This window comes from Plecotus auritus, assembly GCF_963455305.1.
Source record: "Plecotus auritus genome assembly, chromosome: 5".
NCBI lineage: Eukaryota > Metazoa > Chordata > Mammalia > Chiroptera > Vespertilionidae > Plecotus > Plecotus auritus.
This window is the reverse complement of record NC_137776.1, coordinates 7,085,358-7,156,888: the sequence shown is the minus strand read 5'-3', so window position 1 is coordinate 7,156,888 and position 71,531 is coordinate 7,085,358. Positions and strand designations below refer to the sequence as shown.

At 45.5% G+C, this 71,531-nt stretch overlaps 2 protein-coding genes across 10 annotated transcripts in view; one reads left to right on the top strand and one right to left on the bottom strand.

Moving 5' to 3' along the window:
- Window positions 1-7,809, top strand: part of GTF3C3 (general transcription factor IIIC subunit 3) — a 25,756-nt gene extending 17,947 nt beyond the window's left edge. Inside the window, exons 15-18 of the mRNA XM_080669901.1 lie at window positions 90-280; window positions 2,598-2,722; window positions 5,103-5,255; window positions 6,297-7,809. Coding sequence (XP_080526027.1) covers window positions 90-280; window positions 2,598-2,722; window positions 5,103-5,255; window positions 6,297-6,419 — 592 coding nt within the window. The 3' untranslated portion in view covers window positions 6,420-7,809. The remainder of the gene's footprint in view (window positions 1-89; window positions 281-2,597; window positions 2,723-5,102; window positions 5,256-6,296) is intronic.
- A 10,826-nt stretch (window positions 7,810-18,635) lies between these two features.
- Window positions 18,636-67,903, bottom strand: CCDC150 (coiled-coil domain containing 150). 9 transcript variants are annotated; one of them, XR_013960689.1, is made up of 26 exons: window positions 67,800-67,903; window positions 66,339-66,559; window positions 66,047-66,225; window positions 64,353-64,421; window positions 62,722-62,838; window positions 61,261-61,390; window positions 59,318-59,361; window positions 57,214-57,306; window positions 56,139-56,263; window positions 55,742-55,919; window positions 55,149-55,217; window positions 50,800-50,913; window positions 38,000-38,083; window positions 34,801-34,908; window positions 31,445-31,573; window positions 30,507-30,676; window positions 28,976-29,069; window positions 27,519-27,688; window positions 26,529-26,655; window positions 22,634-22,828; window positions 22,180-22,248; window positions 21,937-22,098; window positions 21,162-21,248; window positions 20,395-20,463; window positions 19,227-19,346; window positions 18,636-18,972 (listed from the first exon to the last, which is right to left on the bottom strand). XR_013960689.1 is itself a non-coding variant. In XM_080670116.1 (25 exons), the coding sequence occupies exons 1-25, from the start codon at window positions 67,865-67,867 to the stop codon at window positions 18,856-18,858; spliced, it is 3,039 nt and encodes a 1,012-aa protein (XP_080526242.1). In that variant the 5' UTR covers window positions 67,868-67,903; the 3' UTR covers window positions 18,636-18,855. The 9 variants fall into 9 exon arrangements, 6 of the variants coding, with proteins under 6 accessions (XP_080526242.1, XP_080526244.1, XP_080526243.1 ...); XR_013960690.1 differs by having other exon boundaries at window positions 20,414-20,463; XM_080670116.1 differs by lacking the exon at window positions 20,395-20,463.
- Between the last annotated feature and the right edge of the window lie 3,628 nt (window positions 67,904-71,531).

Sequence of the window (71,531 nt, the reverse complement as noted above, 5' to 3'; positions counted from 1 at the left end):
GGACAGCACTGAAGGGTTTCATCCGTACAAAGGAGGAAGGTCTTCTCTTCACCTTATTTTTCACCCTCACCGTCGTCCTTCAATTTCAGGGTAATGGTGATGGAGAATGTCAGCAGGCCCCACCTCTGGAACATGTTCAATCAGGTCACCATGCACTCCCAGGAGGTGCGGCACCATCGTTTCTGCCTCCGCCTAATGCTGAAGCACCCTGAGAATCACGCCCTGAGCGTCCTAAACGGACACAATGCCTTCGTGTCTGGCAGTTTCAAGCATGCCCTTGGTAAGTGTCCTGGCACAGGTCTCTGTCACGTATGCGGCCTGGTCGAGAGCCTGGCCCCGGGTGCAGATGCCTGGATCCAAGCAGCAGTCCAGCTGCGAGTTATCTTCCCTCCGCCCCCTCTGCCGCAGTTCCTTTATCTCTGAAATGGAGAGAACACTTGAGCCTACCTTGTAGATTCTTGTGAAAATTAAATGAGTTAATACAAAGAACTTAAAACAGTGCCTGGCACATACAGTAAGTGGCTCTGTTCATAATCTATAATAATCCTATCTAATAAAGAGGGAATATGCTAATTGACCATCACTCCATCACAAAGATGGCTGCACCCACAGCTGAGGCCAAGTTCCCATAAGGAGCCTTAACAAGCAATCAGCAGGGACCTGAGGCTACGCCCTCCCCTGCCCACGTGGGGCTTGACAGGGTACCTCAGGCTGCTCCCCCCCCCACCCCAGCGCCAGGCCAGGGGACCTCAGGCTGTGCCCCCTACCAGGTGGGGCTTGACAGGGGACTTCAGGCCGCACCCCTCACCCAGCACCAGGCCGTGGGACCTGAGACTGCACCCTCCCCCAGCCCCAGAACCAGGCCAGGGGACCTGAGGCTACACCCCCTGCCTGGCAGGGCTTGACAAGGTTGGGACTGGCTGGGTCTGGATCTAGCCCAATGGGAGGGGCCGGCCGGGTCTGGGTCTCACGCGATTTTGAGGTGCATGTGGGTGGGGACTTGACTCTGGGTCCCGTGGTGAGCCCCAGACTCTGACAGGAGGAAAGTTTTCATATACATTTTACTAATTTTCTTTAATCTCTGACACTTCTATTATAGAGAAAGGGCAAATAGCAATATTAAATTATTTCCTCTAATTAATCACCTATTAATGTGCACGGATTTCGTGCACCGGGCCACTAGTAAAAGCATAATATGCTAATTAGACCGGATGGCTGAACGACCTTCCGGACAAAGCTGGGGCTGTGAGGGCCGAGCCCCTTGCCCGAATTTTGTGCATTGGGCCTCTAGTAATAATAATAATTAATATTAATATTACTTTTTCTTATGAAGCTTTGGTTTAAAAAGGCTGAAGTCTTAGAATTTATTTTAAAGGTCAGCCATTCTCCTTACTTAGGCTTATTTGTTTTAAAAATGATTTTCATTAATTATAGATATTTTGCCACCTGATTTTAATTTGCTGTAGTACAAAAAAGGATTTAAGATTTGCTGATAGTTTATTCCTTTGGGAGAAAATTTATATCAAGATTTATTTACATAGTGCTCACTAATGCTAATTAAACGGGGGAAAATTCATTAATCATGTGTAACGAAGTTCTATAGTAAGGAATCAGAAGACACCAAGTAGGAAAATACCTGCCCAAATGTTTACAATGAAAATGAGGCCCGTGTCTCCTGTTCCTGAAAGCTAGCGTTGCCAAGTGCACTTCTGAGTACACTGTGTGGCCGGTGGTGGAGCATCAGACACTGAAACTCTCTTCCACTGGGTGTGCTTTTTGGAATTGTTAGTTAATATTAAGAAAATATAAAATACACATTAATTTCATTTTTCTAAATTTACAAACTTACAGAAGGTAAGAACAGAAAGTCCAAATGGCAGTCTGCCATCTGTGTTGCCAAAGAGACTTGATGGTGCCATTCCTTCCGGAATGGGAGCTGGGAGGAATAGAGCTTTTATCTGTGTATATGATAAATTATGTATCATCTTTTTGTAAGAAAAATCTATGTAAATTTCCCCATCACATATTGGTAAGCTTTTGACATGAGATAATTGTACATGTGGATTACATGGAATTCACAAAAACCCAAAGTTTTATTTTATTATTTGATACATTTAGCTGTTCTAAGGAAAAACAAAGTAGTTGCTACATTTATAAAAACAACACCCATTATCTAAAAAACAAAATTATTTTTTCACCTCCTTGATCCATTACATTTGATTTTTTAAAATACATAATTAATTTTCCAAAAGAAGTAATCAAAGGCACATTGCTCTTTAAATAGATTTAAGATCGTAAGCTAGGTTTATGATCACAATTGATAAATTACTTACTTTGGAAGTATGACTCTACATGAAAATATCTAGTTGTACCTAAAAGAAGGTTATTTTTAGTTACTCATGTTTAATCTTTATGGTTAGGATACATTCATGGCTAAATCCTTCTAATTTTATTACATGTTTTTAAAAATTGAAATTTGCATATGTTAACTACCACTAATGTTTGTTTACCTTTAAAATGTATTAGAATAAATATATTTGAAGAAATAAGGAGCGATGTTCTCATCACACCATCTGATATCCGTGCTCATTTTTCAGGCCAGTATGTGCAAGCCTTTCGCACCCACCCCCATGAGCCTCTCTACAGCATCTGCATAGGCCTAACCTTTATTCACATGGCCTCTCAGAAGTATGTGTTAAAGAGACATGCTCTTATTGTGCAGGTAATTAATTTGGATTTCTCATTACGTGATTGTATATTTTTTAAAAACGAATAAACTTAATGTGCTTGTTATCCTGCTTCAAAAGTAATACCTGCTAATGCCCTGGCTGGTGGCTCAGTTGGTTGGAGTGTCGTCCTGTACACCAAAAGGTTGCTGGTTTGATTCCTGGTCAGGGTACATACGTAGGGTGCAGATTCAATCCCCAGTTGGGGCGCGTACAAGAGGCAACCAGTTGATGTTTCTCTCTCACATCAATGTTGTGGATTTGCTTAAATCCCTCAATTCTACTCTCTCTAAAAGCATTGTACCAATGTTTTTCTCTCTCTAAAAATTAATATTCTCAGGTGAGGATTTAAAAAAACACACCTGCTTACTACATGTGTTGGGAATCCCCAACCCCCTATTCCTCTGTTCAGCCCTCGTGGACTAGCACCTACAGGTACTCCTGTATGTGTGTGTGTGTATCCTATCTAATAAAGAGGGAATATGCTAATTGACCCTCACGCCATTGCAAAGATGGCTGCACCCATAGCCAATAAGGAGGGAATATGCTAATTGACTGCCCCGCCCTCAAAGATGGCAGTGCCCATAGCCAATAAGGAGGGAATATGCTAATTGATTTTTTAAAAAATAAAATGGCTAAAAGAATGCCTAAATTAAACTAATGATAATTGTTAAAACTGGGTATTGGGGTTCATTATAATGTTTTTTTTCCTTACTTTTATGTATTTGGAATTTTCCATAATGAAAAAGTAAAAAAAAAACCCACCTAAAAACCTGAATTTTTCCTTTTGGGGTATTTATTTGTAATATTTTGTCTACATGTTCCTCTAAGCTTCTTTTTCTTTATTAGTGGGTACTGTTGCTGTACTAAGCAGTGTAGGGTTGTTGATAAGTGAACAGATGTGTAGTGAACACCCACTGTGGCTAGAGCAGTGAGTGAGCACACAGGCAGAATTCCTTGTCCTCAGGAAGCTTACAGAGTTCATAGGTAACACTTGATGGGGAATTTTTATGGATTAACTCATTATTAAATAGTTAAATTATGACCTTTTTAGGCCCAGTAGGATAAAACTTTATGTATAGCACGCCCTTGAATAACGTCTTGTTCAGCGTCGTTTCATTATAAAGCTGATGACGTGCTGTGGGAACTACCTTGGGTTTGCCTCACGTGGCCTCTGGTAAAACTGGTTTCCGTACATGTCATTTTGCTGGAAGTTGCAGAACCTGTCAATAACATTAAGTGAGGACTTAGTGTCATTTGGAAGCTAAATTTGAAACCACTTTTAGAGTTAAATAGTAGGTTTTAAATGGTAGGGAGAGAGGTAAAACAAGAGATAATGGATAACGGGAGTTTGTTGTACTAATCTCCCTTATGTAGGTCAAACATTTTAAGCTCTAGCCTCTCAAATTAATTGATTATTTACTGACCGCACAGGACACTTGCCCTGCAGTTTGTACCTTCCGGTGGATGCTGGAAGTTGCGGCTGCATTACAGGGGAGAGTGAATGGGAAGAGGCAGAGGAACAGCTGCTGTTGGGACGCTGTGACCACGAGGAGGCTGCATGCTTACAGCTGTGCTCTGCAATCACTTTCTCCAAAAGCCTTTCAGTCAGAAGCTTTCAGGGCAAAACAGCACCACCCAGGCTTTTGGGTTAAGAGGTCACTAAGGTCCTAAGAAGTAACTTAGGAAAGGTTCCATTTACTGAGAAAGGTTACGTATATTCAAGTGACTTTGCTCCTGAGCACAAGCCTCTCTAACTTACCATTGAAGGACTCAGATTTTGTATTCTGCCCAAGCTTTTAGACATGTATTTCAGACCAAAAGTGAAAAAGTTTACTGGCCTCCAGTGCCACAGAAGCCAGTTTGAAGCCGTAGAACCACGCATATATCCTGTGTTTTATAGACTGGATCTTTGACAGCTAGTTGTAACATTTGGCTGTTTTCTATGAATATTTCTATCCTTAGCTTAAAAGATCTTTCCTTCAGGGGTCCTCAAACTTTTTAAACAGGGGGCCAGTTCACTGTCCCTCAGACCGTTGGAGGGCCGGACTATAGTTTAAAAAAAAAAACTATGAACAAATTCCTATGCGCACTGCGGGCCCGGGACGAGTCGGCTGCTAAGCAGGACAGGCAGCGGCACCCGGCGGGCCGGATAAATGTCCTCGGCGGGCCGCATGTGGCCCGTGGGCCGTAGTTTGAGGATGCCTGCAAGAGCTTCTGACCATGCGGTGACTGACACCAGAGTGCAGACAGGTGTTCTTTTCGGGTGTGACTGTCTTTTTCCAACATTTGTATTCCCAGCACCTGGCACATAGCGTGGCTCATACTTGTCAAATGAGTGAAGTCTTAAATTGTTTGTCTCTTTCTTTTCGGTAGGGCTTTTCCTTCCTCAATCGCTACCTCAGTCTACGTGGGCCTTGCCAGGAGTCATTCTACAATATGGGCCGTGGCTTTCACCAGCTGGGCCTGAGCCACCTGGCCATCCACTATTACCAGAAGGCCCTGGAGCTCCCTCCGCTGGTGATAGAGGTATCGTACCACCCACTTCAGAGACTGAGGGGTCATATGCAGACAAGGGCAGCCAGCTCAGAGCTGTGGTCCAGGAGTGAAATAAGTTTTAGCGGACATGTGAAAATGTGTTTTTCCCTTATGGGATCCATTCATGTAATAATGTTCAGCAACAAGTCCCTCTTTGCCATCCTGGCTTTATTCTCGATCGGCAACCACGTGGACATGTATGACTTGTGATTCTGACCATTTTAGTTATCCTAAGACAGCCCTGTGGCTTACAGGTAAGAGCTGGTAGACCTGAAGCCTGAACATTGAGTAATATAGTCATTGCTCATTTTCAAGTTCAAGGGTAACTAACACATTTCTTTCTAAAGATGAAAGACCAGTATTGATGTAGGTTTTTGTTTTGTTTTTTAAGATAATGTAGTATAGGGTAAAGTGTTGCCAGTACCATGATAATCTGTGTTTAAAGTCTGCTTTTTATTTTCATTTCTGAAGAGAAGTACATGTAGGTAACTGTCTTCCTCCTGCTGCTTTTAAGATTCGTTGTCTGTGACCTTCGCCATTCTCTATGTGCCTCTGTTAGACAGTGCAGGCGTTTTTGCATCTGCTCACTGGTGTTATAATTTCTTTATTTTTGCAAACGCAGAAGGTTTATGTTTTTTATGAAGTCATGTCTCTTAATCTTTCTCTTCATAGTTTCTACTCTTGCTGTTATACTTAAAATGGCCTTTCCTATCCAAGATTATATTATCATATTATTTCTTTCTTTTGCGGTTTCATTGTTTTGCTCTTAAATCCTTACTGTGTCTGGAGTTTATTCTGCTGATGCGTGTGGGTGAGACCTTTTCTTAAATTACTGGTTAGACATTTAAAAATATTTGATGATACAGTTCCTATAATGATTAATTTATATCTAAGGTAGATGCATAATTTTTTTTTTTAGTATTGTGAATTTTAACGGCTTTTGAACACTTACACTTACAAAACTGTTTATTTACCATAAAATTGCCCTGGTTGTTAGTTTGAAAAGTAACTCATTTGTGTTTTTCCCCCTAGGGTATAGAAGTTGACCAGGTTGACTTACGAAGAGATATTGCCTACAACTTGTCTCTCATTTATCAGAACAGTGGGAATATTAGAATGGCTCAGAACCTGTTGTACACCTACTGTGTTATTTAAGGCCCCTTCAACCAAGAAAGGGATATTGGGCAGCTGCTATGTGTGGATAAGTACTTTCTGTCTCAAGGCTTATTGTTAACCCCCAAATAGTAATGGTAATTTTGGAATTATCTAATGTGTATTTCGTATTTAACATACCATAATGATCTTTTTTTTTCAAAGTATATTTTTATTGATTTTAGAGGAGAAGGGAGAGGGAGAGAGAGACAGAAACATCAATGATGAGAGAGAATTATTGATTGGCTGCCTCCTGCACATCCCCTACTGGGGATCGAGCCTGCAACCCAGGTGTGTGCCCTGATCGGGAATCGAACCGGGGACCCTTCAGTCTGCAGGCCGACATTCTATCCACTGAGGCAAACCAGCCAGGGCTCATAATGATCTTTTGGTAAATATGTAAAAATGATTATTTCTACAAGATTTTGTATATTGTCCTGTCATTTTCCTTTAGCATTTTTTAGTCCCCAGGCTGAAATGGATTGTAGTGACTTTTGAGTGGCTTGGAGTGGAATATACTGATTTCTCACTCGTACTGTTTATTTATCTGTGCATATGTTAAACGCCTGCTCTGTACCCGGCACTGTGATAGACCCAGAATACAGTAGTGAGACAGATGTGCTCTCTCAATACAATTCCTTAAATACAGAACTTGAGCACATGTTTATCTGAGAGAAATGTTTGTTGTGTTTCTACATACATCATCATTGTCAGCCATTTATTACTTAGTGCCTATTACTATTGCAGAAGGTTGCTTATTAAAGCAAAGACAAATCGGGAATATTTCTGATGTCAGCACAGTTATGCAATTCACTTGTCTGTAACAAAATGATTTAAAATGGTTAATGGTAGGAAGACAAATAATGGAGTTAACTTTTCCCTTTTCATCTGTATGTGTCTTAGTCACGTAGACGGAGACCTGGGAGGCTGGGCTAACTTCAGAACACGGTGCTCCGAGGCAGCTTAAAGAAATGCACTATCAGTGTTGGACAATGGCTTTCTGACAAAAAAGAGGATGATGCTCAGTAGCATAGCCTGGTTTCCATCTCAAGATCACTGGGGATGTAGGAGGGCTGGGGATTGTATATGTGGAATGAAGTATTGTATGTTCTTGGATCTGAGATAACAATACTTGTTAGACATACTGTTGGTTTAACAACAGCACTTTAGAGTTTCTTTCAGGAGAGAATAAACGCTGTAAACATGCATGTGGGTTGTAACCCAGTCCAAGGGCGGGGGGACGTAAGCCTGAGACAGGGTCAGAAATCAGTGGGGCTCTTCACTCTGCATACATGGCCGGAAGCAGCATTCGTGTGTAATCAGTAAATGTGTTACTGTCCCTCTGTGTGCACATGCACATGTAATGTAAATAAAGTGTTTTGTACTGAAAGCGCGTTACTTCGTGTGCTTGGTTATTGTGACAATCCCCGTCTCACATCTGAGACTGAGCGGCATGTCAGGGTCACTAGCTCTGGTCTTCCTTCAGAGGAACTTCCTGCTTCAGGCAGACTCACAGCAGATGGTTGGCGGGGGGGGTGTATTTTAGAAAGAAGAGGGAGGCTTCTGGGCATCAGCCTGGTAAAAGCCCTGTAGACAGCGTCTTGGGGCTGTCACTTTAAAAGCTGATACCCACCGTCTTCAGTCACCCTGTCCTCAGCCAGGGGCAGGTCCTGGTGCCACTCCTTTCTACAGTCTCAGGCTTCAGCACGGGGTCTGCTCCTGCACCGTCTAGCCGATCCAGCTTCCTCCCGCCCTCCCTGGGGAACGTTCTGAGGGGCTGGAGCTTCACTTGGAGCTTTTCCTGCGGGCCAACCGGCAGGTAACCCATCCTGTTGCGGAAGAAAAGTAAAGCCTGCACGTTAGGAGAAGTCAAGGCGAGAGATGGCAGGAGCGCCTTGTCCAGGTTTCCATCCCACCCTAAGGCTGCATTTGTGCCCTCGAGTCTCCCCGGAAGAAAGAGTGCCCTGGTTGCGGGCGCTAGCCCTGGGAATTTACCAGTACCCTATATCAGTTCCACTTCACCCTTGCTTGTTTTTTCTATTTGCACCAAGAAAGTCCCTTAGCATTCCTTCTTTCATTTAGCAGTGATGCTTTTAAGCTCTTTTCACAGGAAGGAAGGGCACCGTGAATTCTCCACTGATTCTCTAAGACAACTCTCCTTCCGTGGATTGTCGTGCAGCAGCCAGCTGGCCGGTGGCTCCTCAGGAAGCAGAAGGTGCATGGGCGAGTGATACCTAGGAGAAGAGCGAGGCAGGTGTGGGCATCTGAGGAAAGCCTCTGACATGGCAGGTTCATGTAAGCAAATGCGGGGAGGGGGGGGCACTCGAAGGGAGCAGAACTAGTGCAGAAAGTATGAAAATGAGGTGTGATTACTATCCCAGATGAGGAAATACTGGATACCTAAAGAAGGATGCTGTAAAGGAATGCTCAGAGAATAAGAGTTTTATGAAATTAAAAACAACTGCCAAAATTCAATGAAAGGGTTGCAGAAAATGGAATTTAAAAAAAGACAAAATGGAACATTGAAGAAATGAAAAGGTTTCAGCTGAGAAAATGAAAGCTTACAAGGCAGTCTACATTACAAGTTATTTGCGGCACTGTATCTTATGCATTCACTTACACTTGGAGGTATTTGCTTGATTATAAAACCGGGAGGGACAACCTCCTGCAATAATTTCTATGTGCAGTAGGTGGCAGTACATTCCTATAAATTTAGAATTGTACTTCCATGAATACAGTTGTGCCAGCATTTAACCTTTTCCAAAACATTTAGCTTAATTTTGGGAGAGATTAACTTTTTGTTGGGATTGGTGTGGGTGAGGCATGATACTGCATGCCCTCCATTCCAGGTGCTCCTCTTATTTGACCGAGGAAGGAAGAGGGAGGTAGGGACTGACCGCTTTTGTTTGTGGTGGTGGTATTTCTTTTTTTTTAAATAAGCAAAACAGACGACCTGACTGGGTAGCTCACTTGGTTAGAGCTTCGTCCCAATATGCCAAGGTTGTGGGTGTGATCCCCAGTCAGGGCACATACAAGAACCCATCAATGCCCTAGCCGATTTGGCTCAGTGGATAGAGCATCGGCCTGTGGACTGAAGGGTCCCAGGTTCGATTCCGGTCAAGGGCATGTACCTTGGTTGCGGACACATCCCCGATAGGGGGTGTGCAGGAGGCAGCTGATAGATGTTTCTTTCTCATCGATGTTTCTAACTCTCTATCCCTCTCCCTTCCTCTCTGTAAAAAATCAATAAAATATATTTAAAAAAAAGAATCCATCAATGGCCCTGGCTGCTTTGCTCAGTGGGTAGAGTGTCTGTCTGAGGACTGAAGGGCCCAAGGTTCTATTCCCGTCAAAGGCACATGCCCGGGTTGCAGGCTCTATCCCCAGTGGGGGGCGTGCCGAAGGCAACCGATCAATGATTCTCTCTCATCACTGATGTTTCCACCTCTCTCCCCCTCTCCCTTCCTCTCTAGAATCAACCAATGAATGCATAAATCAGTAGAACAACAAATTGATGTTTCTCGCTCCCTCTCCTCCCCCCTTCCTCTCTTCCTTCCTCTAAAATCAATTAAAATAAGCAAAACAATGAGAAACGGCTCAGAAAAGGATAACAAATGTGAACCACATGTGCTGCCTCTCAGGACTACGTGAGTGGAACACAGACAGCTTCCGAACACAGGTGCCACCTGTTTTCATTTGGAAAGAAGTCTGTTGGGGGCGCCCTGCAGGTCTGAGCAATCCCATGTGGAAAGCTCTGTTCCCGCACGGACCTCCTTGGCACTGAAAGGCCACCTGGAGCCCTACTGTGTGGTCCTTGCCCACTTTTCGGCCCGGATCAAACTATGTGGGCAGGTATCACGGTAAGCACATCACGCATAGTTTCTAATCCCACCTGAAGGTCCTCCTGAAACTCACCGTTTGTGGACCCACGGAAAGCGAGCGGAGGAGGGTGAGAATTAGCAGGACCACTTGGCATCTGAATAAAGACAGCCAGGTGCTGAGGTTCAGAAAAGGGAGGGCAAGCAAGCACGTGAGGGAGGAAAGAGCGCCAGCACACAGGTGCTCGGGCTCAGGACGCACAGCTGCGCGGAGGCCGTGCGCTGTTCTGTCTCCTCCCCCCACACTTGGCGTCGGGGCTCTAATCTCGGGTTCCAGCTGCCCAGGGGTTTGGGTGCAGCACAGGCGTTTCTTAGCTAAGCAAACCCCGTTCCTGTAGACAGTGAAACGAGTCCTTTGCCAAGAACATGCTTTATGGGATTAGGTCCGTCTCGTTGGGATACAGATGCTGGGGACGTCTGTGCCGTGGGCCAGGCCTGACCCTGCATCTCCAGCTCAGGTGCGTGCCCACCTGACCGACTTGACCGCAGGGGCTGGCGGCTAGAGGGAGCACCACGATCCAGAGTGGCCGGGGCCCACCCACAGCGGGAAACCCGGTGCCTCCTGAAAAGGCTTGGAAAGCGCTGCCTTCCAGTCGCTCTCCGGACACAGGACCAGCTCTGGGGTGAGTGAGCAACGATCCGCGTTGACTGTGTTTCCGGGAGAACAGCAAAGCCTACCGGTGTCCTGTAACTGCAGGAGGAGAGAGGGGGGGTGAGCTCCTCCCTCCCCTGTGCCCGTGTCCTCTCCGTCCCCACTTCTTCCAGTCCTGGCCGTCGTTGGTCAGCTTGGGGAAAGAGGACGGCACTCTGAAGTTCTGCTGTGAGTCACGTTAGCCACACGAAGGCCCGGTCCTCTCCCGGGAAAGAGCGTTTCCCTCCGAGATGCGGAGGACGTTAGGGACGGGGTTCGCCCTCACGGGGGAGCAGAGAGTTGACCCTGCTTATGGTCGGATTGGTAGACGGCAGGCTATGTGCGTGCTCACATGGCCCTCCCTGTGGCCGTGCCCCTGTCAGGACACCTGCTTCCCAGGCCACGTCAAACCGGGTGGGTCTCCCCCAGTCGGCAGATGGAGAATGGCTGTTGCATTGGGTGGTGGTAAGGTTGAAATCTCTCTTATGTGTTTATAAACCTTTTGGCTTTTTTTCCTTCTCTGGATTGCTTTTGTCCTATCCTTGCCCATTTTTTTAACAGTGCGTCCTATTTTTTTTATATAATTGTAGGCATTGTTTATTTCATGTAAGTCTTTAAACGTGTTTTTCACTGTATTTATGTTGTCTCTTTATAAAACTCAAGAATTTTGATATAATCAAAAGCAATCTTCCCCCCTTTATGGCCAACATGAAACCTCGCGGGAAAGATGGGTTGTGTTTAGGAACGTAAGGAAGGCCCCGGCAAATCACGTGAGCTCTTAGGGAGGTCCCGGCAGAAGGCAGACAGGCCCCGGACTGGCAGGAGGTGGAGAAGAGACAGGAGCCACTGAAATAGCCAGGGCGGGGGCCGGTCCGGAGGCAGAACGAGGTGCTGGGGGGGGGGGGCACCTCTGGAGAGAGAGCGAGTCTTCTCGGAGACAGGGGGCGAGGAGCTGGTCCGGAGGCAGAACGAGGTGCTGGGGGGGGGGGGCACCTCTGGAGAGAGAGCGAGTCTTCCCGGAGACGCAGAGGCAGGCTGGTTCCCAGGGACTTCCAGGCTCTCGGTGAGAGCGGGGGTCCCGGCCGCGTGCTTGCTGCTGAAGGGCTTCCCCCGAGCTGGAGGCTTCCTTTCCACGACGTTTCCAGGCTCGGGGTGAGGGCAGAAGCTGTCTCCGGGGCAAGTCGAGAGCTTTCCCGTGTATGTTTTTAAAGAGTAGAGCCTGGCCGGTGTGTCTCAGTGGTTGTGCGTGGACCTATGAACCAGTTCGATTCTCGGTCAGGGCACGTGCCCAGGCTGCAGGCCTAGTCCCCAGCGGGGCGTGCAGGGGGCAGCCGATCCTGACACTCTCATCATTGATGTTTCTCTCTCCCTCCCCTTCCTCTCTGAAATCAATAAAAATATATTAAAAAATAAGGAGCCCTAGCTGGTTTGGCTCAGTGGATAGAGCGTCAGCCTGCGGACTGAAGGGTCCCAGGTTCGATTCCGGCCAGGGGCACATGCCTGGGTTGCGGGCTCGGTCCCCAGTGGGGGGGCGTGCGGGAGGCAGCCAATCAATGATTCTCTCTCATCATTGATGTTTCCATCTTTCTCTCCCTCTCCCTTCCTCTCTGAAAACCAATAAAATATATTTAAAAAAAAATAAGGAAAGGCAGTGGGTGAGGAGTCATGTGCTGGCTCTGCAGGCCAACCTCGGGCAACTCGAGGCAAAAACCCTGGTGTTCTTCCTTGTCCCGATGGGAGGAGGGAAATGGGCTCTGCTACGGAGTCAGAGAAGCACACAGGGCGGCAGCTCTTTCAGCCAGTGCCACGCGGGAGCCGCCGAGGCCGGGTGGCCTGGAGGGTGGGGAGAGGTGTGGACACCTGCGTGGAGCAGTAGGCATCGGGAACCCGCAGGCCTCACGGTCAGGTCACGGAGCCTCCTGTGGCAGGAATCCTTACTATTGGGGTGGGTCCCACCTGCCCGAAGGCCCCCTGGGTACTGGACAGGGACACAGTGGGCCGGGGTCCAGGCTGAGCCAGGCAGGCTCTACCCAGCAGCCACCTGGATCTTCACTGGGCTCCCGGCCCGAAAGCCACTGTGGGCCTCTTTCTAGACCGGAGGGGTGGTACAAAGCTGCCACGGGGAGCCATGCCGAGAGCTCCTGGTCCCAAGGAACTGTGTGTTATTAGTTGTTCTATGAGCTAATAAGTATAAGGGCTCTGTGGTTTGAAGACAAAACGTTGCTTACCCTGTAATGGGATCACTGGGTCACATGGGAGGTCCATTTTCAGTTTTTTGAGGGACCTCCATCCTGTTCTCCACAGTGGCTGCGCCAGTCTGCATTCCCACCAGCAGTGCACGAGGGTTCCCTTTTCTCCGCATCCTCGCCAGCACTTGCTTGTTGATTTGATAGCCATTCTGACAGGGGTGGGGTATCTCATGGTGGGTTTAAGGTACATTTCCATGATGATTGGTGATGCTGAGCATCTTTTTGTATGTCCGTTGGCCATCTGTATGTCCTCTTTGGAGAAGTGTTTATTCCGGTTCTCTGCTCGCTTTTAACTGGATTGTTTGTTTTTTTGGTGTTAACTTGTATGAGTTCCTTTGGAAATAAACCTCCTATAGGATGTATCATTGCTGAAAACTTTTTAGTTGATGTCCCATTTGTTAATTCTTTCTTGCATTTCCCTTGCCCAAGGAGACATACAAAAAAAAAGTTTACTAAGAGCGATGTCAGAGAGTTTACTGCCCATGTTTTCTTCTCGGAGTTTATGGCTTCGGGTCTTACGTTTAAGTCTTTAATCTGTTTTTGGTTTGTTCTTGTATGTGGTAAGGAAGTGAGCCAGTTTCATACTTTTGCATGTATCTATCCAGTTTCCCCAACACCATTTATGGCAATGTCTTTTCCCCTGTGTATTGTTTCCTCCCTTGTCAGAGATTGACAGTGAGGGCATGCATTGATTTCTGGGCTATTTGGCTGCATTGGTCTATGTGTCTGGTTTTTGTTTTGTTTTTAAGTATATTTTTATTGATGTCAGGAAGGGAGAGGGAGAGAGATAGAAACATCAATAATGAGAATCATTGATGGGCTGCCTCCTGCACACCCCACACTGGGGATCGAGCCCCCAATGCGGGCATGTGCCCTGACCAGGCTTCGAACTTGACCTCCTGGTTCCTACGTCAATGCTCAACCACTGAGCCACACCGAGCGGGCTGTTTTTAATGCCAGTATCAATGCTGTTTTGATTACTATAGTCTTGTAGTATAGTTTGATGCATGATACCTTCCTTCTCAAGATTGATATGGCTATTCTGTGTCTTTTGTGGTACCATATGAATTTTAAGATTATTTGTCTATTTTTGTGAGAAATGACATTGGTATTTTGACAGGGATTGCATTCAATCTGTAGGTTCCTTTGTAGACATTTTAACTATATTAATTCTTCTATACTTGAGCATGGTTATGGTATATCCTTCCATTTATTTGTATCTTCTTTAATTTCTTTCTTCAATGTCTTAATAGTTTTCTGTGTACTGGTCTTTCACCTCCTTGGTTAAATGTATTACTAGGTATTTTATTCTTTTTTATGCATTTGTAAATGGAATTGTCTTCTTAATTATTCTTTCTGATAGTTTGTTATTGGTGTACAATATTATTTTATTTTTGCATCCTGCTACTTTGCTGAATTCATTTATCAGTTCTAATAGCTTTTGGTGGATTCTTTAGGGTTATTTTTATATAGTATCATGTCATCTGCAAACAATGATAGTTTTCCTTTCCAATTCAGATGTCTTTTGTTTATTTATTTTTGACTAATTACTGTGGCTAGGACTTCCAATACTATGTTGAGTGAAAGTGGCCCTAGCTGGTTTGGCTCAGTGGATAGAGCATCGACCCAGGGACTGAAGGGTCCCAGGTTCGATTCAATGTTTCTCCTGCTCTGTCTTTCCCCTCCCTTCCACTCTCTTTAAAAATCAATGGGAAAATATCCTCAGGTGAGGATTTAAAAAAGAAAAGAAAAGTGGTGGTGAAAGTGAAAATCCTTGTCTTGTTCCTGATCTAAAAAAGCTTTCAGCTCTTTACCTTTGAGTGTAATGTTAGCTGTGGGTTAACCATATATGGCTCTTTTTGTTTCAAGTATTGCATATGTCTCCTTTTCCCCTGATTGAACCATGTATGTCTTTATTATGTTGAGGTATGTTCCCTCTGTCCCCACTTTGCTGAGAGTTTTTACCATAAGAGCATGTTGAATTTTGTCAAATGCTTTTTCTGCATCTATTGATATGATCGTGTGGTTTTTATCCTTCTTTTTGTTATCGTGATGTATCGCAGCAATTGATTTGCGGATATTGTACCAACCTCGCATCCCCGGAATAAATCCCACTTGGTTATGGTGTATGATCTTTTTAATGTATTATTGGATTTGGTCTGCTAGTATTTTGTTGAGGATATTTGCATCTATGTTCATCAGGAATATTGGCCTATAATTTTCCTTTTTACAGTGTTTCTGTCTGGTCTTGGTGTCAGGTAATACTGGCCTTTGAACTCAGGATCTGGTAGGTTGCTTGCCTCCATTTCATTTAGTCCTCTTTCTGGGATTTCTCCTGTCCTGTCATTTGAGGCCTGTTTCTCTGTCTCTCTGTGCTTCTGTGTATTACGTGGGCCTGTCTCCCAGTCCTGATAGGTGGCCTTATGTAGTAGATGCCTTGCGGGGCTCAGCGGTGGATGCAGTCTCCCTGACCCTGAGCTGGGTGCTCCGGGAATGCCCCTGGTGTGGGTCATGTGGGCCTCCTGCTGTAGTGAGCCTCAGGCTCTGTGCTTCCTGGACTCCTGTGTCTTTCCTTCACCTCGTCCCTGGGTGGTGTGGACCCTCAGGCTGGCTGGCTATGGGGACTGACCCTGACCACAGCGTACGAGCCGCTGTGGGGGTGCTGACCACATGAAATGAAATGCACCCCAGTGAGGGCCTGCTGCCTGCCAAGGTCTCCCTTTGGGGTGCCATTGGTGGAGCGAGTTGGTCATGGGATAATGTGGTCTGAAGCCCGCTACTGGGTGTTGTTTCTGGGGCCTCTCGGAAGGACTCTGGTGTGGGCCAAGGTGAGCCCCTGCCTGTGACTGGCCCTGAACTGCCTATTTGAACTACAAAGTGAAACACGGGTCACTCAGCAAAAGCCTCGGTGCACCAAGGACGCAGGGCCTGCAGCTGTCTGTGGTGGGGCAGGGTCTCCGGGAGCCGTCAGGGTGAGGCCGGCGAAGTTTACCAGCTCAGACAGCCCGAGACGTGGCCACGTGGAGGGGGACTCTGCATCGGAGCAGCGGCCCAGTCTCTGGGACCCCCAGTCCGCCCGGGGCCTCCCTGAGAGCCTCCCAGAAAGCCTGTAGGAGGCCTGGCCGCAGCCGACTCCTCTGCAGAGTGCAAGCTGGAGGGGGGCAGTGCACTCCAGGCTGATGCCCTGTGGAGGGAGTGCTCCCCCAGGAAAGATGGGGTGTGTGGGTGGGGTGGGAGACGCACTGAGCACAGGGACCTTGGCACCCTCTGCCTGATCCCCGAGCCACACGACCCAGTCTCTGCCCAGGACTCTAAGCTGCTCAGAAAGAGCCCTCCGTCTGCACGAAGGAGCCTGTGCATTGACGGGTTCCCAGCAGGCTCCCGCCTCCCCGGTGGAGAAGCTCCCGTTTCACAGGCACCAGCAGTTAGGCGGGCCCCTCCTGCGGCTCTCGGCTGGGCTGGGGGCCGGGCAGGGGCCTGGGACCCTCGCTCCTCAGGGGGACCCTGCGCAGCTGAGACATCCCACCAGACTCTCAGCAGCACGTGGGCTCGGGCCCACCCTGTGTGGCAGTGCGGCGCCTTTGTAAGCCCTTGGCCGTACGTCTCCGTCTGTGAGTCTAGCCTCCGGTTGCCTGTCCTAACATTCAGGTGGAATTCCGCTTTGGTCCTGGGCAGGAGGTGGGTGTAGCTTCCGCCTGCTCCACCGCTGTCTTTGAATACGTTTGTACATTGTCACATGATCACCATCGTAGCCACACTTACTACCTGATCATCTTGCACAATTATCCTCTTAGTGGTTGGAATAATTTTTAGCCTCTACGCAAGTTTGATGACTGTAGTACAACACGTTGTCTATATTCACTGTACTGTGCATTACATTTCTGTGGCTTATTTCCTAGGTGCAAGTCTGTAGCCTTAAATAACATCAATCTTACCCCCCACCTCTGGGTGTTTTAAGATTATGACTCCCCCAAACCTTCAACTAACTATACCTCCTTACAGAATGTCTAAAGGGACGAATCCCATAGGAGTTAGAGCACTTGAGATCATCCGCAGATGTGTTCCCTCTTTGGAAGACCCACCAAGTCAGCAGTCACCAACCTTTCGGACCTCACGGACCCCCAGTGGTCTGCGGACCACCGGTTGGCGACCGCTGCTCTAAATAACTGGCCCAGTTTTGGAGACTCAACAAGGAAGTTTAAATTCTTTAGTCAAATTAACAGGAGCGGTGTCTACACCAACGTCAACACTTCGTATTGTTCTTGGATTAACACACCAGTTAATGTCCGTTCATTCTCACGTGCTTCTTCAGAGCCACCATCCTAACCACAAGGGGGCACAGAGTAAACTGTTCCCACCTTCCCAGTAGATGGACAGCACACGACTGTTCTGATGGTCTGGGAACCACAGCCATGAGCCAGTTCTGAACCTGTGCGTGAGTCCCTTGGTGTGTGAGCATGGACCCACTTGTGTGCCAGCCCACCCGCCAGAGTCCCTCACTTTGGGAAGTTCCACGCGCCCCAGTAAACTTGCTCTGAAAGCCAGTTAACCGAGTCTCACCCAGGTAGCTACACTTTTCCGGAGAAGGTTGAACACTTCAGCCTTTCTCTGAAATGTCTTCCAATCCTTACATCCATGTTTCCCAAAACCCTGCTAATGGGTGGGAGCGTCTGGACCACAGGCCGTAGAAGGCCCACGAAATCATTTGGCCCTGCCAAAGCTTCGGGCGAGTTAATGAAATGTTTGACCAAATAGAGCAGGCTGCTTTTCAAGTTGGTATTTTGTCTGGCCTGGGAATGACGTTAGAAAGATCCCCACGGGCCTTGGCAGAGAAAGGCGCCCGCCCCCCCACTCCCTGCTCCGTAGGCTCAGCCGACGGCTCTGCCATCATAGCAAGCAGTTCAGCTTGTCCTTCTGAACCAGACACACAATCGGCCTGCTCGGCTCGGCAGCTTCTGGAAGCTGTATCTGACATCCTCTCCGGTTGCCTAGCTGCCCACTTGGGCCCGATGGTGTCAGCAACGGCTGCCATTACCCGAGCGGCAGCTGAGCCTGGTTCTGTGCCACCATGTGCATAGCTAGTTAGCGCTCTCCCGTTCACGGCTGGGAACAGAGCGGGCGGGCTTTCTGCTCCTGCCGGCGAGCGCGATGCTGCAGAGCCTCCCGCAGCCGCGGACGGCTATACTGACCGCTTCTGTGCCCACAGCCCCCGGCACTCACACGCTCAGAGCCCTTACATAAGTAGAGACACTGGTCTCACGAATGGTGCCTGGGAATCACCCTACAACACAGTGGGCGAGCTCTTACCATTTTCCAGGTGATCCTACTTCCAAGACGTGAGGCTGGATGTCAGGCTGGGACAGTCCCGGAAACCAAGCGTCCTGTCATCGAGGTGCCGACAGAGAGCCTCACTAAGTGCTTCTTGATAGCATGTACTTAGGAAACAGCAACAGCCTGGATTATCATACACAAATTAATATAACTTTATTGGGTGGCAAACGGGGAAAGAAAAAGATGGGTGGTTTTGTATCGATCGTCAAGAGTTCATAAAGGGATAAACTCGGGTCCAAATCTTCAGCCCCGCAGACGCCGTGTCCGGGGCGGTGGCAGCAGGCCAGCCTGGCGCTGGCTCGGGTCTCTCTCAGCGCGGCTGTGGGCGCAGCTCCTCCGCGGTCAGGGGGTCACTTCCTCTCCAGGTCAGGATGGTACTTCTTGGGCATAAGCCTAAGGTTCTGTTTATTCTCCCAGCGGTGCAGGATAGACTGGGTGGCAATGGCGTCATGCCTCTGGTCTTGGTCCTGGTGGGGAGAGAGCACACCTACCACTGCTCAGACTCAGGCAGGCCTGCCTGCGGCCTGCTCTGTCTTATTTACTCGTCAGGTGGTGCTAACCTGGACAGCTGGGGAGGTGGGGCTCTAGGAAACGTTTAGTTCACTGCTTTCCTTGCAGTAGTTTAGAGAAAGCCACAGATCAGAGAGAGAGGAGCTGAGGAGGAGAGCGTCTGTGAGGAGAAACCTGAGAACTGCTGCGACAGCCACGCCGAGATGCCCACCTCTTCCCAGCACCTGCTCTCCTGGGGGAGCCTCTGCAGCCGGTTCTTGGTCAGCTCCAGCTGCAGGCCGTCGAACCTGCACTTAAACCAGCGGTGAGCCTCTTCCAGGTTGGCTGTTATCTGAGCACATGAACGTTATGGTTAACGTGACGGTAATAGGCATCTCTGTGCATTCGTTCAGGGGACTTTCCTAGGGACTACCAGACCCGGATCTGACGGCAAGGTCCTGGCACCTGTGTGCATCCACACCTGCCCTAGGTGGGGCTGTCTTTCCAATGAGGAGCAGAGAGTGCAGGCGGGCCTGCTGCTTCTCACGCCCTGGTCAGTGCTTCCTGCGTGTGGACGAAGGCAAGACAGAAGCCGGGAGAAAATAAGAATGACGTCCAAGATGGCGCTCAAGATTACAATGTCAAGCCATGTTTTGAAATTTAGACTTTTATTTTTTAAGGCTAAATAGTTCTCCCAAAGTCCCTAAACTGTAAAGCCTGGATTTCTCTGTTGTGCTTTATGAAATAGAATGAATTACTGGGAAATGGGACCAGCTTACTGTACGTATTTTTTTATTTCCTTTCCCAGAACTATCTTAGCCTTTAGCTCAGCAGCACACACGTCCACACTGTCTTTGTCAGAGCAAACAGCCCCTCGGACAGTCTGTCTTTGAAGGTGAGCCGGAGTCAGTATTCGCTCACTGGACAAGTACTTGCTGAGTGCTTACACAGGCCGGGCACTGGTCTGAGTCTCTGGGACCCTTTGGTATTCTGAAGGGAGAGCCAACCTGTGTATTTTACAAGAAGGCTGCTGCACAACAGGGGCAGGACCCTTCCTCTGGGATGAGAAGTGAAATGATGGCCCCCTTGGACTGCTTTGTGGGCAGCGTTTCGTCTCTGATGCTGAGCTCCGAGCAGCCGTTTCTCTCTTGCCTGGGAAGGCATGTGCGTGAGAGCAGGCTCTGGCTCGTTCCCCGTCTCTCCCCGCCTGGCGCCTGCGTGGAGCAGGTCCTCAGCAGTGGGCGGCCTTGTCCTGTGTTAGCGAGGTGGCTAGGTGCAGGACAGAGGGCCCCCCTCAGTGTTAACGCTGAGAAAGCCACAAAGCTAAGGCGTTTTCCAGGTCTGTGCGTGCATCCTGGTGACAGTGACACTCCCACCCCCCAAAGCAAACCGAACCCCACCTTTCTCCAGCACTTTTACCAGGAGTGGAAGAAAGATGCTTGGAATGGCATTGTGCATCCTGTCTCCTCCTGCATGGCGAACGAGAAGGCAGCTAGCATGTATTGAAACTTAGGCTGAGCCATCTATCAATAACAGAGCAGTAGGCTTAACCCTGGCAGACACTGAGGAGCTCGCCGCAGAGGCAACCTCCTAGGCACCTGGGGTCCCAGCTGGCAATCACTCAGGTGTGTCGCAGGCCACAGTCTCTCTTTTATTCCATCTAACTTAACGCTACAGAAGGGAAAAATCGTGGCCAACTGAAAGCAACATCACGTGATCCCTTAAGCTTAAGCATCTCTGGAAGGTGAGGTGGAGGTGGGAGACTCATGATTTCAAAGACCCTTTCCAGCCCTAAAAATGTACGACTTTAAATCCCTTCCAAAAGCCAACGGGCGACGTTGGAACAGAGGAAGCGGTTCACGGGTTAGGGGGCTGCTTCACACCGCTAGGCGGAGGCTGGACAGAGGTCCCCTCGTTAGTTCCCGTCGCACAGCGGAGCGTTCAGCCCGCACCGGCCGGCTTCCCTTCTCGCTAAGGGAACGGGACTCGGACCTCGGCGTTCTAGCCTCTCTCCTCAGGACCCACCACCTGAATCTAAGGTGATTTCCGCTTCGTGACAGAGCCAGCCTGAGCGGCGGCTCCTGCCTGCTGACGCCTCACGTGGGTGAAGGAAGGGCTACGCTGACTCGAGGTGTGTGGCAAGGTGGCTGTGCTGGGCCTGCCTTACCTGTTCGGACTCCACGCTGGCTTCTTTCAGCTTACTCTCTGTCACCTCTTTACATTTCTTCAGGTGTCTGACAGTTTCCTCCAACTCCTGAAAATGTGATAGAGATTTGCACCAAGTCCCAATGGACCACGTCAACCAAAAAGCGTCCACCTTGGAATAAGCCACCGAACCATGGAGTGCACAGTACCTTCTACCTTCAGGCGCTACCCGCGTGCAAGCTGAAAGCCCTACTCACTCGCCCTCCCGTGCGCACATGCGCACACGATCACATAGCTGGTTCCGAGCACGCCTTCTCCTGAACAAAGTGGCTAGCTCTCTCCAGGGCTGGAGGGCTACTTCTCATGGTGGGTCTGCTGGAGGACGGGAGCTTGATGCCTCCCCAGCCCTCCTCGGGGCCGTGATGCTCAGCTCTGCCTCAGGGTGGGAGCAGCTCAGGTCCTGGGACAGCACAGGAGTATCTGGGCCACAGGGAGGGGCCACAGGGAGGAGCCACGGGCGCAAAGTCCCCGCCAACCAGGGCATTCAGCTCAGAAATCTTACTGGTGACTCCACTCTGACAGGTGAGCTTTAGTCACTGAAAAAGCAACTCGTCGTCACCCCGTTGAAAACGGGGCGCATGTGCCGTAGCTGAAGCCCAGGCTTCTCCCTAGACACTGTGACCCTAAGACTCAGTGACGATGACCACCTGTCAGCCTCTGTCCTGCAGGATCCAGGAAACCCGGTGCTCTGACGCTGGGTGCTCGGGCCGCGTTCACCCGAGCTGAGTCTGACCTACCTGGCACCGGCGCTCCAGCTCCTGCCTCAGTTTCCACTCCGCCTCCAGGCGCAGCTCCTGCTGCTTGTTCCGCGCCGAGGTGTCGTACTGGCTCTTGGCCAGCAGCTGCATCTCCTTCTGCAGGTTCGTCATTTCAGACACAAATCTCTGGATGCTCAACGACTGGGGGCACAGACAGGGAGACAGTTGGATCCAAGTTTGGGGTTTGATGTGAAGGGTAAGCAGAGTCTCGAAATCACCTACCTGCTCATAGTTCTTCTTCTGGTACTGATCCTTAATTAGCTCCATTTGCCTCAATTCCGTTTCTATTTGCTGAAAGTGAACGGGAGAGAGCACCGAGGGGTCAGTGGGATAGCTGGCTCTTTGCCGAGAGGGTGACAGAAAGAATCCCACGAGAGATCAGTCACCAGTCCTCCTGGGCTCTCCTCCCGCCCCGCCCACGGGCCCCGCCGAGCAGAGTCCTGCCCAGTCCCCGTGAAGGGACGGTGGGGAGCTAGGACGTGACCCTGGCAGCTACAGATACCACACATGCACACAGCAGAACCGTGGCTGGAAAGAGACGGTCCCCCAGGGCACCCTGCCTCTCCCGGGCCCAGCGGTAACTCGGGGAGCACGGGGCTGGGAGTGCTCTGAAGCCGTCCTGCCCAGGTCTTCAGAGAGACCAAGGAAGTGAGGGAGACAGAGTGTGTCGTACAACCTTCATCCTCTCCACGTTCTGAGCAGCATTCGCCTTGGCCGACAAGTGGAGCTTGATTTGGGCCTTCTGGTTCTTGATCTTCTCCTTGCTGCTGGCCAGCAGCTTTTCCAGCTCCGTGAGCTTCTGCCGCAGCTCCCGGTTGGTGCGCGACACTTCCACGGACCTGCAGTTGGCGTCCTCCAGAGCTTTCCTCAGCTGTGAACGCAGGAATGTGACACCTTTACCTCCACTTAGGAAGAAGGCGATGCTTTCTCCCTACACTGTGTTCTCTTTGAACCTGTCTTTCAAAGGGGAAGGTCAGTGACGCATAGTGTCTGATTAAGTAGATTAGTGGTTTTCAGAATTTTTAACTTTAAAGAACACAGTCTTCCTTTGAACAGATAAACTACTTAAATGCAAGTTCAACACTTGCCCTTTTAAGAGCACGGCTTTGGAGTCAGACCTGCGTTCAAGTACCAGCTCACCACTGACTCGCCAAGTAATTCTGGGTAATTAACTTCCCGAAGCCTCAGGTTCATCACTGTGTGTGACAGCCGACCTCACAGGACAAGACAGCAGCTGGACAAGACAAAGCACAGAAGGCACGCAGGCCTGGCCACAGTCACTGCTCAGGGGTCATGACCAGGTCACATGATGTCCAGGACCCCGGTGCATGTTTCACAGCCGAAGGGCGCCACCTGACCCTGGTCCTGTGTGGACAAACACTGGGGACCTCAAAATCAAACTGGCCAGGAGGAGCTGACATCCAGGTACCCTGTTTCCTCCCCAGAGCAAGAACTTCTCCTCCCATTCCTCCTCCTCTGACCACCCCTTCCTAATCCTATGACATGAGGTCTCTAGGCCTGTCCGCTTTCTGCCTGGCCCTGGCCTGGAGACAGGCCACTGCCCACACCCGCAGGCCCTTGCCCAGTGGGCACCCCAACCCCCCGACGCCGTGGACATGCCCCATGTGGACGTGCCCTGCAGCTCTGCGTCACATCCTCTTTCTCTGGAACACACTCAGCCCTTCTCCTGTGTCAGACTCCCTAACCACGGGGAGAGGGGTTATTTCCAAACCCCACGTCAAAAATCCAAACCTGGGGACCCTGCCTCAGGTTCTGTAGCAAAGGACACAAGGCAAGGGTACCCAGAATACACCACCGGCATGGCCTACAGACCATTAATCCTACTGGTCTCCGTGGAGGCCGCCCTTCGAGTCCGAGCCCCGGACTCCAAGGGGACTTCTCTGGGGCCATTCATGTTCAAAGCGAGCGTCCCCTGGCAGATCCCTACGCTGACCAGGAGCGGAGGCAGAGGAGGCTGTGATCTCACAGATACGGCAGAACCTGCTGCTAAGACAGCACTCCAGCTGAAATCTCCAGACTCTCGGTGAAGGCTGTTCTTGACTGTAGGACAGCCCTCGACTACTGTTTAACCTGCGCTGTGACCAACACCATTGCTGCATTCGGACGGACACTTCTGGGGAAATCGCGGCTCAGCCACAGATCACCGCACAAACCAGCTGGCCGTAGAATGACTCCTTCAGGAGGGTCTTTCTCTGACTCAGCGATGCTCCTGGTGTGGGTCCTGGGGATCACAGCTCAGAAACGCGCCCAGACACCGGGGACCCCCCGCTTGTACACCCCAGCGGTCCCCCTGGGCACTGGAGTCCCTTTGAGCGCACACGCACGGCCACAGCTGCTCACCAGCAAGCACACGTCCCCCTGAGACGAGGACATCAGAAAAGGAAGAAGAGTGACTAACTTAGATAACGTGAACCCCAAGTCACGACTGTGAGTGCCACCAAGAGCTTCGGCAGAAGGGCGTCAGGACCTGTGAGCATCACGCCCGGCATTTTCAACAGGCCGGCGGCGGGAGCAACATTCAACGTGCGGCCTGTGTCTGATCAAAGGAGGGAACTGTTCAACATCAACAGGCCCAAAGGGAGCCATGTCCGCTAAGCTGTCACCGAACCACGACGTAACGACAGTTCTGGCTCTGCCGGGAGCGGGACCTCAACCAAGAACCACCTGGCCAACACGAGCCAGGCCTGTAATCCACCGGACACACCCGCTGTGCCCAACGGAAGTGACCTCGCAGTAACCCACCGTTTCTCTGCCTCCACCTTCCTGGTCACCGCTCCCCCTGCCTGCAAAGTCCCGCCACGTCGCTCCTGGAGCTCCTTCTCGTCTGCTAGACTGGATGCCCCGATTCAAATAAGCTCTTAACGTTCTCACTATGCCCGTTTGTTTGTTAAAATTACCTCCGTTATCTGACAGAGTTCCCCTCCACCCCACGTGCCCTTACGTCAGTGCCGTGGGACGTGCAGGAGGAAGAGGCATCTGCGGAGGGAGAAGCTGGCAGAGGCGTCCCCTGTGGCTGGCAGGGAGTCGGGTACTTGTACCTCTTCTCTCTACGTGAGCTCCTGCCTTCAGAGCCTAACTCTGTGCCTCAGTGGTGACCCCTTCCTGCTCCCCCCCGACCGCCTGTTAGCCTTCCCTCCGTCACAGCCCTAGCCAAAGCTGGGTAAGCGCACATCCACACTGAGCACGTCCTGTGTGCACGCACCATGCTCAACGCTTTACATGTATTTCCAGTTTAACCCTCTCAACAGACCTGGAAAGTCGTTACAATGACTTCCATTTTGTCATTAGGAAAACTGACTCTGGTTAGCCACGTGCACAGACAGTAAGTGAATCACGCTACTAGAAGGCGGAGCTAGGACCGTGAGCAGTGCACCCCGCCCGCCCCGCTAACGGCTCACCGGGGTCACGCCGTGTCCTCCCGTGTTCACCATCCTGTTAAAAGGACTTACTGAACAACGATCTCTGACTAACGGTGCCTTTAATGTCAGTGCACCTTTTTATTTTCCACAGAATTTCCTTTTTATGACACTTTTTATACAGTGCTTTGCAATTTACAGAGCACTGTATAAATAGTTGAAATCGATTTCGTGAATGGACTCAGTAAAATGCAATTGCTCAGTGCACCGAATGTGGCAAAATGCAGACCAGCTGCCCCAAACCAAGTCTTAGAATTGTTTTAATTCCTCCCTCCCCTGTGCTCAGGATACAACACGCAGCGTCCGATATTTCTCTGGGAAAGTGGCTTTTTTACTTAACTGCTCTCCATGTCCCACAGAATACTGTGCGTGGCCCTAACCATCCAAAGCCCAGAGGAATGCTCTAATCGCTTACGCCTGTCTCCAGCTTCTCTTCCTTCCTGCCGACTGCCCAGCGCTCAGCCCGCCTTCCTGGAACTGTGCTCACACCCTCACCGCCAGCCCTGCTCCCCTACTGCCCACAGCCAGCGTGCCGGTGGTCAGGCCCCGCGGGCCGGGTACGCCGCGCTCACAGACACTTCCAGTCTCTGCTCGGACCGAGAGACACGTGTCCTTCTCATCCGCTCACACGTCCTGCTCACGTGTCACCAAGCTTTGCTCGCCCTCTTACACTCAGCACCTGTCAGCTCTGCCGGTCTCAATCCAGCGTCGCTCTCACAGCCAGCCTAGAGCCCAGACCTTCCCTGACTTCCAATCCTTCACCTCACAGGGAGGGCGAGTCCTCTGGTGGTGCCCACTTGTCTCATGTGGAGAGTGGCGACTACAACTGAACAGGCTCAGCTGGCACGGACCTTGGCTTCCCTGCGTCTCCGTGCGCCCCGAGGAGGGGGTGGACGGAGACGGGTGACTGTGGCCTCTGGGGGCAGTGTCCTTACCCCCCTCCCTCAGCTGGCACTCGCTGGTGGAAAAAGGCCCATCCAGCTCCCTTCGCTGGCAGACTGTGCATGAGAAATGGGTTTTGTGTCAGTTTACAAACAGCACAGGGACGGCCCGACGTCAAGGGGGATTAAAAGAGCCGAAGAACGGCGCCAGGAGCTGGTGCCCCTCAAGGCCCGGCTCTGCCCGGGCCCGTACCTCGGCCACCTCCCGCTGGCTCGCCTTCTTGGCATTGTCTCTCTCGGTCTGAAACTGCTTCCTCAGAGCTTCTACGTGCTCAGCGTGCAGCTCTGCTTCCACCTTAGATTCCTCAGTCATGCGCTCTCTGTTTTGAAAAGGACAGAGGAGAAATCACCTTTAGAATTCAGCTCAGGAGGGGAGTGAGCCTCAGTGAGCAGAGCAGCCACCCGGTGAGCCTCACTGACCTGGAGCTCATTAAGAGGGAAAGAAGGCCTTACCTGCAGCGTACAGTCCTTCCGGAGGGAGGCCCAGCCAGAAGCACGAGACAGGCGCTCATTTTAACCAACAACCAACGTCACACCGGACGTAACCCGCACAACAGGACACGCACCTTCCCTGCGCTGGCTCAGGCCTGTCTGCGATGCCCGTGCGCTCACTAGCTGAAAGGAACGCAGAGCTCCGTGCACAGCGCATTCCTACATACAGCTGCAGGTGTGCGCACACCTGTGAGCACACACGTGTACACCTTCATGGCACGCACTGCCGTCTCAATCACATTTACCTGCGCCCAGTTAAAGCAAAACCTGAGTGCCTGGCCTGAACTCGATGGGTCTGACCTAATCATCTCAGGCCAAGATGGAGGCCACTGGCTGACATCTGCCTGGACAGACCCCCCTCCGGGCTCCTGTCCCTCCCTTTCCCAGGCATGCTCTGAAGGACACTAAGCTTTTGTTGGAAAAGGGTTGGAAGGGACATGCAAGCGGCCCCTCTAACCCTATCCGTGCCATTCTGGCTTGGTCTTTGCATGGAGAAGCAGCTTGATACCCGTCGAGGGCAGAGCGGGACATGAGCGACCCAGGCAGCCAGCGCCTGCTGCTCTCAGCTGTGGGGCTCCTGGCAGGGCCGCTGGGAGCCCCAGCTCCGGCAGGAGGACAGGTGCGAACGTGTGCGTGAGCCGCGCCGCTCCCCCCGGGGCGCCCCCGGTCCCTGTGACGGCGCTGCCCTTACTTGCATGTTTCCAAGTCCTGCCGCTCGAGTTCTTTGCAGTCCAGTCTCTCCTGGACGTGGTCAAGCTTTGTTTGCAGGTGGCTGTTTGTCTGGAGCGCTTGCTCCAGGCTCATCGCCAGTTTCCTGTTGTCTTCTCTCGCGACATCCAGAGCCTTCTGCAGGGGCTCCACCTGGAGGAGAAGCGGGTTTTCATTCCCCTGTGACATGCAAACCGTCCATAGCACCGTGCAGCCACGCCCTGCCCTACATCAAGTGCCGCCGAAACAATCCTTCGTTGGAATCAGCAGAGATTCCAGATGCCGGGAATACATGCGGGAGCTTACGAAGGACATTGCTTCGGGGACGTTTAGGAGGCAATGGGAAGGGTCCTGGTCACTGAAGAGCTTTGCAGCCAACCTGCTTCATCCTCCTTTTAAAGTCGTTAAATTACCCTTCCTGATCCTGTGACCTTCTGGTCTCACTGCCTATAGAGAAGAGACCTGGCAACTGTTCCTGTCCAGGGGTCCTCAAACTACGGCCCGCGGGCCACATGCGGCCCCCGAGGACATTTATCCGGCCCGCCAGGTGCCACTGCCTGTCCTGCTTAGCAGCCGACTCATCCCGGGCCCGCAGTGCGCATAGGAATTTGTTCATAGTTTTTTTTTAAACTATAGTCCGGCCTTCCAACGGTCTGAGGGACAGTGAGCTGGCCCCGTTTAAAAAGTTTGAGGACCCCTGCCGTATACCTGCCAGAAAAAGCTTATTTGTATGAAATATCCATGTGTAGCTTATACACATGCATATGTGTAGATACAGCTGCAGGTGTGCGCACACCTGTGAGCACACACGTGAGGGTGTGTCCTCCTAGTAGTGGATTCACTCTGGCTCCTTTTTTCCCTTCGTTAATCCTCACTGGAGGATTTTTTCCCTTCGTTAATCCTCACCGGAGGATATATTTCCGTTGATTTTTAGAGAGTGGAAGGGAGGAGAGACAGAGAAACATCAAGGTGAGAGACAGACATCGACTGAATGCCTCCGACACGCATCCTGACCAGGGCTAGGGATCGAGCCTGCAACTGGGTATGTGCCCTTGACCGGAATCGAACCCATGACCATTCATTCTGTGGGCTGATGCTCTATCCACTGAGCCACGCCGGCTAGGGCTCTAGCTACTTCTGCCGGAGGGTAAAGTTATTCTCCAAACCCTTTAAATTCTGCATTCATTTATGCTGATAAATGAAGAGAATGTGAACCATATAAGGCAAAAAAGAACTAGACATCATTTTGGTCCCGGTTTCCCAATAAATGATGCCCTGTAAGACTGCAGGCCCATATCCTATTTGTGAAATGGCACTGTCCAAAACTCAGACCTGAATGAAAAGGACATGTAGCTGACTGTGTTACTCCACTTTTCCAAAAAAGGAAGCTCCCAGTAAAACCACATGTCAGCGTTATCACCCACAGCCCCCTGCCCCTACCTCACTGTTGTGCTGGGCGTCCACGACCAGCATGCGGGCCTGCCACTGGTCCACCTCCGCCTCCAGCTTCTGCACCCTCTGCTGGTTGAGCGCCCTGGCAACGGAAGCACAGACAGAGTGACGAGGGAGAAGAGCCACCGGGAGCGACACACTTGCTCACAGGGACTTCTCCCAGGAAGCTCAGAGCACCCGCAGCAGGCTACGGGGATCAGCATGTCGGGGAGCTGGCCGGCGACAACCAGGAGCCTCAGCTTCTGGTGAAGAATGAAGGCTCCTACAGATGAGGAACTTCCCCACGTATGGGCAGGTCTGGCTGGATACATTAAACCAGCAATCTTCAACCGATGTGACACAAGGATTTTTTCTTTTGTTCTTTTTAAATTTTTATTTTAAATTTTTTTTTGTACCACAAGAATTTTTAAGACATGCAGTACCTGCCTATTTAGCCAGGGGCACTGACCTCTTTTCCCTTAGACTGCCAATAAAAAAATGACAACAAGCAATACAAAATAGCTTTCTTATGTGAATGAATCAAAATTATACCTACTTTTTTGTGAGACAAGCAAAAAATATATATTTTGGTGTACTGCAGAATTTTAGTAATTAGGTTACATTTGCCATGAGGTGAAGAAGGTTGAAAATTGCTGCATTACACTCTCAACACATGTCAATAATTAACTTACAGGCTGGTAATTTTATAACATATAAATTACATACAGTTTTGTACCAGTGAATGAATATATTCATACTATCACTTGTACATGAATTGGCTTGATGTCGAGATTTCTGCTTCTAAATACACCGGGTACCTAGAATTTTACTGTGACTGGTAAACTGTTTTTAATACCATCCCCTTGAATTCCTTTTTACCAGTAAGTGCTGAAGACACATTCATAATATGTAAAAGATAAAGATGAGCGCAGGGAAGACTATAAAACTCACTCGTCCGCTCATAACACAGAGGCGACAAGCACCGCCAATGTGCACATTATCATATATTGCAGAGGCCTTACTAAGCTCAGACCTTTCGTTCATTAACCTAAAAGGGAAACTTTTATGCAATATTTGAAACATTCAAAGGAGTTTACTAATAAAACATAGCTAGAAGTTCTCAAAATAGTAGTTCTCAGAATGTTTCATCTAAAATAATTAATCTTTAAATGGGACCCTAATAAATGGATAATTAATCCAAACTAAAGTAGGGACTGAGCTTCAATTATCTTGACAATTACAATTCTGTAGATCCAAGGACAAGTTTAAAGGCATAGAAAACAGCAAGGGTAAAACATAATAGATGACATGAATTTCTAAAATTTTATCTCACTACAAAAATATAAGAATTTTGAAATTCTGGAAATCATGTTGGTTTCGAATTCCAGATTTCCCCTAACTTTAAACTAGTTCCTTTCACCATCACCAGTGGTGTGCAGAGCAAATGCTGTAACGGACTGGTGTCTTGACTTCTCACTGCTCCTTACTACAGTGCAGCAGGAAATGACAAGCATAAAGACAGCAAAGTCATCTCCCGCACCTTTCTTTCTTGAGGCCTGCGATCTCCGAGTCCCGCCGCCCAAGCTCGATCTGCACCTTCTCCAGAGCGCCTTGCATCTTGCTGTGAGAAGCCAGCACATTCTCCAGCATGACTGTCACTTTGCAGTTGTCTTCTTTCGCTTCTGCCAGCTGTCGCTGAAAGTTCCCCATCTAATAGGAAATGAAACCAGGGAAAGATGTTGGATTCTTTCTGCTGAGTCCCATTACTTCCAGGAAAGGAGTACGGGAACCAGGCACGGTAGGATGCTAAGAGGAATAATTAAAGTACATTTTACTCTTATTTTGTTTCTTACGTGATTGTGACTTTGAGAAAAAGAAAACTAGACCTCAGATCCTATGGATCCTACGGAGAGCTTTCAGTGCTTCCCGACTACCGGCATGTCACACACAGCACAGATATTAACTAGAGACACTGGGATCAACAACCCGGGTGGCCTGCTCGGGCCCTGGCCAGAATTCTCTCAGGATGAGAGACCAGGAGGGAAAGTGGGAGGGGCTGGAAGATGCTGTACCTCGCAGCCCTCCGCGGCGAGGCACGGTCCAGCACTGCTGTCAAAGAGACGTTTGGGATGGGACCTGTTTTCACTGAGCACCTCCCCGCTTAAGTAGAGAGCAGCTAGTGACAAGTTAACAAGACATAGTAGCTGTGAATATCATGTTCGTAAAGCAAGAGGCGGCAGGCTATTACCAAGATCAGACGTGCTGCAACAGAAAAAATTAGGACTTTTTCTTTTGAGTAAGACAGGAAGTTGAGAAGTATTGGGAGTGGAATTATGCATTTTAAAGAGTTTCTAACGTTTTCTTAAAGAAAAAAAGTCCTCCTCTGATCAGTCCTCACTAAAGTGACAAGGCACGGAGGCATGTGCCTGTGAGCTGCCCCAGCGCCTCCTCAGCGACCCTCTCGGCAAGGACGCCCACCTTCTTGCTCTCCCTGTCCTCCAGGGCCTCCAGGTCCCCTTTCAGCTTCTGGCTCTCCTTCAGCGCCGCATCGCGACACTTCACCACCTGCGAGAGCTCCTCTTCGTTCTTTTCAAGGATGGACTTTACCTTAGGAGAACGAGGACCACGCATCACTTTCCCAGAGCACAATACAGCGGCATCAGAGCGAGACACAGCAACTTAGAAGCCAAACCTCCAGTGTCCAATTATATGTGCTTATTTACTATTATAAATAAAGCCGGCTTTTTATTAGCCGTTTTTCCCTCTAAAGAAAACTCCAAAGCGAAAATAAATGTGTAAATAAAGGAGCAAACCCAATATATGACCATCGCCACAAAAGTGCAGAACACGGGACGAGGGGGCTGAGACTGTGAGGGAGCGTGAAATGGGGCGGAGCTTCTGCCTGAATCCACAGTTCATGCCTGTCTGCAGCTGCCCAGTCCTCTGCCATGGGGCTATACCACGGTACTTACCCGTTCACCTGCTGGACCTGTGAGTGGTTTCCAGCTTTCAGCGATTACAGAGAGAGGTGCTGTGAACCACTGTGTGCAAGTCTTTGTGCAGACAATGTTTTCATTTACCTTTGGGAGATACTTAGGAGTGGAATGGCTGGGCCATAGGGTAGGAGTATGTTTCATTTTTAAAGAAACTACCAAATTATTTTCCAAAGTGGCTGCACCATTTTGCATTCCCTTCGGCGGCGTATGAGAAGCCCAGCTGCTCCACATGCTCACTAACAGTGGTCTGATCGATCCGTTTTCCCCTTTTAGACATTCAAGTAGGTGTGCAGTAGTAACTCATGGCTTAAGTATCAAGCAAGGATGGATGCTCTAAAAAGTTTTCTTTGGAAAATATTTTCTGACGTTCAAGTTCTTAGGGCTTCTATTCATGTATTTCTATTTTAAAATTAGGCTTTAACCAAAGAACTTAATTTGAACATTAAGATTAGGTAGATATTTTGAATTAAAAAATAAAATTAGATTTTAGAAATGTCAATGGTTATTGTTAAGCAAAATCTGGTATTTTCTATGTCCAAAAACAATTATGAGAGAGCCAGAATGGTTTCTATTTGTATCATCAGTAGCCCCTATTTGTGAAGAATGTAATTTCCTGTTATTCAGACCTTCAAACATTATCTTTCTGGACTGTTACTACTGTTCTTTATCTATATATATAAAAGCCTAAGTGACTGTTATGACCGAACAACCAGAACGACCAATTGACCAGTCACTATGACACACACGGACCACAGGGGGGCAGACGCTCAATGCAGGAGCTGCCCCCTGGTGGTCAGTGCGCTCCCCCACTCAGCCAGAAGCCGGGCTCACAGCTGGCAAGCGCAGTTGTAGTGGCAGGAGCCTCTCCTGACTCCGTGGCAGTGCTGCCAGGATGAGTGTGAGCGGCACGGTGCCGGGCCCCGGCTCGGGCTCTTCCCTGGCCACCTGCAGCTTGGCACACTGCTACATCCCCCAGGGGATGTCTGACTGCTGGTTTAGGCCTAAACCGGCAGTCAGACATCCCGAGGGGTCTCGGATTGCGAGAGGGTGCAGGCCAGGCTGAGGGACCCCCTTTGCCCCCTCCCCCCCTGCACAAATCCGTGCACCGAGCCTCTTGTTATATAAATTTCAAATTTCCTAATGATTTAATTCATGGTCTTTACTTACCGAATCCCGTTTAAGAAAATATGATGCCTCATAAGTTTTAAATGGTCTTGAGGCAAGAATGTCTATTTTACCTTCCAGTCTTCCCTCCATGGTTTTAATAGCATTCAAAAGAGTCTTTAGAGAGATTCGAGAGTCCCCAGTGTCCTGAGATCTCACAGAAGTTAGGGCAGGTGCAAAGGTCACATGGCGTGTGGCGTTAGGAACAACACTGGGCAGACCCACGGTTCTTTCCTTTACGCTGGGTCTACAGCTCTCAAGAAATTTCGAAGACGCAGGCCTCTCCGGAGATTTCCTTCTTCTTGGAGGCATCACCAATTAAAAACAATAAACTAAACTAAACTAACCCTAGTTATTTTTCAAAGAGTGTCTCCTTTAACAGGAGGAACAACAACGTTCTAAGCAAAGCCGTGATGGAAAGTATAATGTGAGAAGTGTTCCGTGCTTTCGGAATGAAGAAATCCCACTGAGAGTCTGTCCCAGCCAAGAAGCAGCCCTTCATCAAATCCCTGAAGGAGAGCACGTCTAACAAGGCCCTGGACCAACAGTCAGATGGTTAGAACCCCAACAGGATTCCATTTGGAGACACATTCTACCTCCTTGGTTACCGAGGGCACACATACACACATTACAGCTACAGAAAGTACACGTGCTGCTGGAGAGTGGCAGAGATGTTTTTAAAAATAATACACACGGTAAATTTGTAAATTACTGAAATGAATCACTTTCTTTCAGTAACACATTCCTGGATTATTTTCCTCGCAGAATATTTTATATATTTTATTTATCTAACTTTCTCTATTCGTTTGTTAAAATGTTATCCATCTCACCCTAGTTGGGTGGCTCAGTTGGCTGAAGCACTGTCCTGTACGCCAAAAGGTTACTGGTTCGTTTCCCACTCAGGGCATATACCTAGGTTGTGGCTTTAATTCTATTTCTCTCTCCCTTCCTCTCTAAAAAAAAAAATCAATTAAAAATGTTATCAATCTCAACAGTCACCATACTGACAAGCAAGCACCTGCTCTGCTAACACCCCTTTAAGGAAACAGCTGATGCAGGTGTGTCTTGTTGCCTGTAATTCAAAATCCGAAGAGACTCGTTCCTCATGTCTGCCCAAAGTCAGAAGGCTCCCTCGTAATGTGCTTCCTACGATGCTCTAAATACAAGCTGCTTTGTTTCTGAAAGTCCTACTTTCTGTTCCATAATAAAGTTTATTGAGCACATTGCTAAGCCTCAAATTAGAGCGTGAGCGAGCTTCAGGCATCTTTGTGAACTCCTTGATGGCTTAGCACAGTGGTCGGCAAACTGCGGCTCGCCAGCCACATGTGGCTCTTTCGCCCCTTGAGTGTGGCTCTTCCACACAATACCACGGCCTGGGCGAGTCTATTTTGAAGAAGTGGCGTTAGAAGAAGTTTAAGTTTAAAAAATTTGGCTCTCAAAAGAAATTTCAATCGCTGTCCTGTTGCTATTTGGCTCTGTTGACTAATGAGTTTGCCAACCACTGGCTTAGCAGAACCTTGTACATACTGTGTGTTTAAAGAATGCTTGTTGAGCTGAGTTAAGTGAGAGAATGTTCATCTTTCTGGCACTGTATGGCAAGGTGGGAAAAAGGCATCCGTGTCTAAAAACGAGTTAGAACAGCTGACCAGCCGTCTGCTGTGCTGTCAATCACACCTGAGCGTACTTGCCCTCCAGAGCCTTGTTCAGCTTGCGCAGATGGTCATTCTGGGAGCAGGTTTCGGTGAAGGAATGGAGCTGCTCTTCCAGCTGCTTCACTTTTATCTGGGAAAAGGCAAGAGTAACAAAAAGAAGCCTCGTTAATAAGATACTGTGTATATATTTATATACTCCAAAAGGAAAAGAAGATTTCATGAGCTTCAAAACAAATTTAGAGTCCCTAAAACCAGTAAAAAGCAATCTTAATTTTTTCTAATAATGCAAAGAATGTTATCTCAACTGAAATACGTAGCGACTTCATCAGCTAAAACAAGCTAAATCCATTTACATGTACAGAGATAATTCACTTGGCTTCCACTGCTTATGGAAACTCCAAATTAACACATTGTGGACCAGTAGTTTTATTGCTAGCTTTACCCAGTGGCCAGGTTAAGTTTCTATTGAACGAGTACAAAAAACGTTTTATATAAATGTTAAAGGCACACTTTAAAATTAAATACCCATTGCATTTTGAAGTTATTTATTACATGTTCTTATAAGCTAATATCTTTTTAAAGTATGATACTTTATGAAGCGGGAATTCTTGTGACCAGTCCGCAATGTGTTAACATGACTCATGCATATAACAGTGACACTTTGTAGGTAATAACTTTCAATTTTAAAGGAACTGTGGTATCTGGCATTTAAACTTTTTTAAAAATATGGATCATTAGAATTGTCAACATGCAAGGAGACAGTCTTGTGTTTTCACTGGCAGAATTACAAAAATTGAATAAATGGAATTATATGCTGAATTGTGTTTTAGAACTAACTCATAAAAGTGACTACTCGTATCTTTGCCTTTAAAGATTTTGATCATTTGGGGAAAGTGATTATCAATAATATTTACTCACAAATCTCCAAATTATGTTTTTCTACATTTTATTCCTCTTATTCCCAACTCTCTCATACAAATCAACAACTAACCTTACTGAGCCTATTCTTAAATCAGGAAAAATTTCACCCCCAAGTTTTTATTTAAACCAACTTTTTCTCTCGTGGTATCTTCTTGTCTCCTATCCGGGGGGCAAGCTCCCGTGGCTGGAGCTCTGGACAGTTAAAGAGCTGGACTCTGAGTGCTTCTAGTGTTTTCTGAAAGGCTGCCTGAGAGCACAGTGTGTCCTGAGCCATCAGCAGGTCCTTCCTTCTCTGGTTTCTGTCCTTTTCCACAGCGCACAGAGAAAAGCGTGTGCTGGGGATCCCCGAGGCCACGAGTAGAAAGTCATCGTGGTTTCCACTTAAGGTTCAGAATGAAAGCTGCCTCTAAAGGGAGGTGTTGATGCAGCGGTTACTCTCATTTTAAACACAAGCAGAGGTCAACCTATGAACCCAATGGAAAGGGGCTGCATAACGGGAGACTTCCCAACGTGCCTCTCTTCCAGCACATCACGGACTATCCCCACGCCCCAGCGCTCCTCAGGTAATCTGCCCTGCCTCACCTGGGGGTACTCGGTAAAATGCCACAACGCTGGTCAGATAACGTGTTCTTATCGATGGCCCTTAGTTTTTACACTGAATTTCTTACTCGGTAGGATTTCTAACTCAGGAAAGTCAAATGGGAAAGGACACAGAAGCAAATGCATCCCGCGGCCCCAGATCTCGGGTGTTTCTGCCACGACTACCCACGCAGCTCCCATGGCCAGCGCATCAGCCAGCCTCCGGAACAGCAGACACTCGGGGCGAGGTCACATCCGCACATTGTTTCAAGTGCCCAAATATACACAGACGGACATAGATGCAGGTACTCAATATAACACTACGGACACTGAGACAACTAAGAGGGAGATGGAAAGGAACTCTTATTTGGATATGCTTTGTAAGGCAAGTATTTAAAGTAATGCAATTAATACATTTTCTGGGTTTTTTTTTCTTCACTACTTATGGTACATTTGAAATAAAGCAGGACATACCTACAATGTTAGCCCTTTCACAGTTTGCAAGGAGCTTCGGAGTAAAAACTCCTTGAACTGCCAAAGTGTGAAAATACATTCAAGAAATTGTGATAATTTCTGCATAGCACAGATTTTTTTTTCTTTTTTAAAGCTAATCTATATATATAAAAGCCTAAGCGACTGTTACAACCGGTTGACCGAACAACCAGTTGCTGTGATGCGCACTGACCACCGGGGGGCAGACGCTCAATGCAGGAGCTGCCCCCTGGTGGTCAGGGTGCTCCCACAGAGGGAGCACCGCTGAGCCAGAAGTCGGGCTCATGGCTTCTCCCGCCTCCTTGGCAGCACTAAGGATGCCCGACCGATGGCTTAGGAGAGGGCCTAAGCAATCAGTTGGACATCCCCCGAGGGCTCCCGGGATGCGAGAGGGCACAGGCTGGGCTGAGGGACCCCGAGTGCACGAATTTTGTGTACCAGACCTCTACTATTTATATAATAGAATACCAAGCAGCAATTTAAACCAAAGAATTATAACAAACAACATAGATGAATCTCTCAATTATAATGTTGGGTGAAAGAAACAAGATACAAAAATATATACACTGTATTATTATTTAAAGTTCAAGTACAGGAACCATTAATCTGAGTTGTCAGAAGTGGGGATGGGAATTACCTTTCTTGGAGATAGTGACTGGGAAAGGCTATACAATGAGTTCTGGAATGTTCTATTTCTTGATCTGAGTGCTGATCACGAGTAGCTTTACTTTGTGAAAATTTTCTAGGCAGTGACCTGTGTACTTTTCTGTATATGTGTTACAGTTCAATAAAATCTTTATTCAAACAAAACAAACAAAACCTTTGCAAAGCAAGAGTGGTATCATCCCAATTCACTCATCTATTCTGGTGCCTCAGAGAACCAATTTCCAGGGTTATTTCTCTTTAGGAAAGTTAGAAAAAATTCAGCAGAGAGAGAACACAGGCTCTCTACATTCTCAGTAAATGACCTTGCATTAAACAATTATAATAAAGCTTCACAGAATGGTCTTTGGCTTCGAGATTTAAGGTTTTACCATTATAGTATAGGTCCGTAAATAGAAGTCACCTAGATTTTAATGCAGTAACAAAATTAGGGAGGTTTGAAGACTGATCCAAAGTTATGTAACTAGTAAATGACAGACAAGGTCCTCTCAAAATTCATCAATATTTAGTCTGACAACTAACATTAAAAGGTTAGACAACAAAATTCAGAAAATAAAGCCTCATACCTGGAGTTTTCCCTTTTCATAGGCCAGTTTATTTTTACTCTGAGTAATTTTTCCCAAGACATTTTCCACCTTCTGTCGGGCAAGCTGATGAAGCAAGCACAGACATGGATCAGTGCACCAGGCATGCAAGGGAACCATCATTTTCCTTTTAAACAAGTATCTGCACCTCACCATTTTCATACCAACGCAACCAGGATTCCTACTTATTGGCTGCTGCTGCCTCTTCTCCTTCCCTACTCTGCAACATGCTGGGAGGCAGACACGGAGCGCGAGTGCCTCAAGAGTCCCAGAGGCACTTCTTTATTTATTAATTCTATTTTTGCTATATCAGTTCTCCTTTGCAGCTGCGATCCAGCCCAGACGTGGGGGCTGTATCAGTGCTTACAGGTATACAGTTTGAGATCAGACAGTTCTTGAAGAGAACGGGATGTGCAAATGGTCACAGCCCTCAGACCGTAGGAGAGGCTTCCGCTATCAGTGTCAAAGGCAGAAACGGAAAACACTGTTTTGATCAAACACTAAACACGGTGTTATCTGGGACAAACATTACTGACAGCTCTATCATTCACAAAATTACATATTTCCATCATTCCAACAACCTATTTAATAATGGCATTTTCCCCATGTCTTTTCCACCAAACTTGGTCAGAGAAATAAGTATAACATCGAGTTTTCTTTTGATTAAATTTTGGGTCCTCTTGGTACTTTGGGAACAATATCAGTGATTAAACAGGGAAGTTTCACCCTCCATAACAAATTTCAGTGTTGTTTTTTGATAACAGGAAACACTGATGGCAAAAGTCTCTTCACAAATCAACTGTGAGTACAGACACAAGCAAATCCTCGATCATTCAAGCTGCCTGCTGAACTACAGACCATCTGCAGTGAATCTGGAGTTTAAGGTCCTGGGAAATATTGACATCATTCACTACTTCTGGCTTACATTTGCTTTATTTGTGAATAAAGAACAGGGAACCTTTTAAGCATTTAAAGCCAAAGAATTTAGACTTTTGTGTTATATTCAACTTTGGGCAGGTTGACAATGGTGAAACCATATATGTAGGGATATTAATTTACAGGGAGAAATTCTTCCTTATCTCTGACAGTTACAGCTATTCTTTAGCCATCACTTCGTACTGCCTTTTATTTCAAGTGTTGTGAATCCAACACACTTATTTCCAAGTAAAAGACACACTTCAAACTAGATTGCTATATAATAACATGTAACTCCTATTTTCCTCTGTTCCAAATATATTCATGATAGCACAAGAGGGCATACTAGTCTAGATTTTGTTTTCTCCTCAGTAGCTGCCTGAACTAGAAGAATTAGGACATTTTAGACAGTCTAGACTTGATTAAAAAAAAACAACACATAAGAGTCATTAGTCTTTGTATACCATCTACTCTAAAATTACACACATTCAATATAAAAACATATACTGAATATTAGGTGTCAGTGGGCTATTAACTATTATGACCATCTAAGTATTTGTCTTATCAAAGCAATATTTAATGCATGTATAATATGCATATTCATACATTGTTTCTTAAAGTTTTTTTAAAAAATCTCTATGTGTTGCTACCACTAAGGCAAAGGAAAGTATTTTTTTAAAAGCATTCAGACCAATAAAGTAATTGGTTTCAAAATAACCTAAGGGAAATGTGGACTTTCATCAAAAAAATAGAATACTAATACTAATGTATTACCATAAAATTAATCATCAATTTTCTGTCTGTGGAAGACATACAGGCCTCCTTTACAAAAACTTTTCTATTTCAGAAATTCTGATGTAAAATCATTCCATGAATGAAACATTATAGTTTGGGATTATGCTTCAACCACATCTTCAGTAAAAAAATAAAGAAGGATGGCCAGTAATGTTGTAAAAATAGCTAAACCATAACTGTAAAAACCTGATTGTTAAAATTCAGTTCCAAGTTCTATAAATCAATGTGCCCCAAAGTGCTATAAAGTGTAGGGATAGCGTATAAAAACACTAAGGGCTAGATTTAACCTAAAATATGCCAGCTAGAACAAATACCAAACACTCAAAAATCATTAGCTTTCTTGGAATGTGGAAGGGCTTTTCATGGAATAACTTAGATGGTCTGGGTCTCTTTTAAAAGGTGTCTAGGAATTTTAAAAATAATGGCACCTTTTCTTCAATAAAATTTTCCCTTTTAAGCAAAGGCATATCGAAATTCTATTAATATTTTAAATACACCTTTAAAAGACTTTTTTTCCACTAAAGAGAATGCTAATGCAATGATAAGAGAAAACTATCCAAGCAAAATAAAAATCTGATATTGGACACATGGTCACTTATTTAAATTTAAATTTATGACAAAAAGAGATGGTTACCAGTTGTCAAAGGAAAATCAATGGGAAAGCAGTAACTTAAATTACTGTTTGCAGATTCTCTGAATAGGCCCTGTACTTAAGAGAATCAATGGAAGACCAAAAATTAGAGAAAGACCACTTAAATGAGTGAATTGCTCCAATTCTGAGTTGCAGAAGGCAGACTTGAGAGTAACCGTTGCTTAAGTAATCTAGGCAACATACTACTTATAAAGGTTATTAAGTATGTATGCAGAGCAAAGCACCTGAGAAACAGGTTACAAAGAAAAATGCAAGTGGCTAGAAGAATATACCCTGAACTCAAACACAAAGACTTAACTCCTTGGAAAAGCAGGAAGCAAACAAATTATCTTAAGGTCTCGAAGGCAGGTTGCCAGGAAAGCCACAAAATGATTTCTGAAATCATTTACAAAATCCAGGTAAGCTGTGAAAGTTAGCCGAAGCTGTAGAAAGAATACATAAAAACAGCAGATACTGCATTTTGGCAAAGCTTTTTTTTAAGAAGACTGTAAGAAGGATCTTATTCAAAATATTTAACAACTCGTATGACAGGTCCCCAGCAGATGGAACCAACTTGGACACCTGCCAGTGGTACACTGCCCGAACATCTTCCTGGTTTTAAGATTCAGTTCTTGTTTAACTTCAAGTCATTAATGCTCTAGCTGCATAGGGGACTGTATTTTTGTCTGGTGGCACTATGTGAAATGTTTAGAACCCAAAAGAAAGGTGGGGAGGATAGTCATTTTACTTGAAATCAGCAAGAGCCACCTTCCCACATTTAAATCTTTTCTCACAGAGGTTTCCTGCATGACTGCCTGTGGGAATGGGCTCAATTACACCATTATTCAACGCTGAAAAGGCAAAAACAAACGTAAAACTAGGAGGTGTGCGGAAAAAGTGAGAGAACGGTATCTATGCGGGGCAACTATGCTAGGCCCTGTGGTGGGCACTCATTACTCCTCCCCGTCCGCAGGGCAGACAGCACGCTCTGTGGTCTCCAGCAGCGTTTCTTCAGCACCTGTTACGTATTAGGCACTAGGCCAGGGAGCATAAAGATTAGGAACTCCTGTTCTTGCAGTAGAAGACAGTGAAGGCTGATGCATAAACAGGTCAATTTCTCATCGCTGTCGCAGTTATTCTGGTATGGGTATGCAGTGTGCTGCGGGAACCCCAGTTAGGGACCATCCCCACACACGTTAAGAACCTGCCCAGGTCACACATACATGGAGCCAAGGGTTGAAATCAGGATTGCCTGAGTTCAAATCTGAGGGGGGTCGAGGGAGGGAGGGCATACATAACACACGCTCATGTGTACCAATAAGAGGTTAGACTACAAGGAAGCTTTTATGGAGAATTTCAAGTGTTAACTCTCAAAGAACAAATTACACTGCCAGCACTGAATGGAAATAGGTTTAATAGTATTGTTAAGATTAAAAAATAACCCTGAAATCTCGACCTCATTCCTCAGCCAGCTACAGCCAACTGCAGTGCCTGCGAGCAGCCGTGGTCAGAGCAGATTCTAAGAGGAGAGGCACAGGTCTGCAGCTGGAGGGGTGGGCTCTCACTGGGAGACCTTATCAAGAAGTCTGCAGGCAAGAATCGACCTTGACCAAATCACTGGCAAGATCTGTCAAAGTCAGTAGCAAGGTAAGGCCACAGGCCTGCTCATGGTGTGGGCGCAGGCTGAGAGGCGGTCTTCCAGACCGGCCAGGAGATTGGGGAAGAAGCCCAGCTGAGTCCTGGCCAACAAGCAAAGGGCATGGAGGAATCTTTAGTCTCGGGGAGGGAGGACTGGCCTGAGAGACCTCCGGGAATTAGCCGGTGCCTCTAGTCCAGCCTTGGGCAAACTACGGCCCACGGGCTGGATCCGGCTGTTCTATCCGGTTCTCTTGCTCTCCCCTCCGCTCCTTTACTTTGAATTTATATTAGTTCACACAAACACTCCATCCATGCTTTTGTTCCGGCCCTCTGGTTTAGTTTAAGAACCCATTGTGGCCCTCGAGTCAAAAAGTTTGCCCACCCCTGCTCTAGTCACTCCAATAGGAGCTCAAGGGCTTTCTTACCCAGGGTCAATTTGGATACCAATAATTCCATAAATGTTAGATGTCTGATATATGCTTTACATGTATTAACTTAATCCCCTGAACAACCCTCAACCTCCTAATAATAGTATTACTATCCCCATTTTGACAGATTTAAGAAACTGAGGCTCAGAAAGGTTAAGCAGCATAATCAAGAATTGCAGCCAAGATCGCGGAGGCAAGATGGCGACCGGCAGGAAGGTAGGGAGGGAGAGTGTGTGAGAAAGTGAGGGAGCCATAGAGGTGTGTGTGGACATGTGTGGGTGTGTGTGTGAGTGAAATAGGGACAGTTAGTCCCTGCAGTTCCTCCAGGGGGCTGCCAATCCGGGCAGTCTTAGATGGCAAAACCCCGTGGCCGCCGCAAACACTCTGGGGAGGACACCGGCGGCACAGAGACCACGCCATCTTGAAGAACAGAACTGCTTGAGACTAGGATCCTAGCCTCGCCACCACCCAGTCTGGTCTCGGGAGCAAACCAGGACCCTACAGCCGCTCTGGTAGAAGACCTGCCCCCACAGCTGCAGACCCAGGGACACCAGGACTCCAGGCCCCGGCCGCAGATTTCTGTGAGTCACAAAGCCCCTCCCCCGCCACCCCTGCAGCAGCGACACAGAAACTACCTGACCCCAGCCACACAATAAGGCTTTCTGCACACACAAAGCAGTGGCGACTCTGCCTGACTTTGAGCCTTGGTGTCAGACACGGGAAGTTTGTTTCCTGCGATTAGTCTCCACGCCCAGGCAGGGAGATTGAGCGGAATTCGAGCCTAGCCGCTCATCCCTAGGGAGATGGTCTTCTGCAACCAGATCCCGTGCCCAGGCAGGGCAGGGAGACAGCACTGAACTTGACCCCGGACTTGCGAACTCAGGGAATTTGTTTCCTGCGACTCGTCTCCACGCCCAGGCAGGAAGACAGTCCTGAATTTGAGCATAGGTGCACGACCTTGGGGAGATTGTCTTCTGCGACCAGATCCTACACCCATGCAGGGAGACAGCGCTGAACTTGACCCCAGACTTGTGAACTTGGGGGATTTGTTTCCCGCGACTCATCTCCACGCCCAGGCAGGAAGGCAGTCCTGAATTTGAGCATAGGTGCACAACCTTGGGGAGATTGTCTTCTGCGACCAGATCCTACGCCCATGCAGGGAGACAGCACTGAATTTGAGCCTGGGGTGCAAACCTGGGGAGTTTGTTTCCCATGACCAGACCCTGCACCTTAGCAGAGAGGCTGCGGTGAATTTGAACCTGATGTGCAGTCTCAGGGAGTTTGTTCCCCACGACCAGACCCTGTGCCCACACAGGAAGGCAGTGCTGAATTTGAGCCTGGGTACATGGACACAGGGAGTTTGTTTTCCACAGTGCACACGTACGTGACCAGACCCCACACTCACACTAAGGAGCAAAGCCACCAGGCTTTGATTCAGGGCAAGCGCACACAGAAGGCTGCTTACCGCAGGGCATAAGTGGACCTCCTGCCAACACAGTGCGACTGAGCAACCCAGTCTCCTGGGCAGATTGGGGACCCTGAATCTACACACAAGAGGCAGCATTGACCACCAGTGACTAGACTCCATTCCTCATTACGTGTGCCTGAGATCCCTGATTCCCAGTACATTCACACTAAGAGCCAGTGACTCCAATTCTTGGTGCATGTGCACACAGGGACCTGATTCTCAGTGCGAGGTAGCACCAAGAAACAGAGACTCTGATACTCGATTCTCGGCATGGACACAGGGAGCCTCTGACTCCTGACATGCAATAGGGGACTTTGATTTTTGGCACACGCCAGTGGGTTCTCTGTTTCAATGTGGCGCAGGCAGGGTCCCTGATTCTAGGTGCACACATGAGGCCACACTAAGCGCCTATGACTCTGACCCAGAGCGAACGTGGTTCCCACCAACCCACAGCAACCGCATGTCTTGGTATCAGAGTTCTTCAGTGACACTTGGGGGGTGCAAAACTCCCACTGCACATGGTCCAGGCTCCCGCAACTCGACATCTGAACCTTCTGGTGATAGGCAGAATGGGGAGACAACGAAGCAATCCCCAGAGGAAAGAAAAGGAGGAATTGCCAAGTAAGGAAATAAGTGAAACAGAAGCATGCAACATGACAGAATTTAGAGTAATGGTCATACACAGGATGGACGAGAAAATCAACAACTATGCAAAAATCAGGAAGAAATGAAAAATGATATAGCTACAATCAAAAACACCATGGAAGGCTTCAACAGTAGACTAGAAGAAGCAGAGGACCGAATCAGCGAGTTAGAAGATCAGGTACAGAAACAAGCCCAATCTGAACAGCAACTAGAGAAAAAAATTTAAAAGCATGAGGAGAGCCTAAGGGAGCTTTGGGACAATGCAAAATGAAATAACATATGTATAATAGGGCTGCCAGAAGGACAAGAAGAGCAGCAAGGATTAGAAAATTTATTTGAAGAAATAATGACAGAAAACTTCCCTGATATGGGGAAGAAAAAAGTTACTCAAGTACAAAGAGTCCCAAGCAAGATGAATCCCAAAAGACCCACACCAAGACACGCCATAATTACAATGGCAAATGTTATCGACAAAGAGAGAATCTTAAAGGCTGCAAGAGAGAGACAGAGAGTTACCTACAAAGGATCCCCCATCAGATTATCAAATGATTTCTCATCAGAAACACATCAAGCTAGAAGGGAATGGAAGGAGATATACAAACTGATGCAAAGCTAGGGACTCAATCCAAGAATACTCTATCCAGCAAGACTATCAATCAAAATTGAAGGGGAAATCAGAAGCTTCACAGACCAAAAAAAAGGGTAAGTGAGTTTATCACTACCAAACCAGCAATGCAAGAAATGCTAAAGGGAATGCTGTAAAAAGAAGAAACAAAAAGGTAAGAAGGAACACAGCCTCAAAAAATAAAAATGGCTACAAACAACTACCTTTCAATAACAACTTTAAACGTAAATGGACTAAATGCTCCAATCAAAAGACATCGAGTGGCTGAATAGATAAAAAAACATGACCCATATATATGCTGTCTTGTTACAAGAGACCCACCTCAGAACAAGGGACTCACACAGACTGAAAGTGAAGGGATGGAAAAATATCTTTCACGCAAATGGAAATGAAAAAAAAGCTGGGGTAGCAATACTTATATCTGACAAAATAGACCTCAAACTGAAGGCCATAACAAGAGATAAGGAAGGCCACTTCATAATACTAAAGGGATCGATACAACAAGAGGATATAACCCTGGTAAACATATATGCACCCAATGCAGGAGCACCCAAATACATAAAAAATCTCCTGGAAGATATCAAGAGAGAGATAGACAACAATACAGTCATAATAGGGGACTTTAATACATCACTGACATCAATGGATAAATCCTCCAGACAAAAAATCAGCAAAGAAACAACAATCCTAATTGACTCATTAGAACAGATGGACCTAATTGACATCTTCAGAACATTTCACCCCAAAGCTGCAGAATATACGTTCTTCTCAAGTGCACATGGGACATTTTCAAAAACAGACCACAAACTGGGTCACAAGCAAAGTCTCCCCAAATTCAAGAAGATTGAAATCATACAAATCATCTTTTCAGACCACAATGGCATAATATTAGAAATAAACTACAATAAAAACAATCCAAAACACTCAAACACTTGGAAGCTGAATAGCATGTTATTAAATATTGATTGGGTTACTAATGAGATCAAAGAAGAAATTAAAAACATTCTGGAAACTAATGACAATAAAAACACAACAATCCAAAACCTATGGGACACAATGAAAGCAGTCCTGAGAGGGAAGTTTATAGCTCTACAGGCCTACCTCAAAAAACAAGAAAAAATGGTAGTAAATCATCTAATGCTACAACTCAAAGAATTAGAGAACAACAAGAAAAGCCCAGAGTGAGCAGAAGGAAGGAGATAATAAAGATTAGAGCAGAAATAAATGACATAGAGACCAAAAAAACAATACAAAAGATCAATGAAACCAAGAGCTGGTTCTTTGAAAGGATGAACAAGATTGATGAACCTCTAGCCAGGCTCACCAAGAAGCAAAGAGAGAGGACTCAAATAAACAAAATCAGAAATGAAAGAGGTGAAATAATCACAGATCCCGCCGAAATACAAAGGATTGTTAAAAAATACTATGAACAACTCTATTCCAACAAACTAGACAACCTGGAGGTAATGGACATATTCCTAGAAAAATACAACCTTCCAAAACTCAATCAGAAAGATTCTAAAAATCTCAATAGGCCAATAACTATGGAAGAAATTGAAGCAGTCATCAAAGAGCTTCCGGCAAACAAAAGCCCGGGGCCAGACGGCTTCACAGCAGAGTTATTCCAAACATTCAAGGAAGAACTAAAACCTATCCTCCTCAGACTATTCCAAAAAATTCAAGAGGAAGGAACACTTCCAAACTCATTCTGTGAAGCCAGCATCACCCTAATACCAAAACCAGATAAAGACAACACAATGAAGAAGAATTACAGGCTAATATCCCTCATGAACATAGATGCCAAAATCCTAGCAAATCGGATCCAGCAGTACATCAGAAAGATCATACACCATGACCAAGCTGGATTTATACCAGAGATGCAAGGATGGTACAATATCCACAAATCAATAAATGTGATACATCACATAAACAAATTGAGGGGAAAAAATCACATAGTCATATCAATTGACGCAGAAAAAGCATTTGACAAAATCCAACACCCTTGCTTGATAAAAACTCTCAGCAAGGTGGGAATAGAAGGATCAGACCTCAACATCATAAAAGCCATATATGATAAACCCACAGCCAGCATCACACTCAATGGACAAAAACTAAAACCATTTCCCCTAAGAACAGGAACAAGACAGGGATGCCCTCTCTCACCACTCCTGTTCGACATAGTACTGGAAGTACTAGCCATTGCTATCCGACAAGAAGAAGGAATAAAAGGCATCCAAATTGGAAAAGAAGAAGTAAAACTGTCCTTATTCGCAGACGACATGATACTGTACATAGAAAACCCTAAAGACTCCATAAAAAAATTATTAGACTTAATAAATGAATTCAGCAAGGTAGCAGGATACAAAATTAACGCCAAGAAATCTATGGCATTTCTATACACCAATAGTGAACTTACAGAAAGAGAGACTAAAAAAGCAATCCCATTTACCATCGCACCAAAAAAATGAAGATACCTAGGAATAAACTTAACTAAAGAGGTAAAAGACCTATATGCAAAAAACTACAGGACACTGAAAAAAGAGATAGAGAAAGATATAATCAGATGGAAGAACATATCGTGTTCATGGATTGGTAGAATCAACATCATCAAAATGTCCATTCTACCCAAAGCAAACTATAGATTCAATGCAATCCCCATTAAAATACCAATGGCATATTTCACAGACCTAGAACGAACTCTCAAAAAATTCATCTGGAATAAAAAAAGACCCCGAATAGCTGCAGCAATCCTGAGAAAGAAGAACAAAGTAGGTGGGATCTCAATACCAGATATAAAGCTGTATTACAAAGCCATTGTTCTTAAAACAGCCTGGTACTGGCACAAGAACAGACATATAGATCAATGGAATAGAATAGAGAACCCAGAAATCGACCCAAACCACTATGCCCAATTAATATTCGACAAAGGAGGCATGAACATAAAATGGAGTCAAGACAGTCTCTTCAATAAATGGTGTTGGGAAAATTGGACAGATACATGCAAAAAAATGAAACTAGATCACCAACTTTCACCATACACAAAAATAAACTCAAAATGGATCAAGGACTTAAACATAAGACAGGAAACCATAAAAATACTAGAGGAATCCACAGGCAGCAAAATCTCAGACATATGCTGAAGGAACCTCTTCACTGATACTGCTCCTAATGGAAAACAAAGAGAAAATAAACAAATGGGACTACATCAAAATAAAAAGCTTCTGCACAGCAAAAGAAACCATCAACAAAACAACAAGAAAGCCCACTACATGGGAGAACATATTTGCCAATGTTATCACTGATAAGGGTTTAATCTCCAACATTTACAGGGAACTCATATAACTCAACAAAAGGAAGATAAACAATCCAATCAAGAAATGGGCAACGGACCTAAATAGAAACTTTTTGAAAGAAGACAGAAGGAAGGCCAAGAGACATATGAAAACATGCTCAAAGTCACTAATTACCCGAGAGATGCAAATCAAAACGACAATGCGGTACCATCTCACACCTGTCAGAATGGCTATCAACAAATCAACAAACGACAAGTGCTGGAGAGGATGCGGAGAAAAAGGAACCCTGGTGCACTGCTGGTGGGAATGCAGACTGGTGCAGCCACTGTGGAGAACAGTATGGCGTTTCCTCAAAAAACTAAAAATGGAACTCCCATTTGACCCAGTGATCCCACTTCTAGGAATATATCCTAAGAAACCAGAAACACCGATCAGAAAGGATATATGCACCCCTATATTCATAGCAGCACAATTTACAATAGCTAAGATTTGGAAACAGTCTAAGTGCCCATCAGCAGATGAGTGGATTAAAAAACTGTGGTACATCTACACGATGGAATACTACGCTGCTGTAAAAAATAAGGAATTCCTACCATTTGCAACAACATGGATGGGGATGGAGAGCAATATGCTAAGTGAAATAAGCCAGTTAGAGAAAGATAAGTATCACATGATCTCACTCATTTGTGGAATAAAATGAACAACATAAACTGATGAACAAAAACAGTTCCAGAGACAGAGAAACATCGATCAGACCATCAAACCTCAGAAGGAAGGTAGGGGAGGGTGGGGGTAAGGGGGAGAGATCAACCAAAGGACTTGTATGCATGCATATGGGCCTAACCAATGGACACAGACAACAGGGGGGTGAGGGCATGAGTGGGGGGATGGAGGGGTAATGCGGGAAGAAGGACACATATGTAACAACTTAATCAATAAAGAAATTAAAAAAAACACACAAAAAGAATCGCAGCCAAGATTGAAAAACTTAGGCAGGCTGGCTCTAAAGCTGTGAAAATGTAAAAGGACTTAACATTTATTCCGTAATTTTTCATAGTTGAAGTAACAAGCAGCTTATGACACAGTTTGAGAGAATTTAGTTCAGATTAAGATAGACTCACATTAGGGCGTCCATGGAATTTCCAAAGCTTATTTGCATGTTACAGAAGCAATGATTAAATTTCAAGTATTCAAGTATTCAAAGGCAATAGGAAACGTATTCGCTCTTCACAGACCAATCATCTCTTTAAAATCCCCTTTACCACTTGGAGAAGATATTTTAAGAACTTTGCCATTTATTTGTAATGCATGGGCCTTGTTAAATGGCTTTTAGAAATCAAACTTACAACTGATGACCTAATGGAGGAAACTGTCAGACGGGGAAAATACAAGTTTCTTCTTCACAATTCCTGAAGAGCAGATATTTCTAAAACATTAGCAATCTCTGTGCTTTTCAGCATTCTGGATCATCTGTGTAAGCAGATGTTTAATAGCTGCCTTAAATGATTGTTTTCTTAACTCCTCTGTTGTTGGAATTTATAGGAGTTTATGCCACATTTAGCTTGAGTTATTCAGGCAAGAAAGAAAAGAAAAGAGAAAAGAAAAGAGAAAAGAGAAGAGAAGAGAAGAGAAGAGAAGAGAAGAGAAGAGAAGAGAAGAGAAGAGAGAAGAGAAGAGAAGAGAAGAGAAGAGAAGAGAAGAGAAGAGAAGAAAAGAGAAGAGAAAAGAAAAGAAAAGAAAAGAAAAGAAAGAAAAAGAAAGAAAGAAAGAAAGAAAGAAAAGAAAGAAAGAAAGAAAGAGAAAGAAAGAAAGAAAGAAAGAGAAAGAAAGAGAAAGAAAGAGAGAAAGAAAGAAAGAAAGAAAGAGAAAGAAAGAGAGAAAGAAAGAGAGAAAGAAAGAGCCGAAACCGGTTTGGCTCAGTGGATAGAGCGTCGGCATGTGGACTGAAGGGTCCCGGGTTCGATTCCGGTCAAGGGCATGTACCTTGGTTGCCGGCACATCCCCAGTAGGAGGTGTGCAGGAGGCAGCTGATCGATGTTTCTCTCTCATCGATGTTTCTAGCTCTCTATCCCTCTCTCTTCCTCTCCGTAAAATATCAATAAAATATATTTAAAAAAAAAAAAAGAAAAAGAAAGAAAAGAAGGGAGGGGGGAGGGGGGAGGGGGGGAGGGGGGAGGGGGGAGGGGGAGAGGGGGAGAGAGGGAGAGAGAGAGGGAGGGAGGGAGGGAGGGGGGGGGGAGGGAGGGAGGGGGGGGAGGGAGGAAACCCATCTCCTGACCTCAGGTCTCTCTTTAAAAACTCGTTAGTCATTACTTCCTACTTAAGACTGACCTTTCATACCCACCCCATGGTAATCAGCCTCGTTTTGCTGAAGCTCCAGGTAAGACAACTCATCTGCCAGGTCCTTATTCTTTTCCTCCAGAGCCTGCAGGCTGTGCGTTAATGTGTTTACGTCCACCTTTGAAAAGCACAAGGAGAAGAGAAATCCATTTACTGCCTATACATAGACTCCTTATGCCAGAGCCAAAAATATTAACTCATTTAAACACGACATTTCCAACTGTAAATAGAAAGTATCTGATGAACATATTCTCTACCTTTATGTTTGGGGATTTTCAACTCGATTGCGCTATGATGATTTTAAAAATGATTTTTCTTTTCTTCTATATTTTTTCAACTTTTCTAGTTGTCTTCAGCAGAAGGGTTTTTATAAATTTACACAGTTTACATTTACTAGAAATGGAAGTTCTTCTGATACTTGGCATTTATTTAAATATTAATAATTAACCAAATACAAATCTAAAAGCATATGTTCAATATTTGATATGCTGAAAATTACAACATACTGCTGAGAGAAATTTGGAAAAAAAACAACACGAAATAAAATAGAGAAATAATTCATATTCATGTATAAGTGGACTCAGGCAGGTCAAACCTGTGTTGTTCAAGAGTCAACTGAATATATACACAATAAGCATTACTAAGCCATTAGAAGAAAAGAAGTGCTGATTGATTCATGAAACAATGTGAGATACTTCACATCCAGTAAGATGGGTAGAATAAATTTTTATTTTATTTTGGTAATATTGGTAAAGTAAAACCGATGGACCTTAGTAGGACTTCTTACATTATTTAATGCTGCTTCTAATTTATCATAGAAGTTACTTCCCAAAACTGCTCATCACAGCTGGATTGAAAGCGTATTTTGGAAATGTGGCAATGTTTATATACAAGTAGCCCACACTATACGTCTACTAAAGATCCAAAGGATTTTGCCTTGTGGAATTTGAAACAACAGAGCAAGTGGCAAAGCTACTGAGGTATGTCCAGAACGTTTTTATTCTTTAAAGCAAGTACATCACATGTAAGCGTTGGGGAGCCCAGTGTTGGGAAATCTTGGCATCGTGAACATCCTTTAACATTTTGCTGAAACAAAACTGAGCTAGGAGGATGGTGACTGCTGTTTGTGTGATACTTTTTTTAAGCAGACGATGACAAGTATAAGTGAGGCTGTGGAGACACTGGAAGCCTCATACTTTGCTGGTGGGATTGATTGTAAAATGGTAGTCGCTTTGTAAAAGTTTGGCAGTTTCTTAAAATGATCAACAGAATTATCACGTGACCCAGTAGTTTCACTCCTGGGGAAAATATACCAAAGAAAATTAAAAACATATGCTCACCAAAAAACTGTGTACAAACATTCATTGCATTATTCTTAGCAACTGAAAAGTGGAACAGCTTGAATGTTTATCAATTGAGAATGGATAACAAAATATAGTATATTCATACAGTGAATATTATTCAGCTATAAATAGAATCAAGTACTGACATATGCTACAATATGGATAAACCTTGAAAGCATCATGCTAAGTGAAAAGCAGCCAGATCCAAAAGACTACATACATACTGGTTGATTCTTTTTATATGAAATGTCCAGAAGACAGAAATCCAGAGACAGAAAGGAAAACAGTAGTTGCCAGGGGCTGGGGTAGGGGCGAATAGGGAGTAACTGCTAACAGGTACTGGGTTTCTTTTTGCATAATAAGGTTCTAGAATTAGAGAGTGGTGATGTTTGCAGAAACTTGTGAATATACTAACCACTGAACTGTATAATTTGAGAAGGTGAATTTATGGTATAATTATATCCCAATAATACAAGGTACTAGAACAATCAGACATCCACCTGACAGTAACATGCACCTGAACTGTACCGTGAATGATACACAAAAATTAATTTGAATGGGGTCATAGACCTCTTGTAAAACCTAAGATTAAAAGCCTTCTAGAGACGAACAAAGGAGAAAATCTTTGTGATCTTACTTTAAATTTCTTAGATATGACACAAAAAGTATGATCCATAGAACTTGAAAGATGGATAAACTAAGCATCAAAATATAAAACTGCTCTTTGAAAGAGCATGGAAAGACCAGGCATAAAATGGGAGAAAACACACATAACACATATACCTGATAAAATATTTGTACGTATATAAATTTTTTTTCTTAAGAATTAATATGACACTATATTTTAAAATCTCTGAAAAATCAATAGTAAGTAAGAAAGCAAACAATTGAATTAAACATGGTTAAAAAATTTGAAGAGACAATTCAAGTTGTGGATGGCAACTAAGCAGATGAAAAGATGTTCACTATTATTAGTCATTTGAGAAATGCAAATTACAGCCACAATCATCCACCACTGCTCACCAGCTACAAGGCTGAACCAAAAAGCACCGACAATCCCAGGTGTAGGTAAGAACGGAGATAAACTGCAGCTCATACGCACTGGTGGGAGTGCAAGAAGATGCACATCCTTCGGAAAACAGCTGAGTAGTCTGCTATTCAAACATATACTTACCACAGGGTCCAGAAATCCAACCCATGATATTTACCCAAGAGAAATAAAAATACATGTTCACATGTGAATATCTACACAGGGAACAACCCAAATGTCCTTCATTTGGCAAACTGTGATACATCTAGATGTTGGAACACACACTATGATACAGCAACATGGATGAATACCAAATGGTTTTACACTAAATAAAAGCAGCCAGACTTAAGGTGTACCATACTGTATGAGTCCATGTATAGGATGTTCTGGAAAAGATAACTTCAGGGACAGAAAAGCAGATGAGTGGCTACCAGGGTGCAGAAGAAGTGATTGCAAAGGGCACAGGGAGCGTTCTGGGACGAGAGAAATGTTCTCTATTTTGATTGTGGTGGTAACCACATGCCTGCTGCATGTGCTGCCAAAACTCACAGAGCCAAACACAGAAAAGGGTGAAATTCACCATGTAAATGACAGCTCGGTAACCCGGACTCCACAAACCAGAGCTTTACAAATACACGTTAAAAATATCGATTTCGACAAAAAACAGGACTCTAAAAGCACTACCACTGGCCTAATACAACCACTCCAATAAGCAAGCACCTTCCAGTCCCATTGCCTGACACTCAGCCTACATTAAGACAATTGAAATCAGACAAGCAATAATGATGTTTTTCAATCACAGACATACAGCATTTGCCTTAGCCATGTAACATTCACTAATATTTTTAAGCAAAAAACTTTCATGAGTTTAATAGTAGCCGCCAGTTTTCCAAAATTTAAAAAGCCCGTTGGGGCCCAATTGACACCAACAAAGTCCTTACCCCCAAGAAGTTAGTTTCATTCAATGTTTTTTATGGTGGTCTATTTTCCATTTATTCGGTAGGAGTGACTAAACCACAGGGGCCCCTGCCAGCTTGGTGAATGGTATTTGAGCTTGGGCTAAGAATTTAGCTTTTCTTTTGCTCCCAATTCTTAAATGACAAATCTGATCACATATCTGGTAATACAAAAGCTCTCTAGTTCAGTCAGAAGCCAAGGGACAGCAGGGCCTGGTGTCTGTACTGACAGCCGCTGCTGGATCTACGGTCTGGGGTAGGTGAGTTCTTGATGCTCTAGGTCAGTGGTCGGCAAACTCATTAGTCAACAGAGCCAAATATCAACAGGACAACGATTGACATTTCTTCTGAAAGCCAAATTTTTTAAACTTAAACTTCTTCTAACGCCACTTCTTCAAAATAGACTCGCCCAGGCCATGGTATTTTGTGGAAGAGCCACACTCAAGGGGCCAAAGAGCCGCATGTGGCTCGCGAGCCACAGTTTGCCAACCACAGCTCTAGATATATTTTCTAGATAACAGTGATGCATAACCTTAACTGTCTTCAAATTTTGAAATGCAAGCAGCAATGTTTTAAAGATTGTTTGTTGTTTTTTTTACTTTAATAAGAATTGTATTTGTTTCTCTGGCCAATTCTATCTTTTTAGAACCCAGAAAAGGGGTGCAGATCCAGTGGCAGGCACTAATGGGTACTTAGGAAGCCTAAGTTAGTTTAAAAAAACAAATAGAACAAAACAAAAAACAGCGTCGTCAGCAATCATCCCCTGGCCTCCCACATGCCCGTTAGCTCACTCTCGGGGGACAGAGGGCACTGGTGACTCACGGGGGACCACCAGATGCTCACACGGGAGCCTGCTCCACAAGCAGCTTATGCTGCAGGACTGGAGTGCTTGGAGCTGCAGCCAGCTTCCCGGCTTCTCTAGTCCCCACACCTTGGTATGCAACCCAATAACCCATCTCGTCATTAAGATGAACTGATACAGAAGGCAGTGATACAGGAGAAAATGGAATAAAACGTGGAATACCTTGTATTTAGCTAATTCCTTTTCCAAATTGCATTTTTCTTGTGCTATTTCTTGCTCGGTTTTATTCACCTGCCCAAGGGGAAAGAAAAGACGTGGGTCAGTGGTGAAGCAGCGGCAGGCACTACTACAGCAGACGCACCCTGCATGCAATGAATACCTACACTGCCGAGATAGCACATCCTCTCAGAAAAGGGGCCACTCAGGGAGTCTCTGAGGCAAAGCAGACTTCACAAACAGCCCTGAAATTAGAAAGACACGTCTGCATGTCAGACTCTGCTAGTTCCTTCCTCACTAGGAAGACAGGGCTGTTCCCCCTTAACTACATTATTCACTCCCTCAGGAAATCCATTTTTTAAAATCTGACCCCTAATCTAAGGCGAGGATGTGTGTGGACTATTAGTTAACGTCACTAATGCTGCCTGAGGGTATATTCTATTTGGCACAGACTGTTTCACTTGCTAAAAGACAGATTAGCCACCTAAAGATTTCTTTAATGAGCAACTGTGACAAACTGAATCTGAGTGGTCCTTCTTGTCTTTGACACTTACACAATTTAGAACACGAGGAGCTAGCCTAAACCTGCCTCCACCCACCTCTCTCTGAAGGCTCTCCTTCTCTCCCAGCAGAGCCGTCTTCTCCTGCAGCGATGCTTCCAGTTCCCTGCGCAGTCTCGCGATAGTTGATTCCAGCAGCTCCTTCTGCACCACTGTCCTCTTCTCAGCATCCTGGGCCTTCTGGATACACTGGTTATGCTCAAGGATTAAATGGTCTCTACGGCAAAGACCAAGGAGATAGGAAAGCGGCATGAGAGCTCTTCCGCAGAAAGGCTGATGTGCTCATAGAGCACACCTGCTGGGAGAGCGGTCATCATGTTCTCACAGAACTAGTTCCTGAGGGCCCAGTGCCTGGCCAGCAAATGCAGAATTCAGTGTTTTCACATGCAAATGCAAGGACAAAAGATGCATAAGAAGTTGCCCACAAGTGACTTACAGATGTGCCTGGAGTTGAGTTTTCTCATTCTTGAGATTCTGCAGCTCACTCGTGATGCTGGCGTGGGCTGCATCCAGCAGTAAGTGTTGTTCTTGAAAAGTCTGTGTCACCCTTTTCTGCTCTACCTGAGTGTTAGAAATAATATTAAAAGCGGAGGCTCCAGAAATTCATTTGATAGGGTTTCATTCATAACTGATCAAAAATACTGAATTAGCTTAAAAAGACAAATTCATATACAGGGTGTCCCCAAAAAATGTATACACACACTTTGAATAATTATAAAGGCAGTATTTATTAAAATACATTTTCAAAATTGAGCTATCAGTTGTTAAAGTGTGTTTACATTTTTTTGGGACACCCTGTATATATAAAACTCGTTTAAAAAAAATTTTTTTAATGGCTTTCTTTGGCCCCACTCTAACCTGACAATTCTATAATTTTATAGCTCTATTAGCCAAAAAAAAAAAAAAAATCAAGATTTATTATTTACCCAGCTTGCTGCAAAATTCATAAAACTCCTAAAATGAGTATATTTTTAGAACTCATAGGGCCCTCCAAGAACTTGTTTGCCTGCATATTTGGTGCCTCTTCTCCACACACATACATATGTAAAAAAGAAACAGTTAAATTTGGGAACTACTATCCCATAGAAAACAGGAACACCAACTCCAAAATCCAGCAAGCATTGATGAGTACCTACTGTGCTATTTGCTACAGAACATGCAAAGAAAGTATTAGACACAGCCCTTGACACTGAACTGCCTGTAAGTTTATAAGAGGGAAGAAAGGTATATACTATTTAGAGAGTAAATCAGAAAGCAAAGACAAAGTGTGAACTAGTGCATGACCTAGCAGTATATCTTATAAACTCATGTGTCATAGGAATTTGGAGAGTGAAATGAGAAATGTAGTTAATTTGATAATATTTCATAGATGAAGTAGATCTTAAGAAAATTAAAATTTGGATGATGGCAATGGTATGAAAATATATAATCAGGATAAATCTTGGCTCTTGGTTCCTTAATTGAACAGAATTAAGTAACATCTAAAAAACTAGAGAAATGAGAAGACTTACCTGTACTTTCTCTGATGCTTCATGAAGGGATATTATTTCAGACCTCAAATATGCATTTTTCTCATGTTCCTTGTTGAAAGACATCTGCACATTCTATAGGAGAAAACATTTTCTCTCTCTTTTTTTACATGTGTGATCTACTATTACATGCATCTCTCTCAAAATACCTGCTCTGTCCCAGACAAGAAAAACTAAAGGACTTCATTACCATTAAACCAGCTTTACAAGAAATGTGAAAGGATCTTTTTTAAGTAGGAAAGGGAAGGCCATAACCAGAAATAAGAATAAATGAGAAAGAAAAAACTTCACAGGTAAAGCTAAATATTCGATAAATACAGCAAATCAGACATTTAAAAAGCTACTATGAAGGTTTAAAAAAAAAAGTATCAAACTCAACTCAAACCACAATAAGTACTTAGGAGATGTACAACACAAAAATCTAAAATATGACATCAATAACATAAATCATGAAGAGGGGGAGCAAAAATGTAGTCCTTATAGAATATATAGGGTGTCCCAAAAAATGTCCACACATACTTTGAATAAGTATAAAGGCAGTGTTCATTAAAATACATTTCATTTTAAAAATTGAGCTATCAGATGTTACAGTGTGTATACATTTTTTGGGACACCCTGTATTTGAACTTAAAACACCTATCAGATTAAAATGGAGTGCTATAGATAACAATGATATACATAAACCTCATGGTAACCACAAACCAAAAACCTTAAAAGATACACAAAGAACAAAGAGGAAGAAACCTAATCAAAACACTAAATGAAAATAGAAAATTATATGGAAGAGATCAAAAAGAAAGGACAGAAGACAACTATAAAAAAACATAAAAACAATGAACAAAATGGCAATAAATACATACTTATCCATAATTACTCTAAATGTAAACGGATTAAATGCTCCAACAAAAAGACGTAGTGCATCTGAATGGACTGAAAAACATGACCCACCTATTTGCTACTTACAAGAGACACACTTCAAATGGAAAGACACATACAGACTGCAAGTGAACAGATGGAAAGAGATACTCCATACAAACAGAAATGAAAAGAAAGCTGCAATAGCATTAACTACATTAGACAAAATGTAATTAGACTTTAAAACAAAAAATGTAAGACAAGTCAAAGAAGGACATCCATAATTATAAAGTCAACCCAAAAAGGGGTTACAATGATTATAAATATCTATGCAACCAATATAAGAACACCTAAATATATAAAGTAGTTATTAGTGGATGTAAAGGGAGAAATCCGCAGTAATACAATAATAGGAGAGAATTTTAATACCCAACTCACATCAATGGATAGATCCAGACCAAAAAAATAATAAGGAAATAATGGCCTTAAATATTACATTAAAAGAGATCAACTTAACAGACACTTATAGAACATTTCATCTGAAAACGGCAGAATACACATTTTTTTTCAAGCGTACATAGAACATTTTCCAGGATAGATCATTATTAGGCCACAAAAATAGTCTCAATACATCCAAAAAAACTGAAGTCATTTCAAGTATGTTCTATGACCACAGTGGCATAAAACTAGAATCAACTTCAGGAAGAAAACTGAAAAAAACCACACTATTATGTGGAAACTAAACAAACATGCCACTAACCAACCAACAGATCAAAGAGGAAATCAAACAGGAGATAAAAAAAAAAAACTATCTTGAAACAAATGAAAATGAAAACACAACTTTCCAAAATTTATAGGATGTGGCAAAAGCAGTTCTAAGATGGAAGTTCATAACGCTACAGGCCTACCTCAAGAAACAAGAAAATCCCAAATCGACAATCTAATTCTACACCCAAAGGAGCTAGAAAAAGAACAAACAAGTCCCCAGTAAACAGAAGGAAGGAAATAGTTAAGATTAGAGTAGAAACACATGAAATAGAAATTTTAAAAAACAGAGAAGATCAATAAAAATAAGATCTGGTTGACAATCGTTCTGAATACGCAGCTCACACACAGTTTTTTAAAATAAAGATGTTAGAAGAATCAGGACTATAAACCAACACGAGTGGGGAACTGTTACTTAGTGAAGAGAAGAAAGACACCTCTGCAACTCTCCAGCTTCAAAACTTACCTTGTTTTCTTCAACCAGCTTGGAAATGAGGTCATCTCTAGAAACTGAAAACAAAAGGTCCACATAACTACGATGGTAATGACGTAGGACCACTACACTGAAACCACACCGTATGTTTTCTCTTAGAATAAGCTCTGATTTTCTTTCTTTTTGTTTGTGTTTCGTGGAAATAAGGAGGATGCAAGTATTTCTAACACATTTTTATAGAAACCAAGTCAGGGAATTATTAAGAAACTGGTCCAAAGTCACATGCTAAGGGAAATAAGGTCACATTTCACCCCATGCAGAGGTGATGAACAATCTGAGAGATTTTAAGCCAGGGGCCACACAATCAAAACCTTTTTCTTAAAGAGATCACGCTAACAGAGGCTCAGTAGAGACAGGGAGGTCAGTGTAGTAGCCGTGGTAGTAACCAAAGTGTAAGACGAGAGCTGGCTCTAAGGTAATGGCAGTGGGGTGCGGAGGGCAAGCAGACGCGTGAAATAACAAGCAGGGGTAACTGTCAGGTCGTGGTGGGGGACAGGTGGGACAAAGGCAGACGAATTCATGAAAATATCTAGCGTTCAGAGTGGGGCAGCAGGGAAGACAGGGCAAGGGGCAGGTTTGGGGACAGAATAAGCAAGGACTGTAATACTTGAAGTCTTCGTCATGCGTTCTGAGGCCGCTGGAAGGCACCATGTGTAGATGTGTAGTTGGCAGTAATACTCCATCTGGAGCTCAGGAGGATTTTGTGGGGAAAAAAGACTTTCAACTACAGAGAGTATGTAGGGAGAAAATAAATCAAAGACTGAAATGGGGGAACAGGTGTAGTCCCAGCTATGCTCTTTACTGTGGGTCCTCGGATAGAGATCTTCATATTTCTTTAAATGGCTTCTGTTCTCTTATCTTTCTCACAAGGCTGCTGGAAGGCTCAAATGAGATAATGTGGCAGCACCATAAAATGTAACATATTTTTGTCGCCATGCAATCATAGGAAGACATCATCAGTGAGAATGTCACTGAAAAATTCACTACTCAACAACTATGAGGAAAAAGGGTACTTCCTGCTAAAAGCAGTAAGTCAGAACCCTCAATGGATTGCCCTTTGCCCTGTTTTCATAATTTTCATTTCCCTGTGATGTTCCCTGCCCCTCCCACGGCCAGCCAGCAGAGAAGGCACACTGGCCAGAACACAGCCTGGCGCCAACAGATCCAGGAGCAGGCCTCATTTCACCATTTATTCCTCCTGTGACTCTGGGAAGCATGAGTAAGTGTGCATGTTACATGAGGTCCTTACTGTGAGAGTTCTGTGTAAACCATGTGTATTCATATGTGAGGCTCAGTCCTGTAACTCTGTGATCTCTAGAGCCAAGAGGATCTGAAAAGGACTTTACAACTCCGTATCACAAACAGCAGCATGGGAAGGGCTGATGGGCTGAGGAAGCAGGACTCTGAGCAACCCGGATCAAGTCTAGACTCTTCCATTTCTCAGCTCTGCCACCTCTAAGGACGCGGTTTACGCCTCTGTACAATGAGAAGATTAATCTGAGCTCTAAGGCACCTTACAAACTTTTCTATAAATAGAGGCTAACCAAAATAAATTGGTAACTTGAAGAATGGTGAGTCTGACATGATAAATGATTAGAATCAGTAGGGCAGCAAGGATTAATGGCCTTATTTCCTTATTAACATTCCATTATCCACTATTCAATCTAAAGTCTAGAAACCACATGTTCCCAAGTCCACAAATGCTTAAATAAACCTGAAAAAATATCTAAATAAAAATAGTTTACAATTAAGAGGGTCACCAACATTCTCTTTTCTCAGTGCCACAGAGAGATACTCAGACCCATGGGAAATACTAATGACACTGGCCAATTTTTAAGAATTTGGGATCTTAAAAGTTTTTGCATAAAATCTCCACAAACTAACCACAGTGTAATTCCTAGCCCCTATTCCCATACTTAGGTCAGACTTGAGCTGTAGGACAGCAGCCTCCAACTCTCCTTTCTTTTGTTGCTCCTGTGTCAGTAGTTCTTGGGTGTTCTGTATAGAACTACGCAGGGACAGGCAGTTTTGCTGCAAAATTTGTACCTGAAATCGTACAAGAAAAACTCCTTTTCTGTAAGGTAAAGATTTCTAATAAACTACCTTATCGCACGTGGGCGGCATCGCTGGAGGAGAGGGGAGTTCTCCTACACGTTACCGGTGACCTCTCCACCGAGGCGGGTCCTGCAGCCGCGCCGGCCGTGGAGCTTCCTGTGCACACCACGCGGCAGGCACAGTCACAAGCGACTGTCGAGCTCTTGAAATGTGGCAGAGTGAGTGAGAAACTGACTTTTTAATTTAAAAACATTTTAACTACTTTAAATAACCACATGTGACTAGTGCAGGGGTGGGCAAACTTTTTGACTCGAGGGCCACAATGGGCTCTTAAACTGGACCGGAGGGCCGGAACAAAAGCATGGATGGAGTGTTTGTGCGAACTAATATAAATTCAAAGTAAAGGAGCGGAGGGGAGAGCAAGAGAACCCTTCGCTCTTTCGGCTCCGCGGGCCGGATAGAACAGCCAAACGGGCCGGATCCGGCCCGCGGGCCGTAGTTTGCCCATGGTTGGACTAGTGGCTACCATCCTGGCAGTGCAAGTCATAGCAATAAAGGACCACTTACAAATTCCTTAGGAATCCTCTTTGTAATTCTATTGTGAAGGACAACCATTAAAATAATTAAGTTAAAATAATAGATTACATAATCATTAAGTTATTAATTATTAATTAATGATTAAGTTAAAATAAAATTAGGTTAAAGATTATATATTCCAATTATAGGTATTCAATAGAGCCACCCGGTCAGGGCATGAGTCTGCATTTTTACTAATTGCCTTGGGTGCTTAGAATTGAAAATATTCTAAATTACAGATAGGTACTCCCAATAACAACTATGATAAAGGCAAACACAGTATATGAAAATAAAAAATGAGAATTGAAAACAGACCTGTAAACACATCCCTGATTATTTTACTTATTGGTATTTTTTGCTCTAAGTATTAGCTGTTTCATCTTTATTTCCTATCCACATCACATACATACAGCATGAGGCCAGGGCAATGCCTTCTAAGATCAAACCCTGGAATAGAGATTGCATGATGTGGTGGGAAGGATCCTGTCCTGGGGCTAAGCAATTCACCTCTCGAATCTGAGGCAAATTAATCTCTCTGGTCCTAAGCTCCCTCATTCATCAACTGAGTGTCAGACTGAATGACAGCAGATCCTTTCTTATTTTGCACTAAAATATTTAAAATAGTAGTAACATAAAGAAAAGTTAATAATTTAATAAACCTAAAGGAAATTATCAGAACTACAGGCTCATAGGTAAAATGGTCAGCTTTTCTCTTTCCTAAAGACAAGGAGAGGGAAGATGTCTACCTGCTTACGTTCCACCTCCACTGCTGTCCCCATCTCTTGCATTTTGAGCAGCATGGCCGATCCAGAGTTCTCAAGAGAATTCCTCAGGCACTTTTCCTGAGACAGCTGTCTCCGTAGCTACGGAGCAACAGTGTAGTTAGGCAAGACCCGGGGACATCGGAGCAGTTGAGCAAAGGTGAGAGTCACCTGGAAAGTTTGCCAGACATGCCACCTCACCCCCACATTCTTCACTATCTTATGACTACTCAGAAACAGGCTTCTGTTTTTCTCTAATGCGTAACCTTCCAAGAAATAGAGTCACATTTGTTGCTCTTGTCCTATATGTAAGTCTGTTTCCCAAATTTCAGGTCAAGACTCATTAACGAGTTGCACGCAGCACTTGGAAAAGGACAAACGAAGAATACAAAGCAGGTATCGGAGCACGCAGCGAAGAATAAGAAACGGTAAGTACCGCTTCATAAGTGTCCATGTACGTGCACAGGTGGGCAGTGTTGCAGTGTAAATAGGTATCTTAGATTGGGCTGTTGTGAAAAGTCTGAAAAACACTAATATCATAGCATTTAGGATATGTATTTTCTGTATTTCTTCTGGCTATATATTTTTAAATCTTATTTCCCTATATTTTGATTTCCTTATCTATATATTTTTATCCCGTAGCATTATAAACATACTTCTGAAAGCATATTTCATTTCGTTTTGAAATTTAAAGGTCTAAACAAATACTGAAGTAACTTAAATAGCAGACAATACTGACACTCAAGGATTGGGGTCCACTACCTTATTCTCTCAATAAATGACAGTAAAATGAATCAGAGATAAAAGAATCTCTTCTATCACGAGGTAAGAAGATTCTTTCCAGCTTAAAATGGGAATTGCAAAATGCCATTTATTTTATGAAGTCATGTTAATATTGAGGTTTTTAGGCCACTGTGTATACTGAGTAATTCTTCTATTTTCAGCTGCAAATTTTTAGACCAACAACTTTTAGCAGCCACCTACTTCCCAATTCCCAATCTGTTAGCTCCTAAAACTTAGGCTGAAATGGAGGTTTCACAGTACAATTAGATGCGCAGGCTGACTGAAAGCTTTTCATTTTAAACACATCTGCAGTTTGAAAGGACTCTGTATGATGGTGCTCACTTACTCCAGTAACGGGCAGCCGCCTGGATTCTGCGGTAACCATTTCCCTCTGGGCTCTGGTTTTATGGCTGCACCGAGGCAAAAGGAAGTCTTATGCCAAAAGGCAGGCACTTCCACTTAAATTTCATGTGACGATTTTTTAACTCTTCCTATTACACAGTCACATATTTCCTTCTTCAAAGGTTTCTGTTCATTCTACTTTGACTTTTCTTATGCAATTCCAATGCCCCCTGCGCCCTCCAACATCTTTTTTTTAAAAAATATATTTTATTGATTTTTTACAGAGAGGAAGAGAGAGGGATAGAGAGCTAGAAACATCCATGAGAGAGAAACATCGATCAGCTGCCTCCTGCACACCTCCCACTGGGGATGTGCCCGCAACCAAGGTACATGCCCTTCACTGGAATCGAACCCGGGACCTTTCAGTCCGCAGGCCGACGCTCTATCCACTGAGCCACACCAGTTTCGGCTCCAACGTCTTTTTATCTTACCTCCTGAACTTTAAGGTTCATTTTACGCTTTGTGGTCTTCAGCTCCTCTTCCATAATGGCTGCATTCTTCTGAAAGCAGACGGAGAAAAGGTTCTAAGTGATCTGCAATGGCAGGGAGCCACTATCTAGACTTCTTTCTGGCAACCTAGAAATGCTATTCTGATACAGTTATAAATGCTTCTTATTGTGAGTCTGAAGCCGTTATGATATTTTAAGTTATTTTATTACTTTGGTTCATAACTTCTATAATTTTTCCTTCTAGATCATAAAAAGGGATTAGTCACACTCACTTCCTATGTCCGATTTAATAATTAGAGGGGAACCTGGGAACTGATAGAAATTTTTCTTACAGGGCAGATTCCTACTTTTCTAAGCACCATATTCCTGCTAGGCTCAAAGATGACCCATGCTTAGGAGTTCCGGATGAAAGTAGAGCTTTCACAATGGATTCTCTTCTATATTACCACTGATGGCAGCACATACGTGAGACCTCAGGAGTCATCTTCGTCCTCTTTCCTACCTTCAGGCCCCATCCAGCACCATAATCTAGCACATCTATCTTCACAGAACATCCCTTTCTCAAATGCCACGACCCTACCTCAGAACTAGTAAGGCTCACGCCTCCCATAATGCAATGCATTCCTAAGTCTTTCCCGGCCTCCAATCTCTTCTCCTGACTTCCCCTGTAATCAGTGCCCCACACTTATGCCAGATTAGTTTTCCTTACGTCATTGCCTTATTCAAGACTTTAGTCACCCCCTCCAATCAAACCCGACTACTCAGTCTTGATTTTGAGACCCTCTATAACAGCGGTCACCAACTGGTGGTCCATGAGGTCTGTAAGGTTGGCGACTGCTGCTCTACAATGTGACCTTTAGCTAATTTCCAACTTATTTCCCACAGACAAATGTTCACGCCTGTCAGGCTAGTTTATGCATTTCCCCTTCACTGCACCCAGTGGAAAGATGGAGGTTCAAACCTGGGTTATGGGAAGAAGACAGGGAAGTATGATCTTGGAGAAGTGCCTTCTCTCTGGCCCCCAGTACTCTTATCATTAAAATGGGGACAACAATATCCTACACCAACAGGTTTTGCGAGGATTAAACAAAATAACTTGAACATCTATTACACTGCCTGGCCTGTGGCGGGAAAACAAAACTATTAGTTTATTTTCCTTGTCTTTATTCTTTGCTGCCTCTGTGTGTGCGACTTGAAACGCCCTCACCTCACTACACTGTCTTCTAAAAGCTCAGCTCCTCTTTCTTAAAGCCTACCCTGATCTATTCTAGAGAGGGTAAGATAGGGTATATGCACCCTCTCAAACCCATCGAACACCAAACTCTTCAATGCTCACTTACTGTCCTATACTCATCCATTAACAATTTCTATGCCTTTATTCTGTCTCTATTTCATTTTTCAAGCTATGCCTTGTTCCCCCAGGTAGCACATAAGCCCTTAAAGAGCACAGACTACCGCATATCTCCGGACCATCAGCCGTATGCACTGTGTAAGGGCTCTATAAACACTCAGTTACTGACAGCACACCTTGTTTAAGTTATCCATGTAGATAAAGTTTAAATGTCAAGAAACCTCACATCAATATCACCTATTTTTAAACGTCAGCCTGACGGGCCTATGGCCTCCTCCAGCCACCTCCTACCACGAGTGTGTATTTCAGAGCTCTCAACCCAAACCTTTGTCTCTGAGGCCATCTCCAGAGTGGCAGTCAGCCGCTGCACCTCGTCCTGGGCCTTGTCTTCTTCCTCTTTCACGTCTCTTAGCTGCTGGCGCAAATTCAGCACTTCAAGGTGCAACAGCTTCAGGTCCTGGGAGTGTTCCTCCTGTATTGTGTTCAGTCGGTCTTTCAGAAAAGCTACCAGACAGCACAGGAGGGTCAGAGAGCAGCGGAAAGCTCAGGGATGAAAAGAATCGTCAACTCCTCAAGCACCCACCCAGCACCACACTTCCGATGGCTCTCCTCTCTACCTGCTTTCTCTGGATTCATATCCCTCTCCGTTTGCAGACAAAAGATATTCATCTTCAAGGACTGGATGAGGCTTTCCAGGTGGCACATTCGATTTACCAGAAACTCACAGTTCTTCCATAAAATATCCGTTTTTCCTGAACAAGTTACTTCACTCTGGATAGCACTAGTGATGTTCTGGTTCTCAGGTGCTTCTAAACACTTCGGGGTTTCAAACTGGTTTCTGGACAAAGATCCCAATACAACAAAATTAGGCAATGCAATGGGTACTACAGGGATCGCAAGCAGTGAGTCAATGCACGATTTCTACTAAGAACAAAAACTACACCTAGTTAACAAGCAACTGTAATTCCCTCCAAGTTGAAATAAAGAGAGCACTATTAAGTAAAAACTATGTGGGATGGGCAAAGGTCACTGACTTTTTAATGGCTGCTTACTTCAATATGAACTTTTCATAAACTTTTTGTATGTAAAAAGCAGTGATACATAAAACATGGTAAAGTCTAATTCTGTAATAGTGAACTCAGAATTAAAGTTAGTATGGAAACAATATACTTACGTTTTCTAAAAAAATATTTAAACAAGGTTAGGATAAATGTTCCTTTTCTGTTCCTACATACTCAGCATGTATAAACATTTAATCTTTAACTGCTGAAGAGTTCTTTATTCTATGGGTGCTATAATACCAACTAGACTAACTTAGGTCTTTATGAGAGGCACACAGGAAATACAGAGGCACACCTCAGAGATATTGCAAGTTTGGTTCCAGACCACAACAATAAAGCAAGTACTACAATAAAGTGAGCTGTAATCCTTCTGCTGGTGGAGGGACTTGCCTTCAATTTGAAAAAAATGCAATATCTAGAAAGTGCAATAAAATAAAGTGCAATAAAACAAGGTATGCCTGTGTGTACTTTTAAATAAATCATACCAGTAAATTTGATATTGGCTGTTTTTGCACCTAGATTTCTCAGGCCATTGATAATCCAACATTTAATGGTAATAACTTCTTTAGCAGCTCAAGGGGAGAAAAAAACCACAATTTTTTTGAGTACCTCATTCTAAATTATAAATTTTTAAGACTTAAAACCTCTCTTTTAATATACAATAAATCTGGGAAAAGAAAATGACCATATTAATGGCATTAATCAAGTTTAGATGTCCACCTAACATAATAAAGCCAATTTTTGATTTACAAAATAAGAACCAAACTTTTTTCTAATTACACAAAAAATTACATGTTTGTTTTAAATCAAGTGTCGACAGTAAACAGGATATCAAATATCTGTTTAGGGGAATCATGGTAGTAGCTCTCTCACAGGGTGCAACTGGAAGCTATTATTTCTCAATTCTTTTGTAAATACCTATTTCATCTGCCAAAGAGTGCACCCTGTGACTCCTTAATAACCAGTGAAGCGAAGTTCTTCAACCTGCAGCGATTGAGTCCACGTCTCACTTGTTACCTTTTTGCAAAGTCCAACATTATTAGGTCATCCCTCAGAGAACTGGTCTGTTCCTCGACGATCCTCATCCTCTGCTTCAGGACTGTGAATGTTTCAGAAGCCGTAGCATTGATGTGGGTTGGAGAGACGACTGGTCTGGTTGTTGTAGCTTCTATATGCACCTGAGATTAAAGTCACAATGTCAGTGCAGTAGATTCTATTATTTTTTCAACGTAGCCACCGCCCCTTCCTGTGGTGGCACTGCATACCCCTGTCCTGTTGAGCTCAGAGGTGGTCATGTGTCCTGTTTTGGCCAATTAAATGTGGGTGGAGCTTAAAGAGCTAACTTGTCGTTCACCATCTCCCCCCCTCCCTTCCCCTTGCATGAGATGGGCAACAATCCAGACAGGGCCTGCTCTGCCTACCAGATCCCAGAGGGAAGATGACAGGAATCACAACCCTGACCTCCAGTGCGACTGAGCAATAAGCTTATGTTGTTTTACTAGAGGCCCAGTGCACAAATTTGTGCACCAGTGGGGTCCCTCGGCCTGGCCGGCAATGAGGGCCGATGGGGGCCGGCTCGCCTAGTCCCGGGGAAGGGAATGCGGGAGGTTGCCCGGCCACAGAGGTTGACTGTGGGAATACACTGACCACCGGGGGACAGTTACTGCATGGAGCATCTGCCCCCTGGTGGTCAGTGTGCATCATAGCAACTGGTTGACCAGTAGTTCTGTCGCTTAGGCTTTTTTATCTTATCTAATAAAGAGGGAATGTGCTAATTGACCATCACTCTGTCACAAAGATGGCTGCACCCACAGCTGAGGCCAAGTACCCTTAAGGAGCAGAGACCTGAGGCTACGCCCCTCCCCCGCCCCGTGGGGCTTGACAGGGGACCTCAGGCCGCACCCCCCGCCCTGGCGTCAGGCTGGGGGACCTACGGCTGCACCTCCCACCCCAGTGCCAGGCCAGGGGACCTCAGGCCATGCCCCCCACCCGGCAGGGCTTGACAGGGGACCTCAAGGTGTGCTTCCCGTGCTGGTGCTGGGCTAGGGGACCTCAGGCTCCTCCCCCCGCCCCAGTGCCAGGCCGGGGGACCTCAGGCCACCCCCCCCACCAGGTGGGGCTTGACAGGGGACTTCAGGCTGCACCCCCCATCCCAGCACTGGGCCAGGGGACGTGAGGCTGCGCCCCCCTGCCTGGCTGGGCTTGACAGGGGACCACAGACTGTGCCCTCCACCCAGTGGGGCTTGATGGGGGACCTGAGGCTGTGCTCCCCTGCTGGTGGGGCTTGACGGGGAACCTGAGGCTGTGCCCCCGTCCCGGTGCTGGGCCGAGGGACCTGAGGCTGCACCCCCCTGCCTGGCAGGGTTTGACGGGGGACCTCAGGCCATGCCCCCCTCCCCGGTCTGGGCTGGGGGACCTCAGGCCACACCCCCCATCCTGGTCCCAGGGCCAGGGGACCGGAGGCTACGCCCCCTGCCTGGCAGGGCTTGACAAGGGTGGGACTGGCCAGGTCTGGGTCTCATGCGATTTTGAGGCTCATGTGGGTGGGTGGGGACTTGACTCTGGGTCCCGTGGTGAGCCCCAGACTCTGATAGGAGGAAGGTTTTCATATACATTTTACTAGTTTTCTTTCATGTCTGACACTTCTATTATAGAGAAAGGGCAAATAGCAATATTAAATTATTTCCTCTAATTAACCCCCTTTTAATGTGCGCGAATTTCGTGCACCAGGTCACTAGTATATAGATAGTAGATAAGCCACTGAGGCTGTTCAGTAGTTTGTTACGGCCTCACAGTCTAGTCTGTCCTCTCTGCGGCTTTCAGACACACATTAGGACCTATGATTTGGCTGTCAGAGTTATTGCCTCTTTCATTACCAGACATTTCCACTTAACATGGATAACAGAGCACAGAAAGGATTCCAGGACCGAGGTTGACAAATGAGGGACATGAGGAGTGTGTGGGAGTTCAAGCCGAACTAATAGGAGCTTTTCCAAAATAGGGTCAGATTCCTGAACCTTTTCCGTCTTCAGAGCCTAGCGCAGTGCATGAGGCACTGGGTGGGGGTGGGGGCAAACCCACGGGTGCAGGTCCAGGGGAGACAGCTGGGAAGAAATGTCAATTCCTAGCACCTGCATTCTAACAAGCAGGCCGGGGCGCGTGACAGGTGACCCAAACCAAACTTCATCAGCACCGCAAAGGCTTTCCCAGGAGCCCAAAGCCTCCAACCCAATATAAGGCCGGCATTGAGGCTTATCCGGGGCCTCCGATGGTGCCGTCTCCCTCCCTCAGCTACAGCCGGGGCAATGCAAAACCTTCGCTTCGGAACGGCCTCTCCGGCTTCCAATGCAAAGGCGCCAGAAGCCACGTCCTGAGGCCCAGAGACAAGACTAGACTCGGCCCGCGAAGGGAGGACAGCACGGTGGGTGGCGGTGGCCTCTTCGAGCCGCGGACTCTCTCCCTCGGGCCCCGCACCCGCGCTCCCGGCTCACCCGCCAGGGCCCGCCAGCCTCACCCCACTGTCCATCGGTCCGCCTGTGGCTCCGTCCCGCAGCAGGAGGGCCGGTTTCCATAGAACTAAATCCGTGTTTTAAACCAACCCGCTCCCCGGCGCGATCTGTCCCGTAGGCAGGCGCGCCCGCGGCAGGGCATGCCGGGAACTGCAGTTTTCCCGGCCCAGGAGGGCCCTCCGCCCGGGGCGGGATCCAGACCGGCATCCGGCGGCGCGCCCGGGACGCGCAGCCCCGTGACCCGGATGACGACAGGGCTGCATTGTGTCCGCACGCGGGGCACGCCGGGATATGTAGTTTCCTCCCACTCAACCCCCGGAGTCTCCAGGTCCAGCTCCTTTGGCTGTTAGGGGTCCGGTGACCGTGACCGTGCGGCGTTTGGGTAATTCGGCAAACACAAACCTTGCAGCAGGTGAGAGTCCAAGATCAGAAAGTGCTTTTCGTTTGGGGAGGACGAAAGTATCAAGTAACTTCTGAACAGAAAATAACACATATAGTTTCTGAGCATAAAAATGGGTGAAAATACAGAGTTCACACATTCTTCTGGTTAAAGGAAAAAACCACGCTCTTTTTCATCCTCGCCTGTGATGGCCTGACGGGGAGCAAGGCCTATGGGATCTGCTCTCTTGTCTTGTGTCTCTTCCGTGTAATCCATTTCTGGCCTTGTGAGTGAATAGGTATTTCTGAATCTGTAGTAAGTAGCTAAGACACGAAAATAGTATTGAGAATAAAGCTGCATTCGTTTCTTGGTTCTGCTGTAAGATTGGGGATTCACAGTTAACCCGAAGCTTTCTACGGTGAAAAAACAACACGGCTTGGCGTTTAATTAGCTGCACAGAACACCTGTTAGCACCGCCAGGCCAGTCCTTAGGGGCGCCCCTGAGCATGACTTCAGCCCTCAAATGAATGCAGTCAGATCCCAGAGGAGTCCTCATTTGCTTAGCAAGGGCCTCACTGAATTGATCTGGTTCAGTGGTCGGCAAACTCATTAGTCAACAGAGCCAAATATCAACAGTACAATGATTGAAATTTCTTTTGAGAGCCACATTTTTAAAACTTTAACTTCTTCGAACGCCACTTCTTCAAAATAGACTCGCCCAGGCCGTGGTATTTTGTGGAAGAGCCACACTCAAGGGGCCAAAGAGCCGCATGTGGCTCGCGAGCCGCAGTTTGCCGACCACGGATCTGGTTATTCTATGTCCTCTGCTAGCTGCGCCTCAACGTGAGAGGGAGAGAATGT

Coding starts and splice junctions, on each gene's coding strand:
- CCDC150 (XM_080670116.1), bottom strand. CDS start 67,867: ATGAGGATCGTCGAGGAACAGACCAGTTCTCTGAGGGATGACCTAATA. Junction 57,307..59,317: donor AGCTGGTTGAAGAAAACAAG/GTAAGTTTTGAA, acceptor TTTCTCCTATAG/AATGTGCAGATGTCTTTCAA. Junction 18,973..19,226: donor AGAGCAGGTGCTGGGAAGAG/GTGGGCATCTCG, acceptor TCTCCCCACCAG/GACCAAGACCAGAGGCATGA.